The sequence below is a fragment of the Silene latifolia genome, chromosome 6 (assembly GCF_048544455.1).
Source record: "Silene latifolia isolate original U9 population chromosome 6, ASM4854445v1, whole genome shotgun sequence".
NCBI lineage: Eukaryota > Viridiplantae > Streptophyta > Magnoliopsida > Caryophyllales > Caryophyllaceae > Silene > Silene latifolia.
In genome coordinates this window covers 10,642,537-10,714,625 of record NC_133531.1, presented here as the reverse complement: position 1 = coordinate 10,714,625, position 72,089 = coordinate 10,642,537, and the positions used below count along the sequence as shown (strand labels likewise).

The window sequence follows — 72,089 nt, the reverse complement described above, 5'->3', positions numbered from 1 at the left end:
TGAGAGCCCTACTATGCTTAAGTGGACTATTGAAGACCTGAAGAAGGAGTCCCAGCCGGCTAGGCGGCAGCCGGTCAGCCGGCTGAAGACCCCCCCTGGAGCCGGTCAACAGCCGGCGGCCGGCCCACCGGCTTGCCATACCTGATGATTTAATTGGAACTCAAAAGTTCCAGAGGGTTTTGTGCCGGTCAAATGACCGGCGGCCGGTCCACCGGCTCAGACTCCCTTCTCCGCATTTTGAACTCTTTTGTAATTTTCGACCTAAACAATTGTAAGCTATAAATACCCCCTCCTTAATTCATTTCGACACACAACCCTAGATCTGAGAAACATTCCATATTTATTGTAATACCTCCTTAATCAAGTTCTAATCTTTCAATAATTATTATTAATATTTAGCAAGAATTAGTTAGTTCTAGTAATAGTCAATTGTTTACACTTGTTTGTTGAAGTTTGTATTGGGGATTTTGAAGGGTTTTCCTTCTTATTAATCAATCAAGCATTCATCTTTCCTTTTGTTGGTATAATTCCTCTCCTTTCTTTTACTTGTTTATCATTTGTTTACATTTTCCTTGTCTTTTGATATTGCTATAACATTCATCATGTCTCCTCCTTGTGTTGTTTGCTTTTCTTCTCTATTTAGCATAATTTCCCTTAACATGAGTGAGTAGATTCCTTCTAGGGTTTAGGGTGATTCTTTATGGAATTTATGGGCATGATTCTTTGAATATTTTGGTCTTTGGTGAAATTGTTTATCTTTCCTATTCATGCACTCAAGGTGTTTGTTGATTTGCTCAAGTGAAAGCTTTTGCCTTTCTTTCATTATTGCTTAATTCTCCCTTGGAATGAAAGTTTTTGGGGGTCTTGATGTATGTCTAGGAGGGGTGTGATACTTAATGAAAATTAGTAGCCACCTTTAAGATAGCCAAGACATTGGTTCTTCATCTTAGGTTAATCTCTCACCATTGACCCTTTTTGATCTTCATGTTTGCCCCTAAACCATATTGATGACCCCGAAAGCCCTAGCTTTTAATTAACCGTATTCATTATCATCAACTTGTTTGTCCTTTGCTCTAGTGATTATAACCAAAACCCTTTCTTTTAATTTTGATTAAACTTGACTCTTAATCGAACTTTGTAGCAACCCCCGCCGTCCTTGAGTTCGACCCCGACTAAATACTACGCTTTTTCGGGTTTTACAAATAGTTTTGGTGTAGGAAGTAGACGACAAATTTCCTACTATCAGACACCATTTTGACAAATATTTTCAAAACCGAGCCAAAATGACAAATATTTTATTTTTGACCATTATTTCAAAAATGGATTCCATAACTATTAATGTATGTTGTCATGTTGATATGTAACTAGTATAGAACCCATGCTACAGCACGGCATTTTTAAGATAGAAACTATAAAGAGAAGGATTCAATAAAATTATTTGCATAAAATATATGTACTTTTAAGTTAATGTTATAATATAGTAAATATAATATTAGTAAGGAGGAAAAAAAGTTTATTACTGTGAAAGTACAGTTGAAATTAAGTTAGTCTTGTCTCAAACTATTAATAATAATACTATAATGTTAACTCAATAAGGGGAACTAATTTATGAAATTAAGTTAGACGTAATTATAACTAAAAACCTATTAGCCTTAACAAAAAAGCGGTAGAAATAATATACTACGCGTTTAAAGAGACGATTTAAAATTTATTAAACTAAAATTTCACTTTCTATTTCCTATAAGAAAATACATCAAATTTGATACATTAATAAAAATTTAGAAATTATTAAACTAAAATTAGTACTCCACAGTCATGCAAAAAAAAAGTAAAATCTTATCCTAACGCAATCACTAACCAAACCCATCCATTACCCCTTTGTGTTTCCTCAAAATGTCGGTAAAAAATCAATACAACTCATCCCTCACCTAAGCCATCACCTTCCTCACAACCAAACTTCATATAGTCTAGCTATTCTGACTCTGATTCTCCACGTTTCCTTGCTATTGTCAATATGACTTATGAGATTGAGAAGTTGGGCTTGAGATGCCATTGGTAGAAGTTGAAAAAATATTTAAAAAGTATTGAGATGTCGATGGAGTTTGTGGTGGTATTGTTATAGGATTGTGATCGTTACATAGTTATATTAACATATAATAATGTGAATGAAAGACAACTGAATATATAAAACTTGCCTCAAATATAATATAATGATGATATTTTTCCTATATTTGATAAAATGAATTGATATTTTTTAACTGCAGATTTTCTGGATTGAGAGTTCAAGAATAGCATATAATTGATCTACAGTATTATTGTAAAGTTTTCATAATTAATAGTGTAATTGATATGTTGTAAAGATTGCATAATATATTAGGGGTAAATGATATGATGTTATTTTTTCATATCTCTGATAAATTGATATGAGATATTGTATATTGGGGGTAATTTATTGTGATTTGAGATTTTTGAAATAATATTGTTAGCATTGCATAATTTGTGGAGCAAATTATATGCTTGTTTCCATATAGGAATGAGTAATTAGAAAAGTCAAAGATTTTTTTTTTTTTTTTGGTACAAACTTTAGAAAGTTAGTAATGAGATCGGCAAAATCAATGCAAAATCAATTAGTTTAAATAGTGGGCCCAACTTAGAACATGATTTGTGATGTTTTTAGTCCATAAGGCAGGCCCATCAAAGTAGGGAGCACTTGGGCGGGAAAATACTAAGAGAATTTTATTCTCTTAGTAGTAGGGGGATTGAAAAAAGATGCTATGAAAGTATGAAACTTTAAGCTACTTGCTTATATGGTCCTACAACTATCAATTAACCAATAGAAAATTTGTTCCAATAATTTTTTTTATGTTTATGGAAAAATAATTTGACATGTGGGTCCCATCAAGTTAATATTAAAGTTAACTAAACCATTGAAATTGTTTACTAGCTTAGAATGGTTGTAGCTTATGAATTTGTCAAATAAGTTGATTGTTGCTTACTATTATACTTGCTCTAACATATTTACTCCGATGGAATAACAACTAGCTTGCAATTATGGAAAATTGCAAGCAAGTCTCTAAGCTACACCATTGGACTAATTCTAATCATTATTATCCTAAAAAAGACTAACTAGGAGTAATTTTTAACTTGCATTGCACAAAAATTTGTGTTTAACGTGGTTACATTCGTCTTTAACTTAAATAATCAAATATGAATATGATCAATGAAGCAAAATTAAATGAATAAGGATTATAAACTTGTCCATCTATTCAGTTTGGATGTTACTTCACGTATTTGAAATTAATTATATCCACCGTGGGTCGTGGACTTTCTCAAGCATACAATTGGAATGTGGATGATGGATCTCTCTGCCAATATGCCTTGGACCGATGGGTAATTGTGGAACTTTGGATTTGTTTATGAGAATAACTCTTATGACTTTATCACTTAGCACTAATTCTCGTTTCAGACGGACTATTCCGTCTGAAGAGTCAGTTTGGAGCCTTTAGACGGTCTTATGTGACCATTTTTATGAAAAAAATATGACCATTTAAACCTGATCACTTTTTTATGGCAAAATATTTTACAATTTAAACCGGGTCATATTTAGCTTTAAATGGATCACATATGACCCGACCCGTCTACCTAAAGGGAGACCTTCTAACCGTTAGGCAATTAAGCTACATATAAGAGCATTTTGTTGAATTTTTTGGTTTATTGGTGTTATTTAGCAAAATAATTAGGGAAGTAGTGTTCGTTTGATAGTATTTGGACTTATGGTGTCCACGTCATCACTTGTATTTTTTTTCGTGTTTTAGGTAAAGCGCTAACCTTGGCCACCTTGCGCTTTACAAAACGTCATCGTCCAAATATTTGTATCTGTTTTATTTTAAAAAAAAAAAAAAAAAAAAAAAAAAAAAAAATCTAGGAAAGCCGCTAAGGTCCTTAGCGTTTTCCACAAATTTTCACAAATTTCCAACAATTTTACATGGGTACACTACAATATGACAAGAGGTAGCGCCAAGATTCTTAGCGGTTTTGCCTTTTATATAAAAAAAAATCTTAAGTGAAACCGCTAAGATTCCTAGCGGTTTCATATAAAAATTGGAAAAAAATAAAAAGTGATGACGTGGACACCATAAGCCCAAATACTTTCAAACGAACACTACTTCCCTAATTATTTTGCTAATCAACACCAATAAACCAAAAAATTCCATTTTGTTCTAGTGCAAGGAAGGAAACTCGTATGCAACTATGCAAGGTACTTGGATTTATTACTACTCAGTATTAAAAAAAAAAAAAAAACGTTTTCCTAAACAAAGCGTCTTTGACGGGCTAATCCCGTCACAAGCTGAAAAGACCTCTCACAAAAAGGGAGAGGGGACAAGGTGGGGCACCCCCATATGCTTACCCACTCACCTCTCATGGATATTTTGTGAGAGAAAATGGTATTCGTGACAAGCTTGTGATGGATATCGCCGTCTTCAATGAGATTTTGTGTTTCCTAAAATATAAGGCTTTTTCATTAATTGGGTTTTGGATAGTACTTTATATCCTGGTACAGTGTAGATCGTGGTTGTCTGATTAATGAAGCTGGTGAACTTGGATCATCAAGAGTTAAAGGACTCATTTCTGGATTAAGAAATACACAAATTCTCATTATAGACGGACACTATCCGTCTATACGTATAGACGGATACCATTTACCCTCACAAAATACCCATTTGCCATAAAGTGGGAAGCACATGGGGGGTGCCCCACCTTATTCCCATACCCATTTTATTAGAGGTCTTTACCCGTTTGTTCGGCCCACCCGTCAATACCAAGACTTATTGTAAGAAATATTAGCCATGTATTTGCTGCCAAAGTGTTCCAAGTAGGCCTTACGGTAATAATCGTCCTTATCTACATTGTACGATTATGTAGTCCTCCATCCACACGATTATGTTTTTTTTTCTTATACACAAATTACACCGAGTTTTGAAAACATATCTATCTACACAAATTCTCATTGAAGACATGACATATCCGTCACAAGCTGAAGACGGATACCATTTTACCTCACAATGTACCCACTTTTTCTCTCTCTGCAACACTATTCATGTGGTCCCCTTTCTCCACTAACCCATTTTGTTACCATTTTATCTCACAAAATATCCGTCACAAATGGTAACCCGTCATAAGGGAGACCAATTGATCTATCTATACCTTGCAGCAAATTTGCTAACATTTTTTTTTTTTGGAGTTGAGGGACCAATTAAAGAAGTCACTCTTAAAGGATTTGCTTATGCAATTGTAAACCATTCGTTTAAACAGTTAGTCTTTTGGTTTGTGACGACTAATTTCACACAGCATGCGACCTCTCACAAAAGGAGAGAGGAGACAAGTGCAGATCCTCCATGTCTTCCCACTCACCTCTTAATGAGTATGATGGGCGATATTCTCGCATCACGACCAAGTCAACACACGAGCAAGTCGAGGATATCCACAAAGTCAACGGCCTGATCGCCGCCGACCCGATCGGCCGATAGCTGTGGTCTCGGCCAGACAGCTCTTCGCCAAATGGGACACATGTCCGCGACTCACATCCAAGACCCTCTCTCACGCTGCTTAGTAGGTACATCTACCGAGGGTAGAACTGCCTTTCCACCTAATAAGCCACTTGGCCACTTGGCCACTACGCGACAAATGGTGAAAGCCTATAAATACTCCTCAACCTTCATTGAGGAAAGGATCCCACAACTTAACCTAAAATACACTATTTATCCTGTAATATCTCCCTTATCTCTCTACAATACATTCCTAGCCAATTAGTATACAACTTATACCTCTAAGTTCACCGACTTGGGGCGTCGGGAGTGGGTACGCTTGGCACAAAGCCAAGCCCTCGCCTGCTTCATTGTTGCGGGAAAGCGAGAGAGAGCGATAGGAGCGAGAAGGGTTCAACCAAAGACATTATTCTACAAGCCACGGGTGGTAACGATATTCTTTCTGCGGAATTACACCCGGAACAATTGGCGCCGTCTGTGGGAAAAGACACTAGAAGCTAGTCACATTCATTCCCAAACAAAAAAAAAAAAAACCAACAAAAACCCACCCAAAAAGCTAAGAAAATGTCGAAACAACAAGATGCGGTCGAATCAACGAAACCGCATTTTACCAAGATGATACTTTCAACAATTCTCGAGTCATACCCCTCCACCTACGGTGTAGTCCAACCGGAGTTCGGGATGCCATCAATACCCGACACGCGCGGCTGCCCGATGACCAGGTCACCATCATGGGACATGTGGTTGACATAGCAAAACCGAAAATGCTCCTAGATCTAATTAGTAGTACGCCCGCTCACACTCGTCACGCCGACAAGAGCAAAAAAACTGTCCGGAGACCAGGCCCAAAATGTGACTCCAAGAAACTTGAACGGAGCACTAGGAGAAGTCCGACCAGCCAAGTCGCCGGGAGCCCAAAGTGGGCGCGGTAGACCTAAGTCCTTCCCGCACTCGTGGGAGGACAGCGTCCCCGCCGCACGAACGAGGCTCACCCCGAAGGAGCCAGAGAAGTCCGACTCAGCAGAGTTGGAGAAGAAGTCCGAGCCGAAGAAGGAGCCCCTCCCGCTACGGGGAGGAGCCAGTTAGGGACGCAAGGAGCCGATCGCCGCGTGTCGTTCGACACGTGGTCGCACGACCCCTTAACGCCTACGTCTTAGAAGTCCCGGTGCCAAATAAGCTCAAGCTGCCACCCCTGTCATACAAGGGAGATGGAGATCCAGTCGACCACGCTGAGGCCTTCGAGTCTTACATGTCGGTATGGGAGCAGCCCGATGAGGTCTGGTGCCGAATTTTCCCAACAACTTTGCATGGGATGGCTCGGAGTCGGTACAAAGGGCTTCCCGATGGCTCGGTGTACTATTACGCCGACCAAGGGCGCTTTCCTAGCCCACTCTATGCATAAGAGAAGGGCCGTAGAGACATCGACCTCCCGACTATCGGACGGAGGGGGCGAGTCTCTCCTGAGCTATGTGAAGAGGTTCGATGGAAAGGTCCAAAGATTCGAGAAATTAACCCCGAGCGGCCTTCGATCGATGAAGGGCCTCCCAAGGGGAGCCTTAAAAACGAGCTCATCAAGAGCGGAGGCCTGGGCCTCGGACGCCGCCGAAAGTTGGCCGACCAAGCCATCAAGGTGGAAGACTACCACAAGACCTGGGAAGATCCCCATGGCCGAGCAATCGAAAAGAAGAGTCACGAGCGGGACATCGGACGAAGGACGCCGCGACAACAACGGCTCGCGGTCCGACGATCGACGCCGTGAGAATAACGGATCGCGATCGGACGGATCCGACCGGAAGCAAGACTCGGCAGTGCGGGTGGAATTCAGAACGTACCACCGAGGCGGTATAGTGAAAAACCCCTCTCGTCGTATCGGCCGCCAAGTCTTCGCCCGAGCAAAACGAGGGCCGAAGTGGGAGAGACCCCCAAGCCAAAAAGTGACGGTGACACGAGCCAATCGTGAGTACCACGGCCACACCGGCCATTTAACCAACGACGCCGCCACCGAAGAATGCTATAGAGGAGCCGATCCGGAAGGGAAGCCTCGGCAAGTACGTTAAAAGGCCAAAAGATCGACGCGGCCGAGTTCGAGATAGAAGTCCGTCTTCGAGCGGATAGGCGTGATTCATGTTGTCATCGGGGGCAACGAGAACGGAGGGTCCGCTCATGGGCACAAGCGGCACCTAAACGAGCTATATCGGCCATCAACTTTGTGCCCAACTCGAGGATCCCTCTGCGAGCATCCCGATATAACTATCGGAAGAAAGGACTACGAAGGGGTCATCGCCCCTCACAACCCCGCTTGTAGTCAATTTGGACATATCCAACCACCTGGTCAAGAGGTGCCTGATTGACACAGGTGCATACACGAACATCATGTTTAGAGAGTGCTTTCTAGGCCTCGGCACCAAGATCAAGGACTTAAGCCCCTTCACCAACCCCCTATACAGCTTCTCCGGGGCCGGGGCCGGTACCTGGGTCAATTAAACTCCGGTGACGTTCGGCGAGAAGAACGCGACTAAAAACATCCTAGCCGAGTTCGTCCGTCATTGACGCTCGTCCGCCTACAACGTTCTCATAGGCCGAGTCACCCCCGAGCGAGGCCGACGCAGATGATGTCCATCCGGCCCTAACACCGATGTATGTCTCGGACCGGAGGGAAGCGCATAAGCTTGTCTCCAAAGACGAGAAGGATGAGGTGGTCAACGTCCGGATAGCCGCCCGAGGTGCAACATGCAATCCCTCAAAGAGGCGAAGAAGTCCGAAAAAGGAAAAAGCCCGTCCTTACAAAGCAGGAGGCGACCTCATGGATACGACTAGTGGCGATTGGGGGGATGTGCCTGGGATGAGCCGTTAGGGCACGGTAATCTTGTAAAATTTATGTAGCTACGAGGTGTCCAAGATAGTCAGTGGACACCCCAACGCATGTTTTTACCTAGTGAAAAACCACCCGCGCCTTCCATCAAAACAAAATTTTCCCATCGCTTATTTATCAAGAAATAGACGCCGCTCACACTCATACCGACAAGAGCGGCGGTCTATATCAAGAAACAGACGCGCTCACATCAAGTCATACCGACAAGAGCGGCAGCCTCCATCAAGAGTCTAGCGCTGTCGCAGCCACCCCAAGTAGTAGACGCCACTAGCCACCCCAAGAGGTTTGATGCCGTCGCCGGTCACCCAAGTGGTAGACGCCACGTAACACGCTATCAAGAAAGAATGACGCCACTCACATCATCATACCGACAAGAGCGCGCCTCCATCAAGAGTCTAGCGCGTCGCAGCCACCCTGTAGTAGACGCCACTGGCAGTCACCCCAAGAGGTTTGATGCCGTCAGCATCCTCCAAGTGGTAGACGCCACGTAACACGCTATCAAGAAACAGACGCCGCTCACACTGTCATACCGACAAGAGAGGCGCCTCCATCAAGAGTCTAGCGCACAAGTCGCAGCACCCCCAAGTAGTAGACGCCACGGCAGTCACCCCAAGAGGTTTGATGCCGTCGCAGTCACTCCAAGTGGTAGACGCCACGTAACACGCTATCAAGAAACAGACGCGCTCACACACGTCATACCGACAAGAGCGGCAGCCTCCATCAAGAGTCTAGCGCCGTCGCAGCCACCCCAAGTAGTAGACGCCACTAGCCACCCCAAGAGGTTTGATGCCGTCGCAGCCACTCCAAGTGGTAGACGCCACGTAACACGCTATCAAGAAACAGACGCTGGCTCACACTGTCATACCGACAAGAGCGGCAGTCTCCATCAAGAGTCTAGCGCCGTCGCAGTCACCCCAAGTAGTAGACGCCACTAGCCACCCCAAGAGGTTTGATGCCGTCGCAGTCACTCCAAGTGGTAGACGCCACGTAACACGCTATCAAGAAACAGACGCGCTCACACCGTCATACCGACAAGAGCTAGCCTCCATCAAGAGTCTAGCGCCGTCGCAGCTCACCCCAAGTAGTAGACGCCACTAGCCACCCCAAGAGGTTTGATGCCGTCGCATGATCACTCCAAGTGGTAGACGCCACGTAACACGCTATCAAGAAACGACGCCACTCACACTGTCATATACCGACAAGAGCGGCGATCACCCTCGTACGGCGGATACCACGACGATGCGGTCATCGCACACTACACTCGCAAAAACAGACGAAGTGTCTTGGAAGCGTTGAAACACAGTTGAGATACGCACTCTAAAACGGCCCCAGCCAAGCCAATCCGAAAAAAAAAAAAGAGGGGACTCAATTAGGAATACAGGAAGACAACTCTGACGAAGATGAGACAAAGACCTCGGCCACGCCGAGGGCGAGGGAAACGAATTATTATTAGAAGTTACAAAATTACAAGTGAAGAGAATACAGACGACGGCCATCCCCATAGGGACACGCCGAAACATAATCTACCAAGGTTGTACAAAAAGAGGCAAAAACTAGCGCTATGTTCATGTATCAAGAGACAGCGGGGAGGAAGGGCTGAGTAATTGGCCCCCGGACAGCTGAAGCAGATCTGCTGTAAACTTGTTCTCATCAAGCCTGTCGACAGCGGGCCGCCCACGGGGGCGCTTGGTGAGTGAAGGGGCTCGAAAACAAGCGTTTGCATTTTGTAAGGAGTCGCCACCAATTTTTATGGGAAATTGGAACCGTTCGAATACCTCGTGTCATGTCAAGACACAAAGTAGTGACATGAACACTAAGCAATCGTTACCCTTAGCATTCTATGTCTAGAATGACTCTCGTGGATGCCAATGAACACGGGTGCTCACGGAGATCTGGAGTAAGGGGTGAGGGTACGTATTAGGAAGCTCTTTTGATCGAACACCTAATCCCGCCCGCCTCGATAGCGGCCTCTACTAATGATTAGGGAAGTTATTTGTACTTGATATATCGTCGGCTATATGCATGCAATGCAACATCCAAGTTTTAATCCTAACATGTGAAGATTTAACTAGGTCGGTGAACAATTAATTAGCACACAATTGGGTCGAAGTAGGAGTTAATGTTGATTTACATGTGAAGACATACAAATGATGAAAGGAATACAATAAATAACAATAATGGAAATTACATTGGAATAGGCGGTTTATGTCGGAAATACCTTTAAAACGGATGATTTGATAAAAGAGAATAAAAGAATAAAATAACAAATTAACGAACAGGAATTAGCGATATTACGAATATTAGTTAATTAATACGTAAGCTAATTAAACTAGGTCAAATGCGAAAAAGAGTTCGGGGACGAAGTCGTCCCGAACAGCGCGCAGACAACGCGCCCTTTGGAAGAGGCGCGCGCTTGCGTCACGCGTCCTGCTCCAAGGACGAACTCGGCCGTGAAGTCAAACTGCAATCGTTAACGTTGATTGGTGAATTTAATGGATTGATTTAATTATTTAGTCGGATGAAAGTGATTTACTGATTATTTAACATATGATTTGAGTCATAAAACGGCAAAAACACGGATGAGACGGAATTAAAGACAGATTAATTATGTGAAGGGTCGATGTTAATGAATGATTAATTAGTGACATCGGTGAATAGAACAAACTAAACATGATGAATTGATGGCGGATTAACAATGAACACGATGAAAAATATATCAACAATGAATCCCAGAAACTCAACATGAACGAATTGAATCCCTAGAACTCGAATCGAATATTAGTGACGAAAACCCGCAAATATGAATTACTTGGGATTTAAGTCGGATTAGATGAATTAAACATGTGAATGAATGATGAAATATAGGATGCAATATACATGCTAATTATTATGATTTTATGACGGAGAATTAACAGATGAACAAACAAAACAAACAAATTTGATACGAATTGCAGAGGACGGAGGAAGAAGAAAAGAAGCAGGAACTGCGGCAGCCTCACGAAGAGGCGCGGCAGGTGCTGCGCTCCTTCGAAGAGGCGCAGCAGTTGCTGCGTCTTTTCTCGACTGTCTGTCTACTGGAAATCCGCAAAATAGGTTTTAAAGCACGGTTTTAGAAATCGGTTTTAATGGTATCTTCGACATAAACCTTACAATTGTTGATACGATAAATAAAAAAATAAATAAAAAGAATTATACACCCTCAGACTTACATGTTGACGGAACGAGAAGAACTAAGAAGATCGATTAGTGAATGCTCGACGCGAACGCAAGGAAAGAGTGCCCTCGTAAGAGGAAAACGATTTAACAAGATTGATTAATTAGATTGATTGAGTGTAGTGGTCAAATTGGTCGGTCATGCAACGGAGAGGCTGGTACCCGGAAAGATCCGAGCTTACGTGGTCGGAAGTCCAAGCACGTAGGCGCCAGTTAGTAAGAACAAAGTCTAGAATGCAAAGGGAGAAGAGAAGGGCGGACACTCGCGTGAGAAATATGAGGAACGAAGGCTCCTATTTATACTAATCACGTGAAGGAATAGGGTTTCGGAGACTCTTTGGAAGTGAATCTCCGAAAGATATAAAAAAAAGATACGTAAATCATGCAAAGAAGAGCCGGGGAAGAGGCGCAGCAGCCACTGCGTCTCTTGGAAGAGGCGCGCACTCTGTCACGTCTCTGTTCCCGGAGGTTTCCTCCCGCTAAGAAAGATTTCCGCGTTTTAGTTATGGTAGGACGGATTTAATTTGATTATCTTTTAAATATTACGGGATATTATTTGCCAAAAGATAAAATTTGATGAATATGGAATAGAAATATCCGGAACTTTCCAGAACATTCCGACTCGGGATTTAACAACTATCGAGAAAATGGAGACGGTTTTTGACCGGACTCAATGTACTCTAATTACTGCCAAAACGACCGTATCGGCACGTAGATGACAACTAAGAGGTTGACATTTATATTTGAGCAATCACTTGACGATAATCTTACTTAATCGTCACTAATCGTTCCGCGTACCAAACATGCGGCCCAATCATCACCGGTGGTTTGCGAGAGGTGCGAAGCGAGGTGTCTGAGCCCCCACTTTGACCGAGGCTTGGACAAGGCGAAAGTCAAAGTATAGCCATCAGTCAATCAAGATTACAACCTCGACGACTATGGCGACGCGAGGCGGCTCAAGGGGTCTCGAGCCAAGGACCCGTCGTCGGGAACATTTTAGAGTCCGTCGACTATCGGGAGGGTCGTTTAAAGTCCATTAGACTACGTAAGGAGGCTCGCCACCATAAGGAGAGACCATACCGAGACTTAATCGAATTTCGCGGAAATAAGAGATATTGAAAACAACAGGACGTCGGTAGAAATCTGCTGGGAAAATCCGCTTGCGTCGATCTCGGCCGAGCGAATTGCAGCGAAAATTTGGAAGTTGAATCTGCTTGCGTCGGTCTCAAGCGAACTCTTATTGGGGACATATCGACGACGAGGAACATCTTGATCGTCGTAGGGGAAACTTTGAATGAGCATCTTTGCAAAATACTACTGCGGATAAAATGATTTGACGACTAGAACATCGAATCGAATCGTCATGAAAGAAAGTCTCGAGTGAGCAAGATCTTGCAAAATACTCTGCGCTGGACAAAATGGTTGAGCAATACTGCAAAATATCACAAAGGATAAAATGAACTCGGACAATATCTGCGAAATATTGTCGCACTGGATAAAATGCGGGCGGGAACGAAAGGAAATCGTTGAAACGGACCAAAGTGATAAAATGTCATCGAGGAAGAGGCGCACCAAAGATGGGCCCACGAGTAACGAACTCATAACGGATTTTTGAAAATCCATCAGGAGGGAAACCAAGGAAGAGGCGCAGCAAGAGCTGCGTCTCTTGGAAGAGGCGCAGGCCTTTCTTGCCGCGTCTGTTCCCCAATTCAGCAATTCCGCGTAAAAACGCGAAATCAGAAAGGTTTTATTTCATTATTTCGAAACACAACTCCTTCAATTTCTCTCTCAAATCTTCACCATTTCTATCAAGGTTGGATTCAAAAGCTTGCTTAAAATATGACTAATCGAGGTATGTGCTTTAATCTTGCATTAATCTTCCACATTTGTCGAATTTTGAGCCGCGAACATTAGGGTTTTCGACCCAATTGATCGAAAATTTGGGGCTTTTCCCCCAAATGAATTTTTTCATGCCAAATTGATACTAGAAACGAGTAGTAGGCAATGTTAGGAACATAACCATGTATTTACTTCGAATTTTCATCAAGTTTTGAGCCCTTGAGCGAATTTTGAGACTAGTTTCCACGACTAGATCGAAAATTGCTTCGAAAATGGCCTTAGGATTGCCCATTTGTGATGAAATTTGATAGTAGGGACCCTTGGATGATGGGTAAACTTCCTGCCATCTCGGAAGTTTGGTTTGTGACAACTTTTGCAGGACACTTTTTAGGGCATAATCGTCATTATAGCGAAATGCTGCCGAATTTTCGACTCGAACTCGGAACTAGGTTTTGACTTTGACTTGACTTGACCCTGTTCATCACATGAGTGATTGAATTGGCGGGAACATGGCCAAGGATGGCCGGAAAGGGGCGATTTCTGGGCCTTGAGGGCTCGAAAACTACTTAACAAGGGCTTGTCGTCATGCGACGCGGTCTGGATTTGCCTTACTGGTTGCAGGTGACGATGCTTCTACTTCTGGGAGAGATCTTATGGACGTAGACGCCGCTGTTGTTGAGGAGGCTTTAGAGCAGGCCTTCACCGCCGCGGTGATGGCTGCTGCAGAGGAGGTTCCCGAGGAGGAGGCTGGCGACGAGGAGGAGATTCCGAGACGGGCCCACCTCGGACGAGGGGGTCGCCAGCTGAGAGGTGCTCCTGCGTGGGCTGAGACCTGGGAGAGTAGGCACCTTGTGTGGGCTGCAGAGGGTCACTTGTCCTACAGGACGGTGAAGAGCTTGGTAAATAGGAATTCCCTAACTCATTACCTATCCTTTTCCATTTTTGTTCAAATCTCTTCTAAATTTATTTCAAAACTAAAGATAGCTTTGTTTCAAATTTTAATAGGAGGCGGGAACATCCGGTCGTTCTCGGGTATACGACGGCGATGGAGCATTACGAGCGGTACATCGGAGGAGGAGAGGGCCATGATCGAGCGCAGAGCGTTCGGTCCTCTGGTTCGGGTTTGGAGGGATATCGTGAAGAGGAAGTTGCGGGCCAACCTTAGCCTGGTTCGCGCTTTCTTGGATCGATCTGGGATACGACTTCCACATTTCACCGCCTTTTGGTGAGGTGGGAGTCACCTGGAGGACTACGGCATGATTTCTCGGTCCGGTGCGGGATCGAGGAGATGGTGTGGCGGAGGTCTGGCATGAGGGGACTCGGCCGAGGCGAGGAGGTTGATCGGTGGAACTTGTCGCCGAAGGCTGTTGCGTGCGGGTTTGGTACCCGTACCTATGTTCGAGATTACTTTGCGGGAAGACCCCGTTATCGGTGGTGATCGATGGGAGGGAGACGGCTCCTCCTCCTTGTACAGCCGAGCGGAGGGCTCGTGCTGTGGCTTTGGTGGTTCTTGTCTTCGATTTACCTCGGAGACAAGGGTGAGAGGTCATCGACGAAGCTTCTCCCCTTTCTTTCCGACTGAGTTCCTTAGGGCGTTGGGGCTGGTCATCTTTCTTGGTTTTGCGGTCCTCATCCGCTTTATGAGGGCCATGGTTCGCCCAGAGCTGATGGAGAAGGGGACTTCTCCTGGCGCTGTCGGACCTGGATTGCTGTTGGAGGTATGAACCTTCCTTTAGATCAACGTAAATTCCTTTCTTTTATCAAGGATCGAACGATCGTCATTGACTATTTTGCTTTACAGGCGTGGGTGTACTCCTACTTTCCGGACCTCGCGCCCAAGAGGACGGAGCCGTTGGAGAGGGCCTATCCCGTGGTGAGGGATTGGGTCATGTGCCGGACGAAGAGCAAGCGCTCTTCTCACAATGTCTACCGGCGGGATGTGAACGCTCTTCAGCTGAGTAGCGTGAGTATCCCATTTGTATTCATTCGCATCTTCTCATATTTTGTTTTCAATTGATCATAGGAATGACCTTTGCCTTCATATTGTCACAGTGGGTGCCCAGACCTTGGGCGGAGTACGCTGGAGCGCCTCCCTTTGTTGCTGAGACCCTTCGTCCTAGGAGTTCGAGTCGGCTGCTATTGTGGACGTCGATGGGTCCTGTATGGTATCTGGGCGAGCGGTTAGCTCGTCAGTGCTTTCGGGGTGCGTTGACGGTTCCCGTCGATCCTCCTAGGACGATGTTTAGGGAGCCTTCTGAGGCTGAGAGGGAGGCGGACTTGGCCGGTGCCAGTGGCGACGACCTTCTTCTGCCTGGCGAGGACTACTCGGCGTTCCTTTACGGGAGGTTGGCGTACTGGCCAGTAGTGGTGAGTATCTTTTGTTTTTTGTTGATTTGATTTCGGGAATTACGACGAAAGATCGTCGATTAATGAGAGCTGTTTGTCTTTTCAGGAGGTTGAGGCGGCGGGCATCGAGCCCCCAGAGTACCCCGAGACTCTCGAGTACACTGACGCTACTGGGAGGACGACGATCTCCGAGTTACGTGACTTTGACGTAGCCGTGACGGATCTTTGCCTAGATGACGCGGATCGATTCGAGGGTGAGCTCCCATTTTGCATGGTTTTCGTGTAAGACACGTTTGACCAACTTGATCAATTTATCGAGAATTCTTTTGAAATGCGGTCGCGCCATCTCGGTTCGTGGCACTATGGAGGGTGGCCAACCGGCTACGAGCTACGGCCATTGAGGCACTCGTCGGCGGTCGAGGTCGTCAGGTATGAACCTTTACATCCATTTTTCGATCTTCTTTTTTTGATTTTTTGTTTTCCAATTGAGTTGATTGACATGAGCCAATTCGTTGCTGTTTGCGGGGTGACAAAGTCGGTCGACGAGAGTTGGCCCGGCTCGGGAGGAGACGGCTCGCCTGTCGAGGAGCTTGAGTTTCGGGATGCCGAGATCGCCGCTCCGATGGCGAGAGTTCTTTGAGTTGGAGGGTGTCCAGCAGTAGCTTGTGTAGTTTTGTAGATTTGTACATTTTGATTTTGAAACATTTTTGGACTTGGTTCGGGGCGCGAGCCCCCAGCTTTCTTGGATTTTTGATTTGGTCGGGGCGCAAGCCCCCAGTTTGCTTGTGCATCTGGACTTGTTCGGGGTGCAAGCCCCCAGTTTGCTCGTACATTTGCTTTTTATTGTATATATTATGGCCTGAGTGCCTTTGATGTTGGGTTGTTTGTTTGTACCTGCAGGTTAGTTATTGAACAGGTTTGGTAGATAACGGTTTTACGCCAGTTCTGCTTGCCGAAATTTACATGGAAAATCACGCGATTCATACATTTTATATACACATAAGGCCTTTAATTAGCGCACAATGAGACTCAAAAGAAACGCAAAAATGCAAAAATTTTGCCGGAAATGACCGGAAATGACCGGACGGTAGGGAGGGTTACCCCCGAAAAAAAAAAGAAAAATAGAAATTTATAAGTTAGAAAATGTAGAAAAAGAAATTAAGAAAATGAAATAAATGTATAAATGTTTGAATAATAAGAAAAATTAAACGGACAATTAAATACACAAATGTGATAAAATGGCGAAAATGTCAATGTCGCCTCGAAATGCGTGCCTGTGAATTTAGGAAATCCCAAGACATGGTAAACTTCCGTAGTTTACCAAAATAAAATCCTATAGGAATAGGAAATCACGCGTGTTATAGAATTAGGAAAGATCCAAACGCGAAATTACAGGAGTGAGCACTGGGAAGAGGCGCGACATGAGCCGCGTCCCTTTGAAGAGGCGCAAAGAGTGCGCCGCTGCTTCCCGAGAGGGGTTTATTCGACGGATTTTGGAAACAACAAATTAGTATAAATAGAAAATGCCGAATCTTTGAATCATATAATTCTTCCGTCTTTTCGTCGCCGCTTCTCCTAAAACTCCTAAAATAAATTTTCAAGAGAAAATTATCATCATGAATACCTTGGAGGTTCGCTTGAAGGAATGGACTAATGAGTTTTCGAACACGGAAAAGCACGACATGGGTGCTTATAATCTTGGGTCTTTATTGAGTTTGAAACTCATCAAGGTGGTGAAACCGTTCTTGGATGCTTGCCTTGATTATTGGGATCCAAATTATCATGTATTCGCCTTTCCAGGAGGTGATATTTGTCCTTTTCCGGAGGAGATTGCTGCTATTGGCGGGTGGGACCCCGAACACTTACCTTCCATCCCTTCTACTGCTCAAGGGTATAAGAGCAAGTTTAGAGATTTGCTTGGACTGACTAGACTCGAGGTAGATCGTCTTGTTACCCCGAAAGGCGTGCGGATGTTGGATTTTATAGATCGATTCATCAACGGGGCCGACCCTCTTTGTCTCTTATGTTGCTAGAAGGAGAGCATTTGGCTTCGTCACATGCATTGCATGTGTATGTCTTTCCGGGACATGTTGATGAGGACTTGAGAGGTGATCCTCGCCTTTTGAGCCTTATTGAGCAAATGGAGTCAAGCAGAGCCCACTTATCTCGTGCTTAGGGAGATCATTTTGGGTTTGGATAATAGGAAATCCAACCGCGATCTGCCGTTCTTGGGAAGTCCCGTTATCCTACAGGTAAAAGACACCTTCTTCTTTTTTTTTTTTTTTTTTTTTTTTTTTTTTTTTTTTTTTTTTTTTTTTTTTTTTTTTTTTTTGGTTTTTATTTTTTTTTTTTTTTTTTTTTTTTTTTTTTTTTTTTTTTTTTTTTTTTTTTTTTTTTTTTTTTTTTCGTTTGGTGTCTAATACCTGTCTTTGTAGGTTTGGCTCATGGAACGGCTCCGATTGCTTGAGCCCCCAGTTCATGCACTTTCCTATCATGCCCGTATGATTTCGATGAGGACACGGCTGTACATGGTGGACTTCACCCGGGTCTGTGACTATTGGAAGAACAAGCTAAAGACTGATGACGGCCCTTTGATCGGTGGGTTGTCTTGTGGTGGCACCTCAAGTCCGCATCCTTTGGGGTGTCTTCTTTAGATCCCACTAGGTCCGTGCGCATCCCTGGATTGGAGTTTATGGTGTGCATCTTCCCTGAGAGGTTGATGAGGCAAGTTGGGTTGAAGCAGATGATCCCTAGGCTTGACACCGTCCCGCAGACTGCCATGGCGTTGACTACCGAGAGCCGAAGAGAGTGGGCTATGAAATGGGCCCAGAGAAACATGTGGTTCCTGAGCTTCTCTGCCAATGCTTTGTGGGTGTCGGACTCTTATCTGAGGTGGAGGAAGGCTGCAACTTCGGAAGAGCGTGAAAGACTGAGGAAGCGCGAGCCCGTTGATTACAAGGTGCGCGAGGGAGAGAAAGAGAAAGAGAAGCATCTGACCGAAGGAGAAGAAGAAGCCGGCTTTCAAGTCATTCACCCTTCGAAGAAATCAAAGACTACTCCTGCCGCAGAGATGGTGGTTGACAAGAACGGGAGAGTCAGGCCTCGAGAAAGACCGTTGGTGATTAGGTCTGAAGTGGTGCAAGAGCGCCCGGCTCGAGGTCGTGACAAGAAATATGGCAAAAACGACAAGGGCAAGGGAAAGATGGAGGAATAGCCCAAGTCTTAGTTATTATTATTTGATTATTATTATTATTGTTGTAATAAAAAGGAGGGATTTTTAGAATCCTAGCCTATCTATTTTTATTATTTGTCGTACTATTGTTATTAGAAATTGAATGAAATAAAAGAGGTTAAATGGTTATGAAACCGTTGGCATTTTTAATTATTCTTGTCGAATTTCAGATGCGATGCAAATGTCCTTCTATTTACATTTATTTTATATATGATGGCGGGTTGAATCCCGTGAAGGATTGCCTACGTATTCACTTAAAAAAGCGAAATCAAACCCTTGCGCGTAGTTCGAGTAAATGTAAAAGAATAATTGTTCGAAGCAAGAGCTTGTAATGAACATAGAAAATAAGCATGAGCTTTTGCTTACTCGGGAGGTGCGAATTTTAGTTTGTTTGATGATATGAGGATGACGAGTTTGCCAAGATGCAAGAGCATAGTGACATTCAAATAGGCCGGGGGCCGCTTATTTAGTGCCACAAGAGCGACACTTAGGTTTACGCGAGGCGCGTTTCTGTTCTATCCTAGGCATAGTATCGTTTCAGTTGGTCGAGATTTGTGGGGTTTGAAAACTCATTTCCATCTAGGTCTGTGATTCTAACCGCACCCCCTGGGAGTATGGATTTGACTAGATATGGTCCGGCCCAATTAGGTTTGAATTTCCCTCTCGGGTCGACAGGTAAAAGAGCTCTAACCGATTTGAGAACTAAATCTCCTTCTTTGATGTTTCTTGGCCTAACTCTTTTGTTGAAAGCTCGTTTGATACGTGCTTGATATGTTTGGACATTATGTAAGGCACGTAGCCTACGTTCATCCAAGAGGATGAGTTCTTCGTATCTATCCCTTTTCCAATCGGCTTCCGGGATTTGACTTTCTAGTAGAATACGCAAGGATGGTATCTCTAGCTCAACTGGTTGTACGGCTTCCATGCCGTAGGTCAAATAGAAAGGAGTAGCCCCGGTGGGCGTCCCGACGATGTACGATACCCCCACAAAGCGAAGGGTATTTTGCTTGGCCAATCTCTATAATTGTCAGTCATCTTCTTGAGGATCGTGACGACATTTTTGTTAGCCGCCTCTACCGCGCCGTTAGTCTGTGGTCGATAGGGCGAGGAGTGATGATGCTTGATCTTGTACTTGGCTAGCAATTGTTCGGTTTCGGCTTGGAAGTGGGACCCATTATCGCTAATGATCTCATGCGGGCAACCATATCGACAGATGATGTTGTTTTGTATGAACTTTGCCACATTTTTAGCTGTAAGAGCGGTGTAAGAAGCCGCTTCTACCCACTTGGTGAAGTAGTCAATCGCTACTAGGATGAAACAGTGACCTCCTGTTCCGGCTGGGGTTATTTTCCCAATTATATCAATTCCCCATGCGGAGAATGGCCAAGGAGATGTCATTGTATAGAGCAACGAAGGAGGGACGTGTTGTACGTTCCCGAAGATTTGACAGTTGTGGCAATGCCTCACATATTTGATGCAATCGGATTCCATTGTGGTCCAATAATACCCTAGACGTGTGATTTTCTTTGCCATCATAGGTCCACTCATGTGAGGACCGCATTCTCCGTCGTGGACTTCTTCCATTACTTTTCGTGCCTGTGAATGATCAAGGCAACGTAGGACTACACCAAGAGGTGTTCTTTTGTACAATTCTCCTTGCATTAGGATGTATTGGGAAGCTAGTAGGCGTATAGCTCGTTGTCCCCTTTTGTCCATTTCTGGTGGATAGGTACCGTTAAGCTTGAAGTTTAGGATTGCTTGGAACCGTGTTCTTGTGCGATTTCTTCTTCATCGGTAATCCCGATGGACATACGCCGCTCCGACTGTCGTTCGATACACAAAGGCATTTCCATCATGTAATCCGGCATGTTTATCAAAGATGCAAGTTTCGCAAGAGCGTCTGCAAATTGATTTTCCTCTCGAGGTAGGTGTAAGTAGGTTACATGATCAAAGAATTGAGCCACTTGGTCTATCCTAGCCTGATAGGGTGCAAGGCTTTCACTTCGGATTTTCCAGGATCCCGTAACTTGGTTGATGATCAGTGACGAATCCCCATGCACTCGTAGGTTTTTGATACCTAAGCTAACTGCCGCTTGTAGTCCAATGAGACAAGCTTCATATTCTGCAGCGTTGTTTGTCACCTCGAAGTCGAGTTTGACAGCAATCGGTGTATGCTCACCTTCAGGAGAAATGAGCAACACTCCTATCCCAAATCCTCTTAGGTTTGATGCTCCATCAAAGTATAGATCCCAAGAGTCTACATCAGTTTGAAGTATATCCTCGTCGGGAAATGACCAAGTATCTATGGTTGGTGCGTCGTTGATGGGGTTTTCTGCGAAGAATTCGGCGACGGCGCGACCCTTTATTACTTTCAGTGGCACATATTTGAGGTCAAATTCGGAGAGCATCATGGTCCATCTTGCCAGGCGTCCGTTGAGAACGGGTTTCTCGAAGAGGTATTTGACTGGATCCATTTTGGAGAATATCTTGACAGAGTAGCTAAGCATGTAATGACGTAGCTTCTTTGTTGCCCACACAAGAGCGAGGCATGTCTTTTCGAGTTGTGAATATTTGCACTCGTATTCTAAGAACTTTTTACTTAGATAGTAAATAGCTCTTTCTTCACTTCCTACAGTTTGAGCTAGCATAGCACCCATGGCGCTTTGATTCTTGTGAGATATAAACCAAGAGGTTGATCTCGTTGTGGTGGCATGAGCACCGGTGGTTTAGCCAATATCTCCTTGATTCTCGTCGAATGCCTTTTGATAATCGTCGTCCCACATGGTGTGGTCTGTTTTCTTGAGCTTCTTGAAGATAGGCTCGCAAATCATCGTGAGTTTCGATATGAATCGACTTATGTATTGCACTTTTCCCAGAATCCTCCTCGACTTCTTTTTCTGTTTGAGGTTGTGGCATTTCAATCAGAGCTTTGATTTTGGAAGGATCTATTTCTATGCCTCGTTGACTAACGACGTATCCTAGGAGTTTGCCAGATGTCACTCCGAATGTGCACTTTTGAGGGTTGAGTCTCATATTGTACTTCCGTAGCCTTGCGAAGAATTTGCGAAGGTTCGCAATATGTCCCTCTCTTTCCTTAGATTTGACAATCATGTCGTCTACGTATACCTCGACTTCTTTATGCATCATGTCATGTAGGAGTGTAGTCGCGGTGCGTTGGTATGTAGCTCCGGCGTTGATCAATCCGAACGGCATTCTTTGTATAGCAATAGGTTCCCCATTGGGTGACGAACGCGGTCTTATGCATGTCTTCCATGGCCATTTTGATTTGGTTGTAACCCGCATATCCATCCATGAAGGATAGTAATGCATGGTCTGCAGTATTGTCTACCAATATGTCGATGTGAGGTAGAGGAAAGTCGTCTTTTGGGCTTGCTTTGTTCAAATCCCTAAAGTCAACACAAACTCGGATTCTCCCATCCTTTTTGGGCACGGGTACTATGTTAGCTACCCAGTCAGAATACTCGGAAACTTTGATGAACCCGGCTTTGAATTGTTTGTCAACTTCTTCCTTAATCTTTAGAGCCCACTCTGTTCTCATTCGTCAAGCTTCATTTCACAGGTTTGAAACCTGGCTTAATCGGAATTCTATGTTCGGCGATATCCCTGTCGATCCCTGGCATGTCTTTGTAGGACCAAGCGAAAACGTCTTTGAATTCATTTAGGAGGTCTATGAAATCGGTTCTTTCGGTTGAGCTCAAGGTAGTCCCTATCCTAAGTTCTTTGGGTTCTAGTTCGGTTCCAACGTTGATGGGTTCGGTGTCCTCAATTCAGTCCCCCTTCCCCTTCCCGTAGTATTTCTTTGGCTACGTAGGGAGGTATTTCGGTCAAGTCTGGGTCTTGGTCATCCTCAGTATCATCATAAACAGAATTGCACTCAAGATAACGCAAAGAGTAAGCAGAACCTGATTTATTCATATTAAGATTTGAGTAAAGTTGAAACAAAGAAGCCAACCGATCCAAGGATAGTGGCGGCAAAGGGACGATGGTGGGGCATTTCCCGAACTACATCGTGACTACTCGAAAATAAGCTAGGAGAAACGAGGGAGTGGGGATGACGACGGAGTAGACTCTCTAATGACTCCTCTAGATTCTCGACTCGACTCCGACTCCGACTCGATTCGAATTCGTCGTCTTCGGTTCTTCTTTGAACATCTCTCCTTCTCCAAAGTGGTGAGCTTGAAGAGTCTTCCTTGATCTGTTGGTCCATTTGATTGATTTTCTCCACCCTTTCTTTTGCTTGGTGTCGATTTCCGTGATCAAAGCGGTGGGGTTGAAGCGATCGTCTTGAAGTATCGTAGTAATGATCTCATCTGCGCGCCCTAACAAATCGGTCCTCTCCAAACAGGAGGCTAACAGCTTGTTCGTCTAAGCAAGGTGCTTGACGGGTTTTGACGGTAGGAACCGTTTCTGGAGGGATGAAGTAGCAATCGTGAAAGATCTCGATTCCGGCTAACTTCTTCTCGAGGTAATGCCAAGGTTCGGGAAATCCATGGAAGAGTTCCGAACTTCCTTCTTGAACGAAGTATCCATTGAGGGTAGGAAGATATGGCCTCATTTGGACTCCTACATACTTGCGGTTTTGGACTTGGGCGAGCATTTCGAGAACTTCTTCTGTTGTAGGTTTGTACCCTAGTCCAAGTGGTATTCTTGATGAGTTGCCTTTCTTGTATGGCGCGAAGGTGTTTTTCCGAACTGGGTTCAAAGGCATTCCAGGGAAGTATCCCTGGTTTTTGAGAATGTGGTTGACCACCAAGTTGGAGTAGGGATTATAGTATAAGGGTGCCAACTCACTTTCTATGACATTTACACTTTGGAAGCCTCCAAGTTCGTATATGGGATCCGCAAGGACTTGATTATTTGATTGCTTCTCGATTATGGCCTTAATAGGTGACGAAGTGATTGTCACGACTTTGCCATTTAGTGGGATCTTGATCTTTTGATGAAGGGTGGATGTTACTGCTTTAGAAGCATGAATCCAAGGCCTTCCCAGAAGTATGTTAAATGAAGCTTCGATGTCCACTATTTGGAAGTTAACCTTTCGTTCGATTGGTCCTGTTGCTATGGTTAGGTTAGCAAGTCCTACCACTTTTCGTCGTGTACCGTCGTATGCACGTACACCTTGATTTGTAGGAGTCCATTCCGACTCTCTCATGCCTAGTTTGTGTGCCGTTTTGAGGGGTATGACGTTGACCGCGGAGCCATCATCTACCAAGGTCATTGGCACATTCTTCTTTAGACAGATGACGGTGATGTATAGAGCAAGGTTGTGGATCCGCGCCAAAAGGTGGCAAGTCTTCATCCGAGAAAGTAACAGGGTTACTTAGTTTCGGGGATTCTTGGAAGACCAAGTTGACTACATCTTCAGGAGTAGAGTTGTGTGCCACATTTAATTTGGCCAAAGCTTGCAGTAAAGCTTGGCGATGTGGAAATGAGCTTGCCACTAGTTGCCAGACCGAAAGATCACCTTGGTTTTTGTAATTGCTTGAGCAAATGATCGGTGGGGTCATCTTCGTTGTCATTTGGTGTGATGACATTGGTGGGACCGTTTTGAGTAGTGCTTTGGTATGGACGACCCGAGCGAGTTAGGTGATCCACATCTTGGTCTTCGCCATTTTGGACTATTTCTTTGACTAAAGAGTTTTCAATGAGATATTCGTCTTCATCGTCATCGGCCCAAACTCCATTGATCGCGGCTAGTTCCCTCATCCTCATGATGTCACTTTCTAGTTGTATGATTTGATCGACTAGTTTATCGACCGTGGTGATGACTTCTTGCATAGTAGCATTTTGGGAGAAGATCAATGGTACGCGTTCTTTAGGTGTTGCATTGGGATCGCGCAAGATCATTACCATGCTTTCTAATTCCCACACTTGTCTATCTACACTCCTTGCCCAGGCGATGAAGTCGGAAATGGTAGGGGAGATGGTAGAGTAGAGTCTTTCTTTCTCAATTGCATGAATTTCATCCTCGGCGGGAGAAATGAGATGTGAGCAATCTAAGGTAGATTCATCACTTGTAATCACTAGAACTCCAAGAGGATTCTGAGTGTTATTAGGCTTACCTCCTGGTGGAATTGGAAGTCGACCATCTTCGATCATATCTTGAAGCACGTGTTTCAACTTGTAGCATTTTTCGGTGTCGTGTCCCTTACCCCTATGGTATTCACAGTAGGAATTTTCGTCCCAGAATTTGGACTTCCTTTCGGGCTCGGGAGTAGGTCCAATGGGTTGGAGTTTGCCTTGCTTCACTAGCCTTTTTAGAGCATTGGAGTATGTATCCCCAAGGTTTGTGAACTTCCTTGGTGGGCTAGTTTTCTTGGATGGTTCGAGAAGGTTAACTTCGTCGGTCTTGCTAGTAGAGCCGTATGAACGACTTGTGGACCCTTGATATCCTCGACCTACCGTTTTGGACAAGAGTCCTTTGCGGATGTCATCTTCAATTCGTGTCCCTAACACGGTTAAGTCTTTGAAAGTCTTGATGTTTTGATATCTCAAATGATTGGCATATATGGGCTTGAGATTGTCCACGAATTTCTCCACAAGAGTGGCCTCATCCGGGCGTTCTACTAGTTGAGTACTAGTCTTCCTCCACCTACTTAGAAAGTCGGTGAATCCTTCTTTGTCATTCTGGGTAAGAACCTCTAGAGTGCGCATATTGACTTGGATCTCGGCATTATCCGCGTATTGTTTTGAGAATTCGATCGCGGCGTCCTCCCAAGTAGCGACCTTTTTGTGATCTAAAGTGTAGAACCATTGCTTTGGGATGGTGTCGAGAGATGAAGGAAAGATCCTTAAGAACATCTCGGGTTTGATGCCTTTGATAGACATGTAATCTTTGAAGGCACGGATATGGTTCAAAGGGTTCTCATGTCCCTTGAATTTAGGGATATCCGTCATGCTAAAGTTAGTGGGCAATTTGGAATTGACGGCTTCATACTTACGATTGTTCTCCCTGTAAATGTCATCTCCTTTAAGGTACATCAATTGCTCCTCTAGGTATTGGAGCCTTTTCTCACCAAGTGCGGTCGTCCCCATGAGAGGATTCTCATCCTTAGACTCGTCATCGGAAAATTGTAGTACTTCACCTTTAATGGGAGGCAACCTTCCCTCTACGTCAAAGATACGGCCTTCGATGAGCTCGAGGCGGTCATAGGTTTGGTTTTGGGTAACTTGCATTTGGGCTAGCGCGGCTAGGATTCGATCATTACTTTCTTGAATTTGCTGGAGGTTCGTATCATCACTTGATCCAGGCATCTTGAAAACTGAGTAAGAGATCGGCGACGAATCAAAACACAATCGACCATTCTATCACACTTGCTAAAAGAGGAAAAGTTTTGACTCGTGAAGTGAGTGCGTGCCACTTGTGTTGAGTGAGTTTTGAAGAAAGACAAGGTCTTTGAAAATGTGTGTCCTAGCCAACTGTAGTGTAGTTGTAGGAGTGGACTCGAAGTGAGGTTTTGAAATGGGCTTGTGGCCCGAATTTTGACACGACAAACGGACAGAGTTTTGACCGGATTTTGCGCTAATTGAAGGCCTTTATTTCGAAATTCTTGATTTGAAATTGGGTTTTGATTTTTGAAAATTTGTCATAATTTTGTTTAGAAATGGTGATCATGTAGAGTTTTACACATTTATACAAGCATTATAACGGGATGCTGAGTGCTTTTAGAAGGGTTTTGGTTTAAAGGGTGGGTTGCCATACCGAACCATCAAACCCGAAGTCTGTGGAGAGGCTCGTGCCAAACAAGAGTAAGGCCGATTCCTAGTCCATTTCCTCAAGTAGTGAAGGCCCTTGATACAAACAAGAGTATGCACCATGGTATGGATGACGTCAATCGCTATCCATCCTTAGGCCCAAATAAGAATTAGGACCGTTTAGACGGGACGATTGGTCGAATAGGTTGGGTTGGGCCTAGGAAGGCCGAATTAAACGGTCTAGGAAGACCGAGTTATGAAAACCGACAATTGTCTTGCACAAATTTATTCCCTAACCTTGTTCAAGTTTCACCCTAGCTACACGTAAGTGTATATCCCCAGCGGAGTCGCCAAACTGTGGACAGCGGGCCGCCCACGGGGGCGCTTGGTGAGTGAAGGGGCTCGAAAACAAGCGTTTGCATTTTGTAAGGAGTCGCCACCAATTTTTATGGGAAATTGGAACCGTTCGAATACCTCGTGTCATGTCAAGACACAAAGTAGTGACATGAACACTAAGCAATCGTTACCCTTAGCATTCTATGTCTAGAATGACTCTCGTGGATGCCAATGAACACGGGTGCTCACGGAGATCTGGAGTAAGGGGTGAGGGTACGTATTAGGAAGCTCTTTTGATCGAACACCTAATCCCGCCCGCCTCGATAGCGGCCTCTACTAATGATTAGGGAAGTTATTTGTACTTGATATATCGTCGGCTATATGCATGCAATGCAACATCCAAGTTTTAATCCTAACATGTGAAGATTTAACTAGGTCGGTGAACAATTAATTAGCACACAATTGGGTCGAAGTAGGAGTTAATGTTGATTTACATGTGAAGACATACAAATGATGAAAGGAATACAATAAATAACAATAATGGAAATTACATTGGAATAGGCGGTTTATGTCGGAAATACCTTTAAAACGGATGATTTGATAAAAGAGAATAAAAGAATAAAATAACAAATTAACGAACAGGAATTAGCGATATTACGAATATTAGTTAATTAATACGTAAGCTAATTAAACTAGGTCGAGGCGAGAAAAGAGTTCAGGGGGCGAAGTCGTCACAGAACAAAGAAGCAGACACAACTGCGCCCTTTGGAAGAGGCGCAGCAGTTGCTGCGTCTGTTCCAAGGACGAACTCTGGCTGTGAAGCCGAAACTGCAATCGTTAACGTTGATTGGTGAATTTAATGGATTGATTTAATTATTTAGTCGGATGAAAGTGATTTACAGATTATTTAACATATGATTTGAGTCATAAAAACGGCAAAACACGGATGAGACGGAATTAAAGACAGATTAATTATGTGAAGGGTCGATGTTAATGAATGATTAATTAGTGACATCGGTGAATAGAACAAACTAAACATGATGAATTGATGGCGGATTAACAATGAACACGATGAAAAATATATCAACAATGAATCCCAGAAACTCAACATGAACGAATTGAATCCCTAGAACTCGAATCGAATATTAGTGACGAAAACCCGCAAATATGAATTACTTGGGATTTAAGTCGGATTAGATGAATTAAACATGTGAATGAATGATGAAATATAGGATGCAATATACATGCTAATTATTATGATTTTATGACGGAGAATTAACAGATGAACAAACAAAACAAACAAATTTGATACGAATTGCAGAGGACGGAGGAAGAAGAAAAGAAGCGAGAATCATGCGCCCTCACGAAGAGGCGCGGCAGTGTGCGCTCCTTCAAGAGGCGCAGCGATTGCTGCGTCTTTTCTCGATCAACTCTGTCTCACTGAAATCCGCAAAATAGGTTTTAAAGCACGGTTTTAGAAATCGGTTTTAATGGTATCTTCGACATAAACCTTACAATTGTTGATACGATAAATAAAAAAATAAATAAAAAGAATTATACACCCTCAGACTTACATGTTGACGGAACGAGAAGAACTAAGAAGATCGATTAGTGAATGCTCGACGCGAACGCAAGGAAAGAGTGCCCTCGTAAGAGGAAAACGATTTAACAAGATTGATTAATTAGATTGATTGAGTGTAGTGGTCAAATTGGTCGGTCATGCAACGGAGAGGCTGGTACCCGGAAGGATCCGAGCTTACGTGGTCAGAAGTCCAAGCACGTAGGCGCCCATTAGTAAGAACAAAGTCTAGAATGCAAAGGGAGAAGAGAAGGGCGGACACTCGCGTGAGAAATATGAGGAACGAAGGCTCCTATTTATACTAATCACGTGAAGGAATAGGGTTTCGGAGACTCTTTGGAAGTGAATCTCCGAAAGATATAAAAAAAAGATACGTAAATCATGCAAAGAAGAGCCGGGGAAGAGGCGCAGCAGCAACCGTCTCTTGGAAGAGGCGCGCACTGCTTGCGTCTGTTCCCGGAGGTTTCCTCCGCTAAGAAAGATTTCCGCGTTTTAGTTATGGTAGGACGGATTTAATTTGATTATCTTTTAAATATTACGGGATATTATTTGCCAAAAGATAAAATTTGATGAATATGGAATAGAAATATCCTAACTTTCCAACATTCCGACTCGGATTTAACAATCGAGAAAAAATGGAGACGGTTTTTGACCCGGACTCCGAATGTACTCTAATTACTGCCAAAACGACCGTATCGGCACGTAGATGACAACTAAGAGGTTGACATTTATATTTGAGCAATCACTTGACGATAATCTTACGAACTGTCACTAATCGTTCCGCGAATCAAACATGCGGCCCAATCATCACTGGGTGGTTTGCGAGAGGTGCAGAAACGAGGTGTCTACAATCAAGCCGCATCTTCTTCAGCAGGCAACCCAGCAGCTTTTCTAGTAGCCTCGGCCTTGGCCTCAGCATCCTCAGCTGCCCTCATCCTTTCGGCTTCTTCTCTAGCTACCCTAGCCTTCTCAGCAAGAGCTGCCCTTTCCGCGGCCGCCTCCCTCTCCATCTTCGCCTTCACCGCCTCCTTGGCCTTCTCCGCCGCGGCATTCACCTTAGCCTCAAGCTTGTCATCAAGCAGCACGTCGAACCTGCCCCACGGGAAGGAACCATCAAGAGGGAAAAGCTCCCCGATAACTTCCCTAGCAGCATCTTCGGCCAAATCCCGGAACTCGGCGCACAGCTTGGGAAGCAGGTCGGTTTGCAGCATCTCGATGTCCGCCTCCTTTTGCTTGATGATGGCATCTCTGCCCCGAACCACCTCCGCCTGAGCCTTAAACAGGTCCCGGGACTCGTTCCTCTGCTTGAGGTAGAGGTCGGCGCGCCCCTGAGCGAGCTCACATTTCCTCAGCAGTTCCGCAGCTTCGGCAGCCGCAGCCTCGGCTTTAGCCCTCTCAGCAAGGACCTCCTTTTCAGCGTCCTCCCTGAGTTTTCTCTCTGCCAAGAGCGCCTTCTCAGCTTCTTCCCTAAGCCTCTGCTCATTGAGGAGACCCAGCTTCGCCGATGCAGCCACCTGCTTAGTGGCATTACGCTCATGAACAGACAGAGCCACGCCTTCTCTTGCTCCCGAGACGAGCAAATGTAGCCACGTTCCACCTTGCCAGCTCCCTAATAAGCTTCGTACCCTCCTCTATAAGCTCGGAGACGGAAGCCTTCCGGGATGAAGGGACGGTGGTGGCACCCTGGCCACTAGCCTGCGGCTGGGAGACGAAAGCCTTCTGGGATGAAGGGTTGACGGTGGTGCCTTGACCACCAACCTGTGCAGAGGACCCCACCGCCTGCTGCCCAACGTGAGCAATAGCCGACTGCGGCTGATCTGCAGAAGTTCAGTTAAAACATCAGTATCAGTATCGACCCATCAGAAATACCTAGTGGCACGGCTGAATTTAAGCCACGAGCTAGATAGGTACCATGTTTGGCCTTCTTGACCGGAGAAGGCACTTCCTCGCCAGCGGTATAGAAGTCATCCCTTTCCTCTTACGGATAAGAGGAGATCCCTCTGCGTCGAAATCCCCCTCATCAGGAATCTCAACAATCTCCATCTTCTTAAGGGAGGGGATGGGAGTTGAAGCCGGTGTCGACGCCGTTGCCACCAAGGGCCTTGTTTTCCGCGTCCGACGCACCACGCCGCTAACAACCCTCGCCTGCGCCTCCTCTTTGCTCAAGACCTTCAGCCGCTGTTCCATGAGATCGTTCGCGACATCCTCGCGATCATGGGCTAGAGCCTTGGGATGCAAGTCGACAAGAACGGTTTTATCTTTGTGCAGCCCCATTCTCCGAGAAGATCCTCGATAGGTCCGGTCCAAAGTGGTCTACAAAAGAAACAAAGCAAGAGTCAAGCAGAAGAAATGAATCGAAGTTCGAAAATGAAGAAACATCAGGAGCGGCGGTGGGCCTCACACCGACCCCACTCACCCCGTGCCAGGGCCGGTATGAGGCCGACATAGCAAAGCGGCTCATCCTGAAGAATGATCTGCGTCGGGGGAATCCATCTTTTCGGCATCCCACTCTTGTCCACTTCAAAGAGCCTCATTGCCAGCCTCTCATCCTCCTTAAGAGGGACCCTGCTAGCATCCATTTTAAGATGCCTCCGAGTGACCCATCTGTCATGCTCCGCCCTAGTCTCACACCGCAAATTAACCCGATCTTTGGAAGGAGCGGGCAGCAATGGATAGTCCTCCCAAGCACTTTAACATACACCCACCGACCTTGCCGCCCTTGCAAGAAGAGGGTTTGTCGGCGAAAACATAACCCCGCTCCGTTTGTATACTCGTACCATCCAACACGGTCGAAAAGTGACGGTTTGAGATGATGAAGCCGGCGGAATAAATCCACCGTCGAGCCTCTCCCTTAAAAAGACAAAGCCGACAAAACCAATTATGGTCCTCATGGCCAGCGGGTGCGATTGGGCAACAAAGAACGTTCATGGCTCTAATTATGGCCACAACGTACCCATTCAAATGAAACCGGAGCCCGTACTCCAAATGCCGGAGGTATACGCCAGTACAGCCCGACGGAGGACAACATACGGCCTGACCCTCCTCAGGGATAACAATTTCGTACCCCCTACCAAAGAAAAAATGATCCTCGAGAAGTTTCCCGCCGGAACAACGGGCAAGCTTACGGGACCAAGCACGATCAAGGTGGATCTTACAGACATAGCCGTGATCCATGACGCATCGTCTCTCCCTCACTAGGACGAGACCTTTCCGCATCATCACCAAAATCATCACCAAGATCACCAAAAGAGTCGAATCCTCCCATTCCTCCGAACTTTGAGGATCAACTTCGAGAGAAGGAGACCTAGGGCCCCCCGACGCAGTTTACTAGGTCCAAAGATCGTGAGAAGACATGATTCACAACAAATTATTAGCAAGGAAAATGAAAAGTTTGCTTGTTTACCTTAAAGAAAAATACTCACGGATCAAATACTCCGAAGATTAAGAAGAAGAAAACCCTTGAAAGTTTGGGGAGATGAAGATTTTAGAGAAAAATTTTCGAAAATAAAATGGAGGCCAAAATCACGGAATAACTACCCTATTTATAGAGAAAAGCCCATGAAGAAGGACCAATCAGTGGCACGACCCGTGAAGCGTCAACCAATCGCCGAACACACACGTGTCGAGCATGCAACCGCGAACGTCAATCGTCGCGACAGTTGAATGTCAATCAATGCAACAATGACCAAGCGTCTTCAACACGCCTATTCACATCTTTTTCGATTTGTCATCTCCTTCAAACAAATTCCTAGGTACCTAGTCTCCGCCGGCTACCAATCAACCAAGCCGAAGCACCGGCCGGGGCAATCAAATTCAACCGCGCTCTCACCGGTCTCGCCATCGTCTTGTTCTTTTCCACATCGGATACCCTTCACGCATCCATGTGGAGGGGGGATATGGTATATGGTACGGCCTAGCAAGAGCCACGCCGATACACAAGGAGACACCGATACAGAAAGATTTTCGAAATTTACTGCAGAATATACGCTCAGCATACATCGGAGCCCATACCACGGCATAGACTACGCTGGGGGCAAATTGATGGGGCATATTCTCGCACCGCCGACCAAGTCAACACACCGAGCAAGGTCAAGGATATCCACAAAGAAGTCAACGGCTTAGATCGCCTAGCCGATGCACCCATCGGCCGATAGCTGTGGTCTCGGCCAGACAGCCGCCACCGGACACATGTCCGCGTACTCACATCCAAGACCCTCTGCCGGCCTGCCGTAGGTACATCGGCCGAGGGTAGAACGGTCTTTCCACCTAATAAGCCACTTGGCCACTTGGCCACTACGCGACAAATGGTGAAAGCCTATAAATACTCCTCAACCTTCATTGAGGAAAGGATCCCACAACTTAACCTAAAATACACTATTCATCTGGTAATATCTCCCTTATCTCTCTACAATACATTCCTAGCCAATTAGTATACAACTTATACCTCTAAGTTCACTGACTTGGGCGTCGGAGTGGGTACGCTTGGCACAAAGCCAAGCCCTCAGTTCGTTCATTGTTGCAGGAAAGGCCGAGAGAGGCGATAGGAGCGAGAAGGGTTCAACCAAAGACATTATTCTACAAGCCACGGGTGGTAACGATACTTGCTCTGGAATTACACCCGGAACAGAGTATTTTGTGAGAGGAAACGTTATCCGTCACAAGCTTGTGACGGATATCGTCCGTCTTCAGTGAGATTTTGTATTGTTTAAAAATGGAGGTGCTAATTAATGAAACTTTATTTGGGATCACTTGCCCTTTTTTCTAATTGCACCAAGTTTGCTTCGGCAAATACTCCGCCATCCCTAAACCAACTCGCTTAATATAGCCAGGAAATTTTTGTTGCACCCGTTGCACCAACACACTTAATACATGTGCAACCAATCAATTAGAGTCTTTCAAATTTACAACTCAGCAGTTAACACACTTCTCGATTTACAAGTATAAGAGGCTCTTCATGAAATGAGTCGACGTTATCATTCCGCTGACTCGATGTTTCGCCTCTTTCACAATGTACTGAAGCCATTACGTGATTTCTTTTTTCTCCGGAGAGTATGTGAAGAGAAAATGAAAAAACTGAAAATACTTTGAGGAAAGAAGCGCGCAATTGCATAAATGGAAACGTGATTAGGTGGGAAATCTTTTTGGAAATATCTTTGGGGGTGTTTTAGTCTATTCAATTGGTAGAATATTCTTTGTTATCTTTAACCCCGTTTGTTTTGTGATACAGTTATTGGCCATGTTTGGTAAACAACGGATTAATTTCAGCATAAGCTGTAACACCCCCATACTCCAAGTGCCTTACCAGGACCACTCAGGTATAAGGATACTACCATCTCGGTTACCCGAGGCAATGATAATCATAAGACAATAAGAAAACGTACTTTATTAAATAACTTTAAGTGATTACATAACAAACCCACTGTAAGCAAAATACAACTGTTCTCAAACTATAAACCAACTGAATGGAATCCGCCTTAATGACACACAAAAAAGACTAAAGACTCGATATGTGATGACTCCATCCCACTAGATCCCACGCGTATCAAGATATACCGCTTAAGCAACCGCTCACCACCCCGAATGGATCACCACGCTTTTAAAACATTTAAACGGGGTCGGATTAATCACACAATTCACTATATATATATATATATATATATATATATATATATATATATATATATATATATATATATACAATGAGATAAACAGATGGCTTAACTATCACACATACACAACCAACCAACTCCAATCATCTCAATCACTCGATCGTCCACTGGACCAGCCCCACAGCGGGGACCGCACCGTACCCACCAAATCCCCGCTCCACATAGTGAGCGATAACCCTGTCCATTAATGTGCACATCCCCTTCCGTGGCGGGTTCCACGAAGGGCGAAACTAGGGCGTGAAGCCACTCCCGCAAGTGACTCCACTCAGCCGAGAACACATCTCGAGAACCATAGGCAACCAATCACAATCACAATATCAACAACCGTCTGAATCTATCAACAATTGTACAATCACAATCACAATAGTCACAATACGATTACTATATCAAACAATCAATCTCAACACATCAACAATCATCCCATTATGGGACTAATACGAGTAGAAATCCTACCCGATATGCACACAATCGACGGTCTCTACAAACAGTCAAAAAGCCTCTTCTATGAACCCTCCTCCTATCATACAACACATAGAGGCTACCAAATCACATACTACACATAAAACCCCAATCTCTAAATTAGGGTTTAACCAAAACAAAGAAAAGACAACAAAAAGGGTACATAGATCTTACCCTCGATGCAAGGAACTCAACGGTATAATCAACGACAAGAACTGACCGTCCGAACTCCGGAATTGCTAAGAATGCGATTAGGATGAAGACTTGCTTGCTTTCTCTCTTAAACAATAATTTAGGTTTTGCAAAAGTGATTTAGAATAATGACGACAAACCTTATATACCTTAACCGCATAATTAACAAAACCCGAGAAAACTCCCGTAAAAACCGCTACTCGATCGAGTACCCAAGGTACTCGATCGAGTACCCCTACTCGATCGAGTACCCCAGACTACTCGATCGAGTACCCAACAGTCGAAAACTATTTTAAAACGCAACTCACCCTTACTCGATAGAGTAAGGCCTACTCGATAGAGTACCCAAAGACTTATAAATACGGAGTATTACATAAGCAGATTGTAAAAGCAGATTATAAATGACAGATTTTATTAGAAGGTTTGACTAGCATATTATAATTAGCAGAATTAATTTGAGTGTTTGGTAATTGGCAAATTACGATTAGTAGATTGTTAGTTTTCTTTGTAAAATGGAGAAAAATTTTCTATTTTACAATATGCTAACCAATATGCTGGAGTAAGCAGCATATTGTAAAACTGCATATTGACCCCAAATATGTTGTTTCAATATGATGTTTACCAAACACTAAAATTAGCATATTAATTGGTCAAACATGCTAAAACCCTTTAATATGCTAAAAATTGGTCAATATGTCATTTACCAAACAACGGCATTATGTTCTCTAGTAAACTGCTGAGTTGTAAATTTGGAAGACTCTAATTGGTTGGTTGCATCACATGTGTTAAGTGTGTTGGTGCAACAGATGCAACAAAAATTTCCTTGGTAACGTAGGGTCGTACAGACGGCAGGGTGCTGGCAGGGACGGGGGAATAAGGGATGTGCGGTTGTGTTTTTTATTTGTTAATGTTATTTTAGCATTGCATGGGAGGGCTCGTCTTGTCGATGTATTTGGCCGGAGAATGTTCAGAGGAGGGGCGGTTGGGAAGGTGGTGATAATTGAATGGTGGTTGAGAGGTGTAGGAAGGAAATTGAAATAGAAATTTTTTTTTAAAAAAAAGGTGTTTAAATGGGAGGGGTAAAGTAGTAAATTGTGTCCATAATTAAATAAATCATGTACATGAAAAAGCACCACCCTTATGAAAATAGTAATTATATATACCAAAGTGATTATGTGTGAGAAGCAATAAGACATACAATTAATAGACTATACCACCAGTTGTATGGTTTAGAATCCGAGTTCTGTACTAAGTTTTCAAGTTTTGTTTCAATGAAACTGAGTTATACGATAAAGTTTTTGAACTCACATACTTTAACATAAAAAAAATAAACTTTTAAAAAACTCAAAAAAATTACACATAAACTCGAATATATCCACAGTGGGCCGTGGACTTTCTCTAGCATAAAATGGATGATGGATCTCTCTGCCAATATGCCTTGGACCAATGGGTAATTGTGGAACTTCGGATTTTTTTATGAGAATAACTCTTATGACTTTATAAGTTAGCACTAATTCTCGTTTCAGACGGAGTATTCCGTCTGAAGAGTCAGTCTGGACCCTTTAGACGGCCTTATGTGACCATTTTTATGGTAAAAATATGATCATTTAAACCTGATCACTTTTTTATGGTAAAAAATATCTTACAATTTAAATTGGGTTATAATTAGCTGTAAATAGATCACATATAACCCGACCTGTTTACTTGAAGGGAGACCTTCTAACCGTTAGGCAATTAAGCTACATATAAGAGCATTTTGTTCTAGTGCAAGGAAACTACTAGTAGTCAAAAAAACGTTCTCCTAAAATATAAGGCTTTTTCATTAATTGGCTTTTGGATAGTACTTTAATTCCTGGTACGGTGTAGATAGTGGTTGTCTGATTGATGAAGCTGCTGGTGAGCTTGGATCAAGAGTTAAAGGACTCATTTCTGGATTAAGAAATATTAACCATGTATTTTTTGCCAAAATGTTTCAAGTAGGCCTTAGGGTAATAATCATAATCGTCCTTTACATACACATACATTGTACGATTATGCATGTAATTCTCCACACAATAACATCACATACTGACATACGTACTCTTCTGATTTTAATTAATAGCTAAATAAATACTCCGTAAATCTTATTTTTCTCACAATATGCATTATACACAAATTACACCGAGTTTTGAAATTAAGAACGGAATTAAGAAAAGGACTACTAGTTAGAAAAGCATTTGCTTATGCAATTATAAACCATTCATTTAAAAATGGAGGTGCTAATTAATGAAACTTTATTTGGGATCAGCAAATACTCCGCCATCCCCAAACCAACTCGCTTGATATAGCCTACATTATCAAGGAGATTTCAAGTAATACCTAAATTCTCCTAGTATTTTTTTTTAAGTAGTGTTCAATTTTTTCAAAACAGAAAACAAAATTATATTACCCCTTTATAAGACTATTATATCCTCAGTATATCTATAATAGTGATTTATTTGATTAATCTCGGGAAAACAAAATAATTGGTAATATCACAAATTGTAAAAATGTGAGTGGTTGCTATATTTGCCAATTCAATCTTTTTAAATAGATCAGAGTATGAGAATGAATAAATCACATCATCACATTTACAACAACAATATTAACCCCCTCCGATCCCCTGGTTCCTGTCCCGCCGTCCCGGTTCTGTGCTAAGTGCAACCGTTAAGTGCAGTGTAAGGGAGTTTCACATATACATTGTACACATGAACATTATCAATTTATCATTGTATTTTTATACAAAAAGACGGTTTTCGAATAACCTACATTGAGAAATGCATCGAGAGCTACATCGAGTGGCTGCAACTCTATAATAACAAAAAACACAATCAATTCAGTGGAGTTGAGATCATTTGTCCCACACTCCCACTACCTTAATTATCTTGATACATCACGCCTCTAATTATAAAACGTCATTGCTCTTTTATGGACGTGTTTTACTCTTTTATGGACATTTTGCCACAATTTTTCCATTCTATGCGCCCTTCTTTCAAAAAAAACAAAAAAGATAACTCTCCTTACAGCCAAATTTCCACCAAATTACTCAATTAAAAATCACAATCCTCATATTAATCAACTAATAACTAAACCTTCATTAATTAAGCATTAAATTTATTATTCAATTAAGTAGGTGTAAATTGAATTAGGTTAAGGAAATAATTAGGGTTTATGTAATACTACGGTTTTATGAGTCTCTGGGTACACTATCGAGTGGGGCTTACTCTGTCGAGTAAGTATGTTTAGAATACGAAACAGTAGTCTGCCTGTAGGGTACTCAATCGAGTAGGCTTGGTACTCGATCGAGTAAGTGGCACTCGATCGAGTATGAGACTTACTCGATCGAGTAAGTCGGTTATTGGGTAATGTTTGACGGGTTTTGTTAATAATACGGATTAATATATATATAATACTCCGTTATCTTTCCTAAACACTTTTCATAAACCTAATTCAAAAAAAGAGAGATTGCAAACTACGTTGCTCGATTCATTCGCATTATTGACAAATCCCGGAGCTAGAGAAGTCGGATTTCGTTGTTCTTGATATCATAGTGATCCTTGCGTCAAATGTAAGTTCTACGTACCGTTTTTATAGTTTTTGGTTGACTTTGGTTAAACCATAATTTGGGGATTGGGGGGTTTTATGATTATATTGTTGTGGTGGTGATTGTATGATTATGTGTATAGGAGGAGGATTCGTAGAAGAAAGGTTTTGAGACAGCTGCTAGATCGTCTGAATTGTGATTGCGTTCGAGGTAGGGTTTCCCTACTCGGTATTAATTACATGATTGTGGTGATTGTGCTGTAGTTAATAATTGTTGATTGTTTCAGACGGTTGTGATTTCATATTGTTGAATGTTTCAGACGGTTTTTGAGGTTGTATTGTGATTACTGTTTCTCTGTCTGTGTTCTTCGGGGTGCATCCCTGGCTGAGTGGGGTCACTTGCGGGAGTGGCTTCACGCCCTTGATTCGCCTCCTGTGGAACCCGCCATAGGAGGGATGTGCAAATTAATGAACATGGGTTTATCGCTCGTTGGAGATGAGCGGGGCTTAGGTGGGAACGGTTGCGGTCCCCCACTGGCGGTGTGTAGTCAGTTGTGTGGAGATTATTGATGGAGATTGGGGATTGTTGTGTTGACTGAGTTGTTTAGCAGTTGTTTCATGTTTGTTCTATATCGTGTAATTAGTGCTGACTCCGTTATTTGTTTTGTAAAATTGTGGTGATCCATTCGGGGATGGTGAGCAGTTGTTGAACATGTTTGATATGACGCTTTTGGGCTAGCTGAGATGAGTTATCACATGGATTAGAGGAGTCTTCCGCTGTGTCAGACGATGTCTTTAGTTTTCAGTTTTGGCTAGTAAACATTTGGTTTTGGACTTTGTATTTGATTTATCAGTTAAAACGTCAATCTTATTTGGTATGAAAACTATCTAATTTTCTCTATTATATCGCTTAAGCATGTTACCAAGCTATAATATTTAATGTCTTTGTAAATTATTATCTAAATTACCGCGCATTTGCGCGGGATCTACACTAGTTAACTATCAATCAAACGCATATAAGTTTGCGACGTAAATTTAGCGTAAGTCAAATTAAAAGTAGCGCAAAAATACAATTACAAAATTATAATAAGCAGTTTACATGTCTATATCATAGACGAAACAAAGGAAGGCAAAGTACTAACCCGCTACAAGTTTGAAAGAGGGATCCGGCACGATTCAAGCTAAGACAACGACTATAGAACTGAAAATATGTGGAAACATCAGAATAGCGGTACCTTATTTTGTTTCCAGGAGTCCATATCCAACGGAATTCGAAATTATTGGACTCAATTGTACGCTGATTCTGTCCGGAATTTGTGGCACAACAACAAATTGAAGCGAATTAACTATCAATCGATTTGAATATAGAACAGATGAAAGATTGGGGGATAATGTTGCGACTTGATAGTGACTAATAGTGATTTCGCTATCGGACAGAGGTATACAAAGAGGTTGAAGATTAAGGGTCGTTTTTTGTACTGTTTTTTGAAATATAATAACCGTGATTCTGATGAATTTGACAACCGAACCATTATAATTAGTATGCACTCAATACGGGCATTCAATTGGATTTATCGGTTGAACTGAGGAGGAAGATGAAGGAACTGAGGAAGATTGTTTTTCTATCTTTGTTAAGGCGGTTGATTTTTTAATTTTCTGACTTTCCTTAAGTGGTAGGAAACATGTAGTGGCAGTTGACGTGGAAAACACGTGGGAAGTCGAAGTCCAGGTGGCTTTTTCCAATCCTACGTGGATTTGTCCGCTGATTGGCGTTTATTAGCCATTTTAGAGGAGGCTTTTAAATATTTATAGATTATATATACCAAAGTGATTATGTGTGAGAAGCAATAAGACATACAATTAATAGACTATACCACCAGTTGCATGGTCTAGAAACCGAGCTCTGTACTAAGGTTTTCGAGTTTTGTTTTAATGAATCTGAGATATACGGTAAAGTTTCTAAACTCACACACTTTAACATAAAAAAAAATAAACTTTTAAAAAACTCAGAAAAATTACACATGAACTCGGATAAATGTATAGTAGTTGTTATACAACTGGAGGTATATATAATACTATTTGTTATAAGACATAAGATAAGACACCAATTAGAACAAATAATTTACACTAAATTTTATGAGTCATTTTACTTTGGATCAGTTCAAACTATTTTATCCATTGGAGAGAGGTAGAAATAATTAGAATTAAATATTAATAAAGTATATAGTGGGGTTTGGTGAGTGGAAAGAGGTAGGAGTATAATATTAATAAAAACTTTCTCAAAAAGGAAAGGGGAAGAAAACCTGAATAATCCGTTTTAGGAAACAGGGAAGAAAATAGTGGATAGGAGGGAGTATTACATTAGTTAGAACTATCCATCTTAGATTATTCTTAGGGAACCCAAGACATAAACATAAACTCACCCGCATATGAACGAACATATATATGTAGAAGAGTCTGATTTTCATTTTGATGATAAAACTTCAGCCCTGTTCTTTTTTATTTATGTTTTCTGAACTTTTATGGATTAAATATAAAAGATGTTAACTTTTTTTAAACTAAATTTATAAGATCTAAACTGAATTATATGAGATGAACTTTTCTGAAATGAAGTTATAAGATCTGGACTGAACTTATAGGAGTTATACCTGTAAGAAAATGGGTATGAATTGAACTGAACTTTAAATTCTAAACAGTTTTGAAATGAACTTATATAATTTGAATTGAATTTGTAAAATCTGAACTTTAAATGACCGAATTTATAAAATCTGAACTAAATTTAAAAAGAGCGACTTTAAATAAAAACATATGACTTTCATGAGCTAACGAGTTTTTATGAATTTTATAAGAAAGGAAAAAAATGTAAAATCATATAAGTTGGTCACTTGGCTTTGTAAATTAAATTACTATACTATAAAAGCTAAAATATTTAAAGCTTTTTTATTGGTTCCTAATTTTTAGGGAGGAAAAAACTTATCATTTGGTAGAAACCCACATTCATTTTGGATTATTTAATTACTCTCTCTCTCTCTGATCTCTCATCCCACTTTTCAAAATTTCAATCTTCTTATATTAAAATATTTTAATTTACATCAAATCATATACTAAAACATAGTACATGAATAAAAAAAGGGAAATGTGACATACTTATTTAAGTGCTAAATAAAAAGATAAAAAAATAAAGTACAAATTAATAAATAATAAACCAAATTAAATAATAATTACATCTTCAAAAAAATTTGCCCTCTTGGAGACCTGATCAAATAAAATATAGAAAATCACATACTTTCGTAATTTATTTTAAAAAATTTAATATTATGAATACAATAAAATATTAATTTGCAAAATGAAATTAATATTTTGAACATAGTAAAAAAAAATAGATATGTAAAATTACTAAATGAAAATAATTAAAAACTAAAAAATCATTAGATCTATGAAATTAACTACAAATAAGAAAATGAAAAATTTGAGCATTATACTATTACAACTTAATGGAATATTGGATTTATTAGATATGACCATTAGTTGATAGGTAACATTTTATGAGTGGATACATTTTATCATAAAGTTTTTTTTATTTTTTATGTGTATTTTCATTACTCTTTATGTTGAATACAAGTGACTATTAATATCTTTTCTTTATTTCGCTCTATTTAAATGGAAAATTTTCCGATATACGTCAAATAAAACATGAGGTCGGAATAACTTTGACTCTAATATTTTGTTATATATGACTTTGAAATTTATATATTTCGTAGCCCTCTTTTTACGCGTCCACATTTAATTGATTGATTATCAAAAACATAATATAAATTATATATGTACGTTTCGTATGTCATAATCTAAAAATCAATCCGTGATTTTTTTCGCACGGGATTAAAACTAGTAATCTAGAAACTCGGATATTCCTTCTTAAGGTAGCTTAAGTGTGTGTTTGACCTAACTTAAAATCACTTTTTGGCCAAACACAACATTTTTTAAAAGTTAATCAAAAAAATTCCAAAAGCTAAAAATTCATATAACTCATTTTTCAGGAGCAGGGCCAAACATGCTATATATTTTTCCACTTTTAAAATATGATTATCATCTACCTTACTCTTCTAAAATAATACAGTAGAATTGATTAATTAATTTCTTTTAAGATGAATGAATAACAATCCACTTAGATACATTTTGTGTGACGAAATATTAGTCCTGATAAACGGATCAATTATATTGGGTTGAGTTCAAATCGACTCAATTTGAATTTTTAATATTTCAAATTGGGCCGGTTATTTTGGGTTATTTCGAGTCTGCTATTTATCATTTCCAACAATGAACATTCAGGACCGAAAATGTCTTAGTCTAGTGGTTAAGAGTCTTAAGACGGAAGTACCCTGGACAATAGGTCTCGGTTCGATTCCCTCTCCCTTCTATTATAAAGCGACTATGTGTCTATGTACGCGTTTCGTTAAACCAAAATAAAACAATAAACATTCGGCCCGATCATATACAGTCGGGTCAATTCAAATTCAGTCAAGTGTGGTTCAAACTCTCTTAATGTTCAACCTAATTTTTTCTCCTTAGAAAAAAGGTGATATTGAGCAAGTTGGTTGGATCTGACTATCGGAGCGCCACATAATCTGCATTCCAAATCCATTTAAAATGAACAGTACACACCACAGTATTTACCTTACAAAATATCTATACTTTGAAACAAGGATTTTTTTTATTTTTATTTTTTTAAAAAAACTTTCTTTCTCCATGCTTTAAATAGTACTTAAAATAAGCTGTCACTTGTTTGATGTTCAGTTTGCAGGGCCAGTAGCCTTCCAGCATTACCTTCTCTCTCTCTGTTTTCTTTCTTCTCTAAAAAGGGTATGTTTGATACTACTTCTACAAGAATTGCAAACCAAATCTCAGTAAAAAAAACTTACTGTTTATAGTTATTTTCTCCTGGTCTTTTTTAGTATGTTCATTCTTTACTATTATTGGGTTCTTCTATGATTTTCTGTGTTTCTGATCTAGGGTTTCTGTGTTCTTTTTGCTAATTTTAGTATTACTACTATATGTGTAAAAAAAAAGTATTCTTTTAATATTCATATTTGTATCATGATATCATTATAGATCTAGAAATAGCATTTTTCAATGTATTCTTAAATATTTTGTAGAGAGGATAAAATGTCAGGAATAAATTATATCGGGTATATATATATTAAAATCTTGGAAAATTAAAAAATACATTTATGTATATCTCATTAATTTTTGTTAGTATAATTCTAACGTATATTGAACAAACGTATGAAAATGAAATAAACGGAAAGAGATATACAAGTGGATTGATTGATTAATTGAGGGGTAAAAATGGCAGGAAAAATCAATGGCAAGGGAAAAGATAAAGATAAGGAAGATAGACAATATAACAGCAAGGCAAGTAACATTCTCAAAAAGAAGAAGAGGGATTATTAAGAAAGCTGAAGAACTTGGTGTTCTTTGTGATGCCGATCTTGCCCTTATCATCTTTTCTTCTACTGGCAAGGTCTTTGACTATTCCAGCTGCAGGTATTTTTTTAATTTATTATTTTATATGTTGAAATTATTTAATTATTTCATATTTGGAGTATTGCTGCCGACTGCCGTCTCTCTTAATTTATTTTGTATATAAAAAACATAATAATACTCCTATTAATATATTCATGAGTTGAATATCATTATTATAACTTGCATTGTTGTACAGATTATTTCATGAATAAATTACAAGAGCATAGGGTTTTTGTTTGGTGATGACATCAAAATAATTTTATTTAATTTGAATCATTTCTCTTAATAACTTCTGGTTGGCTTAATTGTTTCTTTCGGTAAAAGACGGTTCATTTGTATTTCGTATAAGAATCACTCTTTTATTGATAGCAATAAATGAATATTTTTTTTTATAAATGAAGATGTCTCACAGTTGTGTTGTTTCGATTTTTTTTTTTTTCAAAAATGATGGATGGAATAATGTTTTTTTTTTAATTAATATCAATTAGGAAATTAAATCTATAGCAAGCATTGTTTTGAGAAAAATCATCTAATATATAGTCCATGTAAATTTGAGACAATGGAGTGATACTCTAGATCTTTTTTGGAGCGCAAATTCTTATTTCAAACGGACTATTTTTCGTCTAAAATAAGATGGATTAAATGTATAGTCATTTTATGATGAAATGCTACTATTTTCTTTTAAAATGTTACCATTATTTTCAGGGTAAAAAGTGACAATTTCAGTTATAACATTTTATATTAAATAATAACATTCTATTAAAAAATGGTGATATTTGACCTGTCTTATTTCAAATCATTTGAAGTAAGACTTATTGTCTTTGGACCCTTCTTAATTTATAGGATACTTTAAAAAATATTTACTACCTTTAATGGGTATTGCACTGAACAAAATTAATGCTATTTGTTGGTCTACAAGTGGATAATGTTGGAGATTATTTTGTGTATGTAAATGTTTGAGAAATTTTTGAAAAGAGAAGACCTATAGTATTGTTCATTTATGAGTAAGATTTGCACATAAACTAAAGATTATTTATGAGTAAATTATTGATTACTCTCACCAACATTTTACTTTTTTTCACTTTCTCTCACACTATTTTTTTTTTAAAATTACACCCATATTATTTGCTCGGGTCAAAATTTGCACCCAACACGATTTTCAGGTGAATTTTTTTATAAACTAACTATTTTACCCCTACGATTTTTCATATACTTGACCCAGTTCATCCTTTCAACCTTATTTTCCGACAAATTTCTCCCTCAATTTCTCCCTTAATTTCCCCCAAATTTTGATTTCTTGTTGATTGAAGGTTACTAAATTAAAAGATTGTTCATCAATCATCTAATTAGTGTCAATTGAAAAAAATATTAAACAAAGAAAAATACTATTGAGTGTAAAATTGAATAAATTGCATATATTGGAAGAAAACAAAACAATGTGGAATAATTTACCTTGATTATGAGCTATTGAAATCAAATTGGGAATAGATTTTTTAGAGGGAGATGAGAGAGAATCAAAATATGTTCGATTATAACATAAAGAAGACGGAAAAAGGGGGAAATAACATAAGCTTAACAAAAGAAGACATAAGGGAAAAATCATCAAAAAATTTAGTGTTTTAACCATAAAATTTGAATTTTGACGGAAAGAGGGCCTAAAAGTGATTTTGGATGCATATTTTGATCTAAGCAAATAATATGGTTGTAATTTAAAAAAAAAAAAAAAAATAACGTGAGAGTAGGTGAAAAAAGTGAAATGTTCGTGGAATAATCGATAATTTACTCATTATAATGATATGTGGATAAAAATATACCACTTTTTTATATGTAAATTTTTTATTTTCATATTTCGAGATACACACTTTTTTCTTCTAAATTTCTTAAAATATATGAGTCCTATAAAAAGACGAAGGTAAAAATTGTGTTTATGATAAAAATACGAGTAGGTCATTAAGTAATCAGGTCATTATGTAATCATCTCAAAAAAAAAGTCCATTTATTATAGTTTGTAAGTGGAGAATGTTGGATAAGAGTTAATTGACATTTGGTTTCATATATTTAGGTGTCCGATGCCAACCAAACAAGTTTGGGCAATTCAACTGAATTAATTCATGTGTTTTGAAAAGTCATGGGAAATTAATTTCCGTATGACAATCAAACGATGTCTATTAATAGTGTTTATTTCAAAGTGGGTTTAACACATAAATTAATGGAGTACTACATTTGCCTGTAAATAGCTACAATATCCCATCTTAAAGCGGCGGGTTTAAAACAAGGAATTAATTCCTGTATGACAATCAAACGAAAAATAATGTCTTAAACAAGAATCTGTGAAGCTTCTAGAGTCTAGACCAATCTATGTTTGTTGAAAGGCACGTTGCCAAGTCATTAAGTGCGTAATTTATCTGATGACAAACTTCGGGGGAAGTAAAAGATGAGACACATCGTGAGATTACTGTTTGCAAGTACAATTACTGTGGCTCCCTAAATATACAAGTTGGTCATCCAAGATTAAGCAACACCACAAATTCTTATGAAAGTAATATATGGTTGAATTATTAATTCATCTCACATCTAGTTTAATAAATAGTAAATTTTTCTTGTGACGGGTATATTAAGTATCACTCACATAAGTAAATAAGATAAAAATAAAAGTGCCTAGGAAAATAAATATAATTTGCATGTCTTTATCTATCCAAATGAATTTTATTTGTCAAATATTGCCCATTATAAATGAAAATTTGTGATTAAAAAATTAAGATGTATATCACCGAAGGTTGTTATCCACCGTTTCCTTCCAACCTTCTCACAGTCGATTACTCGATGTTTAACACGTTGTCATTGGATTTTAGTAATAGTAGACCTGGCAAATAGGTCGGGTCGTGTCGTGTTCGTGTTCGTGTCAATATTAAACGGGTCACCACTACCCCAACCCTAATCCGACCCAATTACATAAACAGGTCATTTGTCTCAACCCTAACCTGATCCATTTAATTTTTCTATAATCCAACCCAACCTGTTTAACCCATTTATCTTTAAGCATGTCATTTTTAACCCACTTAACCCGTTTAACCCTATAAACTAATACAATAAACTACGTTTTATAACCCTATTATCCCAAAAATGATAAATAAAAATGCTAATTTTAAGTTGTTTTGTTGAATCATTGACTCAAGCTAAATATATTATCACAATTTTAAATAAATGCATTATTCGTGTCGGGTTTGTGTCAAAAGACATCAACCCTATCCCGACCCATTTAAGTTTCATGTCGTGTCGTGTCAACTCAATTACTTAAATGGGTCACAACGTCTTGACCCTAACCCGCTAACTTCGTGTTGAGTTTGTGTCGTGTTTTCAGGTCGTGTCAATGATTGCCGCCTCTAAGTAATAGCACCGGTTGGACATATTGGAATGGAATGGAATAGATTTGATCTATTCCATTGTTTGGTTGGGTGATTTGGAATGGAGTTAGATACCCAATGGATTCTAACTCCACCCTAACCCCTTGGAATCCCATACTCACCCTCCTCCTTTGGATTCAAACTCCATTCCCTCTTTCTATAATTTATGATGAACCAAACATGATTAGACAAGTATGGATTTAGAACTCCATACCACCATGCTATCAAACTCCATTCCATTCCGACTTGTTGAACCAAACGACCCCTTAGTGTGTAAGAACGCTTATGTTGTACTCTCTAAAAGAAATGGTTATACGAAGTAGAATTCATACATACTTTTTTTTTTGGCAGTCGGAAAAAAAGAGTTTTACATTGCGGCGGTATGGCTAACTAAACCATACCAATAAACAACAACATAAAACACTAAAGAACTATTAAAAACATAAACGAAAACAACTAGGTAAATGCATTGGCTCGCAACATCTTGATGATGGCAAAAGACGGATGTCTGATCACGGACTTCAATCTCAACATCCCTAGCAATCTTTTTTGGGCAAGCTGCGCTGCCCCAAGGAAAGTATCCATCTTTTCTTGTCATAATAGATGAAACTTCGGAGAAATACCTGCAACAAAACCCGGCAACGAGTCTCGGAGATTCATCTCCTTGGCTGTGATAAACTTCCTCGGGAAACCAACGAGCCCCCATAAAATCAACTTCATCATTACTCGTCTTGATCGAACTAGCTTCAGAAAAATACCTACAACAAGACCCCCTAAAGCGTCTTGGAGATTCATCTCCTAGGCTGTAGTACACGTCATCTGGGTTCCAGCGAGCCCCCCTGACCCAACGAGAGAGAACAAAGTGCACTTACGCCCCAAAAACGTAGAAAGAAAAGGCGGATAACAGACCATGAAAATCTGTCTCCAGAGGAGAGTAAACTCCTACACTTTGAAACACAACCCCCGTTGACGAGAAACTCGTAGCCAAGAAAAGCGAGTAAATTGGTTGGAACTAAAGGAGAAAACCACAGAAACTTTCCCCTCACCAAATCCATCTCTATATATCTCAGAGAAAATGGTTCAACAGAGACCCAATGCACTCTACCAGTCGTCCTACTTGACCCGTGGATAAGAGGACAGGAAACCCCAAACCACGAGTAATTTATTATAAGAAAAAACGGAATTAGAACAAACAGAAGATAATCTAACCCTGGCTTAATCATGCGTGAAAAAAGGAACCCACCGCATCCGACCCGACCCAACAACACAGCCAAACCACCCGACCCCACCAAACCCCACACCCCTCCATCGAGAAACCCCAACCGTGACCGGAAACAATTGACCAAAACCCTGACCAACGAAGCGGACCCAACAGACACCAAAACACCAACAACAACCCCCGACACCAAACAAGACTCCCATAAAGACACGAAAGAAACCCAGAAAAGGGGGCCAACGAGTGGCGGAGAAGACCGAGGGGAAATGGACACCAACAAAGCCCAAACCCCACCACCACGACACAAAACCCAAACAAGATGAGCTATACTCATCGACACCAACCGACAAAACGACAAGGAAGATTGATTTCTACCAGGGGTGGGGGAAGGGGCGAGGGGACGGGGGACTCCCCTGGGTTCCATGTATAGCTTTCAATGACAGGACAGAGAATCGAAGGAGCGGGAAGAGCAGAAGAACAAACCGGGAACATCAGGAGCCATCGTTCACCGTCAAGAGGGACAAAAAACGAGGTCTGTCGGAGGGAACGAAATCTGAGACGAGGTGCGATGATTCGCCGGAGATAGGCCTTGAGACGACCCCATCTCCGGCGAAGGGGTAAGGGGGGAAGGCTGTGCTTGGTCAGAGGAGGCGGCGGAGCAAAATTAGGTTTTTTTGTTGTTTGGTTGTTTTGGGAAAGTAAGAGAGACAGGCAGTTAGAGAGAAAATTTCGTCCGCCCGCCCCCTACTAAACAAATGAAATAGTTGATAGAATTCATACATACAAAATCCCTAATAGTTGCCATATTCTTTTTTAAACACTTGGAGTCTTGGACCATGTTTGGTGAAAATATATATTTTTTTGTTTTAGTATATATATAAGGCTTATTTGATTAATTAATATATTATTTCGAGTATTTGATAAATAAAAAATATATTGAAACAATATATATTTTGATCCACCATTTTCTATATAGAAGTCTTGTAAAAGCATGTGATTGGTCCTTGATTTTAGAATTAAATACAAAAAACTACTACCCCACTACCCCCACCACTTATGAAAGACACGTCTTTTATTTCAAGTTTAAATATGAGAATTTCATGAGAAAACATTAGCAACAAAGTTTTAAATTTTTTATATGAAATATTTTAAAAAAAATTAACATGGTAACTCTAAATATTCGGAAAATTATGAGTGTACATGAATTGAAAAATATATAATTTTTTAAAAATAAATTCAATTAGATATAACATAACAATAGTATTATATAATTATAACTTTAATTTAAAAAAATACCAAGTGCATTTGTATTAGCGAATTCGTGCATTTTTTTACACGGGTCTAATTCTAATTTTACAAATAGATGAAATAATCTACTAAGCTAGGGTCTTCGTTTGGTTCAAAAAGGTGGAATGAAATGGATTAAATGTCATTCCATATAGTTATGGTCTTATGGATTTGGGATCCCATACCTCTCTATACTTGTTTGGTTTGATCATCTTTTCTACTTTAGGAGAAAATGGAGTAGGAAACTTAGGAGGAGTGTAAGGTATGAGATTCTTGGAGATTGGATTGGAGTTAAATACCTAGCGATTCTAAATACATTACAAAACAAGCAAATCAAACATTAGACCATGCCCAAACAAGGTTGGAGGTTGGTCCAACTGGGTCGTGACCTTGTTGGACCATGTTTACATAATTAAGTAGTATTAGGATGGTAATTTGGTGACTTTGAATAACTCAGGGTCAATTGATGACTTTGAGTTCAGACATTGGTGACCCAACACATGTCATCCTCTCATTTGTTCTTCAAAAATGAAAAGGGCGGTTTTATAATGAAAGACGAGGTATTTGTATAGATCATAATAAAATAAATTGTTTGAAGTAATTAACGATTGCAAGACTATATGTTGATGTATTTAAACTTTGACTATTCGATTGGATATAACCGATTAACCGTCTATCAAAGTAATTGTTTTTTTTTACCTTTTTTTATATATTTAATACTCATTTAAAATTAATTTTTATTTATTATCCGATAACTTTTTTAATATTAAGATATTAACAAAATTAAATATACAAAATTAACTTATTTATAATTTGTTAGTAATAATTGAATAAATTAGAGAGATATTTTGGTGGGGTGGTAAATGTGGTAAATGATTGGAAATATTAGAAAGGGGAAAATGATTGAGGTCGTGACCTTCTGCTTGTAAAGGTGAAAGTGAGTCAAGATTAATAAAGTGTGATTAACATGAAAAATATTGGTAACTCGATTAACGCGGCCTTCTACTTGGGAATAGTCTTAAAATAAGCCAAATCCTTTCCAAAACAAGGCAATCAAATACTCCCTCCTATTCAAGATAAACCTCCTATTTTCATTTAAAATCTATTCACAATAACTTCCCTATTTCCTTTTTTGGTAAGTGTTTGTGTGGTCCAAATTTAATTGTATGGTGGGGTAGTATATTTGTGTGGTTCAAATTTATTTATATGGTGGGGTAGTGTGTTTTCTTAATTTTTGTGTCAAAATGAAATGGGAGGTTTATTGTGAATAGGAGGGAGTATTAAAATAAGCCAAATCACTTCCAAATTTTCAATCCAACCTTCCCAACAATGTTGATTACTCCCTCCATTCAACTCCACTTTGCAGGTTTCTATTTTGCACACTATTCACAAGTGGACATTCAACTTTAATTTTCTCTCGATACATAAGTTAAAATATATTCACGTGGGATCTTATTTGATTCGTTTTTAAGATTACATTAAAAATATCTAACTTTTATAATTTTTGCAAATATGTAGCTAAAGATATTTACCGCCTAAAAGTCGCGTTGGCAAACGTGATAAAGCAAACATGTAAAGTAGAGTTGAATGGAGGGAGTACTAAACAACTTTAACATATCTATTGATTAAAATATACGACAATTCCATCAATGAATGAGATGGGTTAATATTTGTAACATGTTTAACAATCTGTTTAGATTAATAATAATCGGTCGAAATCAAACACGACCTCAATTATGTAACACAAATTCTCATTTAAGACGAAAATTTTCGTCTTAAGTTTACGACGGGTTAAATACTTAACTACTTGTATAAATAGGAGTCATATGACAAATATCTTATTATTTCCTAAACATTTTATTTTTGTCTTGTTTAAAGTATTTGACCCGTTTTAACCTCTCGGATATAAAAAGACTAGTTGATTATGTAAACATAGAAAGTACTATGCTATTCATAGAACACGCCTTTCGCCGGAATTAAATATGTGTTCTTGATTGATTGCAACCCTAGAAACGCTTTGGCCGTCAATTTTAAATACAACTCTAAAAAGTATGAATGACATGCACTACATAGGAAACAATAAATGAATGCGAAGCATGTATACTGCTTATCGTCTTAATGTCATTATTTTATTAAGCTCCGATCCGCAATCAGAATTCGGAAATATAATAAAACAAATAAAAAGCATCGCATTCCCTAGACCAATATGAAATATACCCATTTTCTCTCTTAAAATAGGTATAATTAGTTTTTTTTTTTTGGTCTAAACCATCCGGTAATCCGAACCACATTGGACCGACTAATCCGGATTTCGGGGCGTGTCCAAGGATTACGGTATTTAAACCCCTCCCAATCGCAGTTGTGGGGGATCGATCCGCAGACCTCCCTACCAAGCGCAGCCCCATGCTACCACTGCGCCAACCAACGATTGGTAAAATAGGTATAATTAGTGACGTAGCTGCATATTGGCTAGTGGATCTTGAGATCACTTCACAGCTTTCAACATTTTTATTAAAATTGACTCCACACTTTGAATATTTTAGTCTACACCACTTGTAGAACTGTCTTAGGATTAAAATGGATTTAAATAACATCTTACATAAGAGAGATGAGACACATCAGTATAATTGGTCCTTAATCGGCCGTCTTCGACGAATCTCGGTCGTATCGGTAGAGTGAAAATCGCTACAACTCAACCAATACGATAAAGGTAGGCTAAACAATCAATTTTGAAGAAGTACAACTTTTTTTAAGCCCAAAAGATAATTTTGAGAGACAGATTCTAGCTTTTACTTCTATTTTAAAGATTTTTAATGTATAAACTAGTTTGTGGCCCATGAAATTCACGAGATGTATTGTTTTGAGTGTGATGTTTCTAATGTTTTTAGTAATTGAAATTTTATAAAATATCAAAACATATAGTAAGCTTACCTTATGAATAAGTCACCATTGATTGCGTATTAAGATTACGGGCATTTACATGTTAACATAAAGATCAAAGTCGATAAATTAAATAAGCCAAAGTAGGTGAATATTGTTATTTTTTCGAAGGTAAATGATGAAAAAAAAACAAATACCAAAATAAAATATACATTTGAAAAAAAAGAAAAAAAAAACTATTAGTCATTCACGTTGATGTCGTTAATCTTCTAGTTAGTCTCCAATATATAGTTATTTAAGCTATCCTCGTATTTTACTTCTCCATATAGTTTTCTTTTTCCAACGAATCGACCCTACAATAAAAAAAGTAACTCGGTAATTAGTCTGAATTAACCAACAAAATAGTGAAATTTGTTTTATGTAATATTATCGTTGTTAACTTAAGTTTTGTCTTAAATAGTGAAAGAAAAAGGGAATGAGAATGAAATCGTAGAGATGTAACTATATTACCTTTGAATATCTCAACACCACAAATCTTGATAGCTCCTAAAACAAACACAAACGATGAAATTGAAAATGTGATGAACATTTCATAACCCAATGGAACTTACATAAAAAGTAAATAAATTAGTTAATAAATTTAAAACCTTAATAATAGAATGATAGGAAAGTTTAGGGATACAATTAGTTCTACTGACGATAGAGATAAGAAAAATTTTGGCTTATAAATTTTGTCTTTCATCAAAAATATATAAAGAATTGAGGATGCGTTTTATGACTTTTGAGCATCCTTTTTTCATTACTATCAAAATTAATATATGTATAAATATGACTCAAGGTTCAGACTTTTGAGCATCATTTTTCATTATTATGAAATTTAATATAAACATTAATAAGGAATAAAAAGAAATTTAATGTATAAGTTTTGCTTGATTATTATTATTATTATAATTTTTTTTTACAAGATCCACTTTACATGAGATTGATTTAAGATATTGTCTTATTATGTAATTAAAATATGACATGTAAATGATGATAGTTAGTTTTGTTTGCCTTTTAATTAGACTTATATATTTTATATCTAGATTATTGAGTTATAAGATTCTTCTCATTATTATGAAATTTAATATAGACATAAATATGGAACAAAGGAGAAATGGACTGTAAAAGATTTGTTTTATTATTATTCTTATTTTTTTTTTACAAAATTCACTTTGCATAAGAGTGATTTAGAAATTATCTTATGAAATTTAAAATATGACATTCAGATATATAATGGTAGATAGTTTGGCTTACTTTTTAATTATGGATTATAGTTTTATAAATTCAATTATTATTCCATGCATGTAAAAAATGAATAAGAATTAATGGGGTGTGAAAATGTCTTGTGAAATGAAATTGAATGTTTGAAGCTACCCTTTTAATTAGATAGTATAGATTTCATGCAATGTTATTGATAATTTAGTATGTCATATTCCTGCAATTTAAATACAAACACAAAAACAATAACTAAATAATATTCTTACTATTAATAAATTTAAAACATAATAAGAATAAAAAGCGAAAGAATTCATTTAATTATCTATGTATGCATACTTTACCTACCAAATTTTTGAATAAAAATGAAAATTAGGAATATTATAGTAGTTATATAGGAAACTTTTTGTTATTAATTATGAATTAATTTCAACAATTTATTCGAGGAAGAGGAACGATTTTGTGAATTAAAAGGGACATAAAAAAATTATGATAACTACAAATTATAATGATGGTGAGAGAAAACCAAAAAACCATACTATTAAATAAAAGAAATTAAAGGTTAAATAAATAAGTAGATTAATAACCAAATTTATGAGAGGAAAATAAAGAGTTTGTATTAGTTTATTTTTTGTGTTTGCAATTAATATTTTTTTAATTCTTTTGTACTTATAAGCATGTGACAGTTTTAAAGATAACTTTTTAATACATAATCTAGACTTTTATAATATTGTAGAAATAAATAATCAAGTAATCAATATAGATGAATTAGTATTTACCAATGAAAAATTGACATGTGGACTAAATTAAAATATTTTAAGTAGCCTTTTAACTATATTGTATAGATCTAAACTTTTATAATATTGTAGAAATAAATAATCAAGTAATCAATATAGATGAATTAGTATTTACCAATGAAAAATTGACATGTGGACTAAATTAAAATATTTTAAGTAGCCTTTTAACTATATTGTATAGATACAATTTTTTGTTTTCAACTTCATTTATTCTTCTTCGTTCTTAATTTCATGTATTCGGTTTTTTTATTTCGAATACATATAGTACTACTCCATATGAAATATCTCGAAATTATTAACTTATAGTTAATGCGTATTTTTTTTTATTGTAGTTTTTTTTAGTTAATTAAGTTTAAAGCTAATGGAATATGGATGAATTTTTAAAGGAAATAAGTGAATTAAATTAATGCAATATAATAATAAATTGATAATCCATGGCATATTAGTTTGCCAAGTCACATTGTTATTGCGTACGTGACTTTTTTTCATCTCATGTGGCATTGTCTACGTGACTTTTTTAGGCTAGCCTTTTAATAATGTTTTATAGATGACAAATTGTATGTTGTAAACATGTAAAAAAAATACTAGTAGTAATTAATTCATATTTTTTCATTCTCTACAAAGCGAGACCCATCTTGATATACTATTAAACAAAAAATTTTCAGATTTCATTTGCTTACGTAGTCTTGTTGAGAAGTTTTTTTTTTTTTTTAAAAAAATGTTAAGCCCAACAACAATAGTTTTATCAAGAAATAGCTTATTCAAAAACTCATTTCTAAAAGCAAAAAATTTTTCTTAAAGCGAAACCAAACATGCTCAAAATTCAACCGGGATTTTTAACCATGGTCCCTAAATCTTTAGTTTTTCTATCATCTATTCTGTATAACCGTTTAAATTTATTTAAGACAAATATTTCCGTATTAAATACTTTCTCCGTCCCAGTCAATTGTTGTCCTTTAGTTTTGTCACAAAGACCAAGAAAAGAGAAAATGGTCAATTACTAAATGACAAGTAGAATAAATTGAGTGTGAATGATCAAATTGTTCATCAAGTTCATTCTTAAAATAGAAATGACAACAATTGATTAACAAACCACAATATAAAAAAGAACAACAAATGATCGGGATAAAGGGAGTAAGAATCTATAGGAAATAAAATATCGATTCGAGCATTTAATCAAACCCTCAATTCACCATTAAAACTAAACCTCATTAGCTTAAACCATCCATTAAACTTATCTTTTTGGGAATTTCTTTTCAAGTTCCATCCTATCATATGATGGAGACATGCATGTGAACTTAGATTTCATTCTAAGGGCATATACGATGTTTTTCATTAGTCAATTGTATGACGATATGCGCATTAATCTTGTTAAAGTAGATGGAAAAATATGAACTTGTGGCCATTTATACATGGAATCATCGACCTTACACGCAAGGAAGTGCGGCCTAGTGGAATTGTGGAACCCATATAATCATTCAAATATCTATGTACTAGATTCTTTAATCATATTTTATGAATTTTCATACTTTGTCACATTAGTTGATCAACCCATATGATAATTTTTTTTAGTTTTCCTCACTATGTTTCTAAATAAAAAATTTACGAGTATACGGAGTAGAATTTAATATCGGTGTGATAAGATAATGTTACATACTCATATACGGAGTACAATGTCGATATGAGTATATATCCAAATGACGTAATTTGATCTTAACATGTTTGATTGTTCGATATAATTTTCTAAGTATGTATTAAAACGACTTCCTAGATTTCTTAGTATAATGACGTAGTGTTTGAGTGTTGGAAATATACTAATTAATCATTTGCTTCTTAATTATGAAGAATGAAGGATATCCTTACGCGTTACAAAATGCATTATTCGAAGAAGGAGACGAGGCAAGAACAAACCTTCCTCGAGTTAAAGGTATTTTTGTGAACTTGCTATAGTAGAATAGATTATGACAACTATTGTATTAATCAAATAAATTCAAAGTCAACTGGTTGAAGGTCTCTGTGATGATTAGGTCGATCTCTTGACCGTGTTATTATAAAATCGTTTTATATAGAAATTTGATTAATCCAAGGAATTTTGCTAAAATAACCGAGTTAAATTAAATAGAAATTTGATTATGGCAACTATTGTATTAATCAAATAAATTCAAAGTCAAATGGTTGAAGGTCTCTGTGATGATTAGGTCGATCTCTTGACCGTGTTATTATAAAATCGTTTTATATAGAAATTTGATTAATCTTCCGAGTTAAATTAAATAATGACTACGAATCATGTTTGTATGATAACCTGAGTTAGTTGAATCAAAACAGGAGCAAGAGGATAGCAACCTCGGTCGACTGAGAAAAGAGGCTCTGGACAAAAACAAGGAGCTTAGGTAGGGATAATCCGAAACCACTTATAATGAAACTTTCCCGTCTTAATTATTTTTTACCATATTTATTCTTTGTGAAAGTATTTTAATTAAAGGTAAACAAATAATTGAGATGAGGAATATATTAATTAGTAAAATTGATATATATTTATTTCCTACCATTTATCAGATTATTTACATTTGCTTTTGGTGCGAATAATTAGGACTTTATATGCATGTGAGTGAGTACTTTTGTTGTTTTAGCTATTCATTTAGATCCAAAAAGAAAATATAAAGAACCTCTTAAACATAAAAAAAAACATAAAAAACCTAGTGAATAAGAAGGGGTACATGTTAATCAATAGACTTATGACATAGTAATTTCTGTGAAAAGTGTCGTGCCTTGATACAAAATTTCTAATACGTGGCAAAAGATAGTGACTTAAAAACATACGGAGTATTTAAAAATTGACTGAAAAATTATATACCAAATATAAAATTATTTGTGCTATTTTCGTGTCTCGTATTATATCTCATTGTCTATCCCTTTGATGCAATTCAACACCCTTAATCGTAACAAAAGAATGCATAAATTATACGGAGTATTAGGTAAATGATATTGCGTAAATTATACAAGGTAAATGACGCGTCGAAAAAAAATAGTGAATAAAAAATGATGCATAAAAATGGGAGAAAAAGGATTACGTATCGGATGTGCCTCATACCCCTTCAACCTTTTGAGTTTCATGTATTTTTCCTGAGTATTTAAAATTTATAAGTTCTATAAAAAATTTTTGATGGAAAAATCCAAAATTAATTGAATTTATAAGTATAGTTTTTGAGTAATGTTGTATTTTTTTGGTTAATGTTTAAGTAAACTAACTCCAAAAACTTTATAATAAAAACTCATATTTTTTTAAATAAAGCTTAAAAAGTGTAAAATCAGATATAATACCTTTGATATATAATCTATGAATTATAAAAATGGGAACGCTCGTTATAGTTCTGCAACAAAGTTACTACTTAATTGTCTAGCATGCATTTTCTGAAACGTGTAACGTTGACTAAGTCTTTTGTATGCATGCAAGCGTCTCATTTGACTTTTTATATGCAAAGAAACAAGGTCTTGCTTCATAAATACAGTAAAACTTGAGAATTTCCACATAGTTGTGTAGACTTGTATAACTAATATACATACCGGTCATTTATTTAATTTTTATATTTATTATAAGGTATATTTTAATTAAAGGTTAAAATTGTTGGAAAGATAATTCGTAACAATGGGAAAATAGACAGAAACTTTAACGAAACAAGAGACAGAAATAAACTTATCGAAACGAAATTGCAGCGCCGTGGTATGGAGGACACTGACTTGAAAACTATATCGGCACGACCGTGGTGGTAATCATCTCTCGCCGGTAGTTCCCCAAGGTTAACACCGCGACACCCGTACACAACCACTCGTGTATGAGAGCCTTGGAACAAACAGAAACGAACCGAAAAAAAACTCAGAAGCAGAAGAATATCATATTTGAGAGAGATAGAAGAGTTGTATGAATTGTGTGTAGAAGTGATGATAGAACAGCTCTATTTATAGTTGAAAATAGAGCTGTTACAGGCACAAAAAAACGGAGGAAATAAAGGAGACAATAAATCTCCTTAAAAACAGTCAAACGGGATTAATGGAGAATAAATCTCCTTAATCACAGAGATTTTATTTGACTGAGATCCGTTACAGGATTCCAAAAACACACACAAGCCAGGCCCAAAAAGATAAGATAAAAGAGGGCCTTTGGCCCGCACCGCAGGTGCTCTACCCAAACCCGAGCCTGAGCTCGAGTCGAACCGGCCCGGCGCGCGCGCGCGTGTGTGTGTTTGGACCCAAACCCACAAGCCCAACAATCACCACAAAAGCCTCCTTGGTCCAATCTCTTACCCACCATTGGACCAAAGGCAATATAAACACAAAACAAACTCTCCTTCTCACCGATGTGGGAGAGAGTATGAACCAAAAAACCAAAAACTTGGCTTTTCTTGGCATCACACCAACAATCCCCCACTGATGATAAGGAAAAGCTAAAGAGAAGTTTCAGGGAAACGAAGGGAAACGAAGGACTGGATACTTAAACGTTCAATGTCTTTAGACTTGAATTGACGTATTAGTGAAATGAGACAACAACTTACTTTCAACAAGAGAATATCTTCCGATTTGAATTCCTTGTCGGTCTTCGGTCATTGATTCCCCCACAACACATATCATACCTTCAAAGACTGTTTTGTTCCGCGATTTCAAGTGCAACGCTTTTAAAGCCATGCGTTTACCCTGGTTTAGGTGAGTGCTCTAGTGAGAATTTTATATTCTTACATAGATGGTGGCTGAACCATCACACCCCAAAGGTAGCTCAAGTGCTTCTCGAGCACTTCTCATAAGAGCTATTAAGGACAAAGTCCAACCTCATATAAAAACACAATCCATCAAGTGCGTCTCAAAGCACCACCAAAATTGGCCATCGTCAGTCAAAGTGTTGTGAAATTTCTCATACCACTGTTTAGGTGCTTGTTTAAGACCATATAGTGATTTTCTCAGTTTACACACCTTACTCTCTTGACCCTTTACCACAAACCCCTCGAGTTGCAACATATAGATCTCTTCATTTAGGTCACCATTCAAAAAAGCAGTTTTTACATCCATCTGATGTACTACAAGATCATGAATAGCAGCCAAAGCAACAAGAGTTCTAATGGTGGAAATTTTAGTCACGGGTGAGTAAGTATCAAAATAGTCAATATCTTTCTTTTGTGTAAACCCCCTCACCACAAGTCTGGCCTTGAACCTTTCTATTGTTCCATCAGGTCTCATTTTCTTTTTAAAGATCCATTTGCTACTAATGGGTTTACTACCTTTAGGCAAATCAGTTAACTCCCAAGTCTGATTAGAAACAATAGAATCTAGTTCATTTTTAATAGCTTCTTTCCAAAAAACAACATCTATAGATATCATAGCCTTATCATATGTTTTTGGATCATCTTCTATTAAAAAAGCAGAAACAAGCTCATCAAAAGCACAAATATCACCTGCGATTTCGGATAAGTGAAGTCCGATAAAGATCGCTTCCGACGAAATCACTCCCGTAGCTCTTTTCAATTCGGGCTTTTTGCTCCTTCTTGGTTCAACCGCATGATCCACGTATACTAGTACTCGCATGCATAGAATTGTCGGTAGGGTTAACAGCACACAAGAAACAACAGGGGCATCGGGTAGTGATACCGTCTCCTTCTTCAAAGGAAATACCTTTCAAAAACTCAAGATCTCTAGCCTCAGATATAGACCTGTCACTTAAAGACATGAACCTATAAGCAGAACTGTTTTGAGCATAACCAATGAAAACGCAGTCATAAGTCTTAGGTCTAATGGTTGGCCTCCTAAAGCTAGGTAAGCCTACTTTAGCCAAACATCTCCACACATTAAGGTAACTTAAGTTAGGATCATAACCTTTCCACATCTCATAGGGTATCTTGTCTAGTTTCTTATGAGGTACCCTGTTAAGAATATGACAAGCTGAAAGCACCGCTTCCCCCCACATATCATCAGAAAGGCCAAAACTTAAAAAGCATAGCATTCATCATTAGAAAAATCATTTTTACGTTCAGCTACACCCGATTGAGGTAAGTATGGTGGGCTTTTTTTCATGTATTAAACCATTTTTCTCACAAAAATCTACTAAATAACCAGAGCCATACTCTCCTCCTCGATCGGACCTGACTCTTTTAATCTTCCTATCAAGCTGATTTTCTACCTCAGTTTTGAACTTTATAAACATGTCCTCGCTTCACTTTTATTTCTAAGCAAATATACTTTGGTATATCTAGAAAAATCATCAATAAAAGTAACATAATAATGTTTACCACCTCTGCTCATGGTGTTTTTGAAGTCAGCTAGGTCGGTGTGAATTAACTCAAGAAGACTCGTTAGACTCGTTTGTCTAGTTGTAACAGGTCTACTAGGTTTCTTAGCAAATTTGGCCTCGACACAACTAGGACACTTCTCAAGAGTTTCTGAAGATAACGAAGAAATAAGCGACATAGATTTGAGCCTTTTAATCGAATCAACATTCACATGACCTAATCTACCATGCCAAACATCAATAGACTCAAAGAATATAAGCGAAGTAGAAGCATTATTATTAATGATAGGAGAATCAACATTCAAAACAAATAAACCCCCACAGAGATAACCCTTGCCCACAAAATCCCGTTCAAGCGCGACATTACAACCTTGTCAACCTCAAAAACAAGTTTCATACCGACTTTGTTTAGCAAGGCACCAGACACGAGGTTTCGACGCAAAGTAGGAACATACCAAACATTACTTAAAGCAAGAGTTTTCCCGAGGTTAGTTTGAGAAAGATCTTGCCTTTGCTTGGTGATAACAAAGAGAAGAAGAGTTACCCATGTAGACACATTCACCATCAAAGAACATCTTCAAATTCAAAGAAAGCGATCCTTGTTAGCACAAAGATGCCTTGAAGCCCCCGTATCCGAATCAAATCACTAGCATTTGCAACCAGATAGCCTTAACCACTACAAAGAAAGAATAATATCATCCTTTTCAAGAACATTAGCTTCAAAAAGAACTTTCTTTTGAGGACACTGATAAGCTTTGTGACCCGTTTTCCCACAAACATAGCAAACCGATTTGGTTTGGATCTTTGAGGCGGTTTGGTGAATTTCCCTTGACCCGACTTTCTTGCATTCGACCCTTGGTTTGGCCCCGACCCTTTAGCCTTTCCCTTACCCTTGAACCTATCTTCTTTTGAAGACCCACCAGATTTCAACAAGATTGGCTTTGACAAAGAGTAAGAGACAATTGGACCACTTATCTTTCGGACGATTAGCTTCTTCAAATCCTCATGTGGCCTACTAGCTCTTGAAGGGACAAATATTTCTTCTTATGTTTCAAATGGTTCCTATACTCATTCCAGGAAGGGGGAAATTTTTCTAGCAAAACATTAGCCAAGAAAATTTCATCTAGTTTCATTCCCTCATTAGTGACATCAGCACACAAGTTCTCGTAAACATGAACTTGCTCCATAATTGGTTTGTCATCTACCATTTGAAACTCAAGCCACTGCCCGACAACATATTTTTTCTTACCCGCATCGTCAACCCCATATTTTTTCTCTAACAATTCCCATATAGTCTTAGCAGATTTATGGAACGAAAATAAATCAAAGAGGGTATTCGACATATGAGTAAGGAGATGGAACTTAGCAGTTTTGTTATCCTTATCATGTTTCTTAATAGTCTCCTCATTCGACTTAACAGCAACAGACGAAGGTGGGGTAGTTTCTACACTAGCGCGTAAATGAAATAGAGGGTCGAAAAAAAAACATAGTCGATTTCTAATTGTTCAAAATACATAAGCAGTTTCTGAGACCATCTTTTGTAGTTCATACCGTCTAAGGGTTCCAATTTCGACAATTCAGACATAATTTTGTTTGAGACGGCAGCCATTGTTACGACAAATAATATAGTTTTCAAATTGTTGGAAAGATAATTCGTAACAATGGGAAAACAGACAGAAACTTTAACGAAACAAGAGACAGAAATAAACTTATCGAAACGGAATTGCAGCGCCGTGGTATGGAGGCCACTGACTTGAAGACTATATCGGCACGACCGTGGTGGTAATCATCTCTCGCCGGTAGTTCCCCAAGGTTAACATCGCGACACCCGTACACAACCACTCGTGTATGAGAGCCTTGGAACAAACAGAAACGAACCCAGAAAAAACTCAGAAGCAGAAGAATATCATATTTGAGAGAGATAGAAGAGTTGTTTGAATTGTGTGTAGAAGTGATGATAAAACAGCTCTATTTATAGTTGAAAATAGAGCTGTTACAGGCAAAAAAAACGGAGGAAATAAAAGTGACAATAAATCTCCTTAAAAACAGTCAAACGGGATTAATGGAGAATAAATCTCCTTAATCACAGAGATTTTATTTGACTGAGATCCGTTATAGGATTCCAAAAACACACACAAGCCAGACCCAAAAAGATAAGATAAAAGAGGGCCTCACCACAGGTGCTCTACCCAAACCCGAACCCGAGTTCAGCCCGGGCCAGCGCGCGCGTGTGTGTTTGGACACAAACCCACAAGCCCAACAATCACCACAAAAGCCTCCTTGGTCCAATCTCTTACCCACCATTGGACCAAAGGCAATATAAACACAAAACAAACTCTCCTCCTCACAGATGTGGGAGAGAGTATGAACCAAAAAACCAAAAATTTGGCTTTTCTTGGCATCACACCAACAGAAATGTATCAAAATTTCGTATAAAAAGGTCTCGGTTTAGTATCGTCACGACTGAAATTCCTTGAATTACCGAATTAATCGACAAATGCGATGCATTTAACCCAATCTTTATACCAGTGAGTTTACTAACTTAAGGTATCTATCTCTTACAGGAAATTTAGAGGGGAGGAACTTCATGGTCTAGACTTCAAGGAATTGCATGAACTCGAGCAAATGCTCGAGAACAGCTTATCTCGCGTTGTAGACATTAAGGTTTCGTTTATTATTTGTGAATGAAGTTCTAATAGCAATTGTTATATTAACGGTTTTTCTTATGTCCGTATAATACAAACTCAATAATTTTATCTTTCTATCATCATTTAAATAAGCGCGGTTTTTTTTTTTTTTTTTTTTTTATCGATTTTTCAGGAGAAGCGCTTAAGAAGTGAGATCGAGAATCTCCAAGAAAAGGTTTGAAATCTCATTAACACTTGAATTATTGTTATATACTACGGACTTACAAAGTACATGCTTAATTTTACTTAATCTCATAATCTTTTATTACTTTTCTCATTGTTATTTTTCTAATGAGGTCAGGGTTTGATCCCTAATTTACAAGCATAGACTTCACGAGTAAATAATTTATCCAATGACGAATATTTTCATTAGATGTTATATCATCAATATGATCTCCCATAATTGAATGATAATTGCAGGGTGAAATATTAATGGAAGAAAATACAAGGTTGAAACAAAGGGTAAATAATCATACTCTAACTCCAAATATTTGTACCTTTAATTGCTTTAGAACACAAAACCGATCATGGGACTCCAAGCATCGGTTTAAGGGTTTAAGCTTTTAGTTGAGATAGTTTCTTGACGTAGTATTTTAAGCTGATGGTTGGAGTCTCATGATCGGTTTTAGATTGTAACTATTACTCGTCATAATAAAATGCGAGTTATATATATGATGAATAATATAGGAGTATTAATGTATTTAATTTGTTGGTTTTAGTTGGCCATGTTATCACAAGGAAAGAAACCTGGAAATTATGCTATCAAATCTGAGAGTAATACAACAGCAGAAGAGGGTCAATCATCTGAAACTGTTACTAATGGTGCTCCTCCTCTCACTGATCAAGATGATAGTTCTGACACTTCTCTTAAATTAGGGTAAGTTTATCACTTCAATTTTTAGTAATAACTCGTACTAGATATTAGTATCCCGTGTTTTGCACGATCTGTTTGTATATTTTGTTAGTTTAATCGAAAAGAAAGAGTACATATATAAATGACGTTTAAGATTAGGCTCTGTTTGGTGGTAAAACTACCTGAAAAGGTAGTTTGAAAAGCTAATCAAAACCAGAAAAATTAACTGATAAGGTAGTTGAAAACTAAGAACTGATAAGGTAGCTGATTATATAAAAAAGTAAGGAGTATTTGGCAAACTAACTGAAAAGGTAACTGATTTGGATGAAATGACGTAAAAGGATCTGATAATTATTTAATAGTATAAATTTAAGGGGTAAAAACGGAAAACCAAATCAAATCAGGTACCTGAAATCTCAAATGCTACTCTAGGTAGCATTTCATTTCAGGTAGCTTATTTGCTTAAATAAGCTACTTGTTGCTTACAAACAAAATAAGGTACCTAAAATTTTGGTCAAATAAGCTACTTTGACCAAATTAGGTACCTGATACGTCTTTCCAAACGGAGCCTAAACCTAGATTGCACTTTATCAACTCTTGTTTTTTTAGATTTAACTTCAAAGTATTTAATATACAATGGTTAGTTAAAAGTAATAGCTAATTAGGCATAATTAATATTTTATACTTTATGTATTAATATTCAACTGAAAATAATTATAACAATAAATTTAGTATGTTCTCTACTTGTCCGCGTTTATATTATAAAACTGAAGAAAATGAGACGATTAATATAATTGTTATTGATAATTAGCAAGGGTTACAGGTTATGTTATATATACTAACATATGGAGAATCAACTAGCTAAACAAACTCCTAGATACATGTTTAACAGAAGCTATAAACAAGGAAAGAAAAGATAATACAATTGACTAAATAAGTTACACAAATATAGGAGGGAATAAGTCAAGGTAGTTGCTCGTTTGACTTCGAGCTATCATTGACGGTGTTGTTTATATCCTTAATACGCTCCCAAAGATGGACGGTCGAAGAGTAAGGCCAATCTTGGACGAAAGAAGAAGGAACCGAGATTTGAACAACGGTTTTGTGAGAGTATCGTGATTTGATCATCACCGTTGACATGTTGTATGCGAATGGTTCCGAGTTGGACCTGTTCCCGTACAAAGTGAAAAGAAATAGCAAGATGTTTCATTCGGGAGTGGAAGATTGGATTAGCAGAGTAATTTGTTGCACCAAGATTGTCGCAAAAAATAGTAGGAGCAGCTGGTAAAGAGATAGCAAGTTTGGACAGAAGAGACTTTAGCCATAGTATTTCAGATGTGGTGTCCGCAATAGCTCGAAACTCGGCCTCAGTAGAGGATCGTGACAATGTTTAGAGGATCGTGACAATGTTCGCTGCTTCTTAGAAGACCAAGAAATAGGATTTTGGCCAATAAAGACAACATAGCCAGTAGTGGACACATAATCAGAAGAGTCACCTCCCAAATCCGCGTCGCAAAATGCATGAAAATTCAGCGGAGCACGTTTGAGGAGATGAATACCGTGATGAATAGTTCCTTTTAAGTATCGTAGCAACCATTTGAGAGAGGACCAATGACCTGCAGTCGGATGAGTAACAAATTGCGCGAGTTTATTTACAGGAAATGCAATGTCGGGCCTCGTCAAAGATAGATATTGTAAGCTTCCAACAATAGCACGATACTCAGACTCATTTTCAGTCGGTAGATGATCTTGTCGAATGAGTGGCGGATGTGTTAGCATAGGTGTCGTAGAGGGATTGCAGTCCATCATATTGTAGCGAGTGAGAATGTCGGAAATGTACTTGGACTGGTTGAGGTGGAGACCCGAGGTCGTTGGAGTAACCTCCATCCCGAGAAAATAAGACAAGCAACCAAGATCCTTTAGAGAAAAACGAGAAGAGATAGCTGCAATAAAATTATTAACTTCGGTAGAATTGGAACCTGTAATAATTATATCATCAACATATACGAGAGCATATAATCGTGTCGTAGGACGATCAAAAATAAAGAGTGACAGATCAGAAATTGAATGGCGAAAACCCGAGGAAATAAAATACTTTTTGAGCTCAGTATACCAAGCCCGAGGGGCTTGTTTGAGACCATAAATAGCTTTGCGTAATTTACAAACATGAGTCGGAAAATTAGAATTAACAAAACCTGGGGGCTGTATCATGTAAACATCCTCATTCAGTGTGCCTTGCAAGAAAGCATTGTTAATGTCGACCTGTCGAAGTGACTAGCCATGGATAACAGCGAGGGAAAGAATAAGGCGAATAGTTGTAGGTTTAATAACGGGACTGAATGGCTCAGTATAATCGAGGCCAGGGCGTTGGTGAAAACCCTTGGCTACGAGACGGGCTTTGTGTTGTTTGAGGCTACCGTCGGGGTTATATGTAATGCGGAAAATCCATTTGCAACCAATGGTATTTGGGGCAGATTCGGGTGGAACTAAGGACCAGGTGTGATTTCAGGTTAAGGCATCATATTCGTCTTGCATCGCAGCACGCCACAACGGTTCAACAAGAGCCTGTTTAACGGTGGAGGGGGTGATATATTTGGAGGGTACGGTGGAAACAAGGGCAGTGGTGGAGTTCGGTTTATTGTATTTAGGGTTGGGTTTTCGGATATTGTTGGACAGACGGGTGATGGGGCGAGATGTAACTGGCGGTGGAGGTGGGGGAGGAGGGGTAGGGGAGGTGGAAGAAGCGGTGGTAGAATTGACAGGAGGGGAAGAGGGAGATTCGTTTGGGGTGGGGTCATTAGGGGGTGTGTCGATTTGAGGGGAGGCAGAGGGATGCTCAGATGAGGGTGGGGCGGTGGTGGGAGAACAAGGATGACGGTAAGAGAGCACCAATCGAGGCGAGGTAATGGTAGGCGGAGATGATGATAATTGAAGGAGCGAGGAATAGGGAAACTGATTGTCAAAGAAGCGAACGTGTCTCGATGTGTAGACACGGGATGTGAGGGGATCAAGGCAGAGATAAGCACTTTGAGTTAACGAGTAGCCAACGAAAACACATTGAATTGAGCGAGGTTGTAGTTTATGAGTGGTGTACGGTCGTAACCAAGGAAAACAGAGACAACCAAAATTATGAAATTTAGAATAGTTCGGGGATTGATTGAATAATTTAATGTATGGAGAGTCGTTTTGAAGGGATGGCGTGGGGAGTCTATTTATGAGATAAACATCTGTGGAAAACGCATAGGGCCAAAGTGATGACGGGAGTTGTGAGTGAGTGAAAAGAGATAGGCCAGTTTCAACAATATGTCGATGTCGACGTTCAGCGAAACCATTGTGTTCGGGAGTGTGAGGCGGGGACGTTAAATGTGTAATACCATTAATATTCAAATGAGAAGTAAACTTGACGAATTCACCTCCGTTATCGGAATAAAAACGTTTAATAGGTTTGTTGAAAAAATTTTCCACAATGGCTTGAAATTTTCGAAAGATGAGCTCAGTTTCGGATTTTCTTTTGAGGGGATAAAGCCAAATATAGTGCGTAAAATGGTCGACAAATATCACGTAATATTTGTAAGACTTGTGAGAGACAACGGGAGATGTCCATAAATCAGAAAATATTAAGTCGAGAGGAGCAGTAGAAGAAAGAGTAGAAGAAAGAGTTCAGTCACCAAAAGATAACTTATGACTTTTATTGATTTGGCACGCAATACATGGATCGGAATTTGAAATGCGGAAATTAAATCTAGAATTCAAAACTTGAGTAACTTTATTTGAGGGATGGCCAAGTCGATGATGCCACGAGGCTTGACCAGGAGCTACGGCTATGTGTGCTTGAGGCGGATTTGGCGTCCAAACATACGACCCATCAATAAGACGCCCTTGAAAAAGGACCGCTCCCGTCGGATTTGCCTTAAAACAAAAAGATGTGGGTGAGAAAACGGCATAAGCATTATTGTCATTACAAAATTGAGAGACGGATAATAATTTGCGAGAAATAGACGGGACATTTAAAACATTTGTAAAATTAAGAGAGGAATTAGATGAGGGAATTTGAAAAGAACTAGTATGAGTATGAGTTATACTGAGAGCACTGCCATCGCCAATGACGAGGTCATCCGGTCCCTCATACGGATGGTGAAGGGATAAGGTGTTGAGGTCATCAGAAGTATGATGCGAAGCGCCGCTATCAACGGTCCAAGAGTTGGGTGGCTGGGTCGAGGGGTGTGTAGCTGTATGGGCTTGCGGGGTAGGGCCACGACGCTGTCGAGTAGGGAAGACAACATTGGGATATTTGGTGAGAAAGTCTCGACAGTCAGAGACACCGTGACCAACTTCGTCACAATAGTGACAACGACCTTTGTAGGGTTTGGAATAGTCGGTCTGGTTGGAGGCGGGTGTGGATGATTTGGGTGCGTAAAAGTTGCGGGATTGATAGTTGGATCGTTGATTATAGGTAGAGCGATTGGTGTTGTTGTTTCGGTAATTCGCAGCATGAGCAGAAGGGGCGAAATTGGTAGAGGCGGAGGAGGCGGGTGCATTCTTAAGGCGGAGCTCTTGCTGGATTAATTTCTCATGAAGGGCTTCAAAAGGAATTGATGTATCGCGAGCTCTAACTGCCTCGATGACGGATCGATACTTGTCATAATTGAGACCGTTTAGAATGCGAGCAGTAATGTCATCGACATCCATAGGATGTTCGAGTTGGGCTAAATTATCGGTGCAAGCTTTGATAGCGATCATGTATTCGGTGATGGACATATCATCAGTGTGGGAAATATTCTCGAGGCGATCTTTAATTTGGAGACGATGACCTCGAGAGGAATTGGCAAAGGTTCGGGACAAGGTGGACTAGGCAGCGTGAGAGGTTGTATCGTTAACGATGAGGGCAGCGATCGGAGGTGTGAGAGTGCCAGTGAGGGCACCAAGGATGAGTTGGTCTTGCCTATACCAAGTAGAATAGGCCGGGTTTGGGGCGATTTTGGTGGCAGTTTCGGGGGGTGTGGGTTCAACAGTGATCATTTTGGGTGGAGGGGTAGAGGTGCCGTCAAGGTAGGAGAAAAGCTCTAGGCCATTCATGATGGCACGAACCTGAAACCTCCATTGACGGAAGGTGATGGTGTCCTTAAGTTGAATATAGTTGGTGAAGTTGACGAGGGTGAGAGGATGGGTCTGGTCAGCCGCGTTAATAAGTTGAAGCTGGTTGTTGGCCATGGTAGTCGGGTTCGAAAGGTCGAAGAAGAGACACACGAATGAGGCGAGTGATTTTGATCGTGAGGTTCGTATTAGACTCGTGATACCATGAAGAAAATGAGACGATTAATATAATTGTTATTGATAATTAGCAAGGGTTACAGGTTATGTTATATATACTAACATATGGAGAATCAACTAGCTAAACAACTCCTAGATACATGTTTAACAGAAGCTATAAACAAGGAAGGAAAAGATAATACAATTGACTAAATAAGTTACACAAATATAGGAGGGAATAAGTCAAGGTAGTTGCTCGTTTGACTTCGAGCTATCATTGACGGGTTTGTTGTTTATATCCTTAATGAAAACAACTAGACTTAATAATAATTATTTTTGTTGTTATTATTCAAATGGAGTCCATTTTCTCTCCATTTCCTAAAAAAAATCACAAATACTATCATACAACCAGTTGTATAATAGCATTGTACAACCGCCTCAAAGTTGTTGAGCTCTTACACAAAGCTGTTGAGCTATTTTACAAGTTTTTGAGCTATTTTACGAAGTTATTGAGTTTAATAATTATTCTGTTAAACTCAATAACATTGTACCATAACTCGATAATTTTGTTAATAAGGTACGACAACTTTGTAACAAGGCTCAACTATATTGAATAAGTTTTATCATACAACCAGTTGTATGATACATTAACTGAAAAGAAATGGAGAGTCAATTTCCCATCAACGTTACGGATCGCATTCTAACAACATCTAACGGTTCTAAATTTACGCGTAAAAATATTGGAAAAATGGGGATGAAAGAGGGAATTATTATTAAAAGAAAATGAGAGAGGAAATGGCCTCTCCATTTCCTAAAAGAAATTGAGAGGATCCTAATCCATCCATTCAAATACACTCGCTATCTATATATCATAGAATACATACATACTAATCCATCCATTCAAATGCACTCGCTATCTATATATCATAGAATACATACATACTCCTTATGTCGTTATCACACTTTTTAAACTTTCCCAACATCTTGTTATGTAATTCGCTCTTAGATGTACATAATTTTTCGCAATATTGTTTGCTCATTATTCCCATGTTATAAAAACTTACTCTGTATCTTTTAGTAAGACTTTTTTTAATAAATACAATGGCTTTTATATATATAGTCTCCATGATGGATCTAATAGTCTAAGATTTTATTTTGTTATTAATGACTAGATGTTTGAGAATTTTTATTTTTTTCATTAGGAATTTTCGCCTTTCATAATTTACTCTAATTACTCGCAGCTCGCAGCTCGATCCTTATTACCATATGTAGTAACCATGTTGTATTGTGGCAGGTTAACCCTATTTTAACGAGGTTGATGTTTTTAAGACGTGATGTAACAAGTTCATTAAGTTGGATAGTTAGCATCTCATCTTCGGCATGGAATGATTTATTCAAGCAATATTGTAATACATACACTGATACACATGTACTGTAATAATTTACACTCTAACTTTCCATGCATGCATCATGCATGTTATCTTTTACGATCTCACGGACCATTTGTTTAATTGGTCGCACATTTTCATAGTTGAAATTGACGGCGCAGTCGCCATACCATAATCAAAGCGTCTTGCTTGTAATGGACACTGTCCGTCACAGGCTGAATACGGATAGTGTCCCTCTCATAATAAGGCAAGTGGGAGGACAAAGGGGGGGGGGAATGAAGCACCCCATGGATAGTGTCACTTGCATTTTGTGAGAGGGACACTATCCGTCTTCAGCTTGTGACGGATAGTACTCGTCTTCAATGAGAATTTGCGTACCATAATAACCTTAACCTTGAAGTTTATGAATTATGCATGGTTCCGTCTGGTTTGTTTACCTTTTTTATTTATGGTTATCTTATTTATTTATTTACTTTTTTAATTTTTTTTTTTAAATTGGGAGTATTCTTGAAAAGTAATTTGTTCATCTACCTATTCTATTATTCACTTGTTATGTTATTCAATAACATCATCCACAAATAGAATCCTTCCCTTTTCTTGCTTTTTGTCCTAAATTAAAGATAAATAAATGACCGGGACAAACGTACGAGGTATTTCTTACATCAATTGGTCTCCCTTGTGACGGGTTACAATTTGTGGCGGATATTTTATGAGAT

At 39.2% G+C, this 72,089-nt stretch overlaps 1 protein-coding gene across 2 annotated transcripts; it reads left to right on the top strand.

The window, feature by feature from the left end:
- Positions 1–43,174: 43,174 nt before the first annotated feature.
- LOC141586299 (MADS-box protein AGL24-like) lies at positions 43,175–71,553 on the top strand. 2 transcript variants are annotated; one of them, XM_074407482.1, is made up of 9 exons: positions 43,175–43,420; positions 43,914–44,104; positions 56,770–56,851; positions 57,250–57,314; positions 63,760–63,859; positions 64,016–64,057; positions 64,303–64,344; positions 64,602–64,759; positions 71,280–71,553. In XM_074407482.1, exons 2-9 carry the CDS (start codon positions 43,923–43,925, stop codon positions 71,293–71,295), a joined length of 687 nt encoding a protein of 228 aa, XP_074263583.1. In that variant the 5' UTR covers positions 43,175–43,420; positions 43,914–43,922; the 3' UTR covers positions 71,296–71,553. The 2 variants fall into 2 exon arrangements, with proteins under 2 accessions (XP_074263583.1, XP_074263584.1); XM_074407483.1 differs by lacking the exon at positions 64,016–64,057.
- The last annotated feature ends 536 nt before the right edge of the window (positions 71,554–72,089 follow it).

Coding starts and splice junctions, on each gene's coding strand:
- LOC141586299 (XM_074407482.1), top strand. CDS start 43,923: ATGGCAAGGGAAAAGATAAAGATAAGGAAGATAGACAATATAACAGCA. Junction 64,058..64,302: donor TCGAGAATCTCCAAGAAAAG/GTTTGAAATCTC, acceptor TGATAATTGCAG/GGTGAAATATTAATGGAAGA. Junction 64,345..64,601: donor ATACAAGGTTGAAACAAAGG/GTAAATAATCAT, acceptor TGTTGGTTTTAG/TTGGCCATGTTATCACAAGG.